General features: G+C 28.5%; 2 protein-coding genes and 1 long non-coding RNA gene across 3 annotated transcripts; all 3 read right to left on the bottom strand.

The window, feature by feature from the left end:
- Positions 1-24,507: 24,507 nt before the first annotated feature.
- LOC147811922 (uncharacterized) lies at positions 24,508-27,923 on the bottom strand. The gene is made up of 2 exons (XR_015433183.1): positions 27,612-27,923; positions 24,508-25,546 (listed from the first exon to the last, which is right to left on the bottom strand). It is a non-coding gene; the product is annotated as an uncharacterized LOC147811922 (long non-coding RNA).
- Positions 27,924-58,053: 30,130 nt separating this feature from the next.
- On the bottom strand, positions 58,054-58,698 carry LOC147811921 (52 kDa repressor of the inhibitor of the protein kinase-like). The gene has a single exon (XM_087162290.1). The coding sequence runs from the start codon at positions 58,696-58,698 to the stop codon at positions 58,054-58,056; it is 645 nt and encodes a 214-aa protein (XP_087018416.1).
- A 102-nt stretch (positions 58,699-58,800) lies between these two features.
- LOC147811920 (52 kDa repressor of the inhibitor of the protein kinase-like) lies at positions 58,801-59,728 on the bottom strand. Its single transcript, XM_087162289.1, has 3 exons — positions 59,399-59,728; positions 58,885-59,323; positions 58,801-58,826 (listed from the first exon to the last, which is right to left on the bottom strand). Exons 1-3 carry the CDS (start codon positions 59,726-59,728, stop codon positions 58,801-58,803), a joined length of 795 nt encoding a protein of 264 aa, XP_087018415.1.
- Positions 59,729-72,089: the final 12,361 nt, after the last annotated feature.

Raw genomic sequence — 72,089 nt, 5'->3', positions numbered from 1 at the left:
ACGTCTAAATTATACACTATAAAATTTTTAAAATACAGGGAAAGAAACTTACTTCATTTACAAATAAACATCGAGTCGAAAGAGAAGGGGGGGGGGGAAATAAACATTAATTTTTTAATAGCAAATCTTAAATTAACAAAAAAAGAAGTTTGAAATTAAAAAATAAAATTATATTTATTGCGAATTAGACAATTATTAATTCAAATAAAAACTCTTACAAAAAAAAACAGTTTGTGTAACTTTCCACACAGCCATATTGAAAGAAAGAAGTGCGCGCTTTTCTATCGAACGTTAGTTTGGCGTGTTCGGCGGGAAACTTGACAAAGTATCGGGTGATCTTTTTCTTAGAAGGCATTCCTCCCACAGCTGCACTGGGGGAAAAATTCATCAATGTCAAAGTTCATCTTCTCGAAAAGACCGCTCTCTTCCTATTCAACTGAGCAATCTGATATCATCACACCCCCTTCAATGGGACTTAGAGGAAATTTATTACCATTGCAATACTGAAGTTATGCTTTCATGACTAAAAAAATATTCCTTATAAACTAAATTTTTTATAACTTAAATTATTTCGTAATAGTAACTTCCATCAATAATTATGGTGAATAAAATTCAAAATAAATTACATTTTTTAATAATAAGAACATTCCATCAAGTAAAAATGTATGTATCACGATAGCGATTCCCAAATTTTTTTCGATTATGAAGCCCTAAATGATCCAACTTTTTTCGACGGAACTCCGATTTTGCAAATGTAATAATTTTACGCATGTAACAATTTAAAACGCCTTATGTAAACATTTAATGCATTTATATCCACAAACTAATTTTCAGATGCAGTAAATAGCTTAAAAATTATTGAACTCCTAATAATTAACATTTCAACATATTTTTCGCTCAAATAATTTCTCGGTATTAACTTCTGTTTCGAATTCTATAAATAACACTTATAGTCTTCAATTAATTATTAAAAAGAAGTTTTATTTAGTGTCAACAGAAAAGGGTTAATGGGTTCAATCATTTAATCTTTTTTTCATGGTTTTTCAGAAATCTAGATTCTGATATTTTATTAATACTTCAGCCTCGGGGGGGGGGAGTGCCAGGAAGGAACTGCCATGTAATAAATCAATTATATGCATTTGCCTTCAATAAAATTGACCCAACCTAATATTTATTTCTGAGTTCAAAAATTGATCTCAGAAATAAATATTGGGCAGGGTCAATAAGGTTCATATAATAAACTAGTTTTAAAGTCCTGTTTTCACGAATTTGCCTCTTCCCTTCTATGACTTCTCATTTATTAATTCCATATAGCTGATTACGACCTTAAAGGTTTTTATCAATTGATATAATTGATTGACGATTGATATAGTTGCTTACCAATATGCAGTGGACGTTAACCCATTTTTATTACATATTAACTGAAACTGAAAAATAAAATTAAAAAAATTTCTTTTTTATTATTCACTTTCGAATAAGGTTTCTTAGTTTCAGAAATTTTAAATTGTTACTTTTATGCATGTAATATAAAAGAAATAAATGATAAAAAGTCATTAAGAGTGGTGAAATACGATTCCTCTAAATTTTTCTCATCAATCCCACAATTTAAATTGAAAAATTCTGATGTCGGTGAAAATCTTCTTGTTTTTCGCATTTGAATTATTTATTTTCTGGTTGTCTTTCTTTGAAGATTGAAGTCTTTCGAATTTTCTATTTTGAAGAATTCAAGTAATAAAATCAATAATACAGAAAGTTACATCCATAAAATAATATTAAAAAAAAAATTAATCTTTGACATAATGAACTTATTTCGGGAAATTTTATTATTCCTGCTTACATAAAACTGAAGCTTAACGGAATAAAATTATCTATTGACTATATATTACTATCTAACGATGCAATATGTTCAATTTCTCTCCGGTTGAGTTCCTTTAACATCAGGCTAACAATGGACGGTTTTTCTCTTCTCCCACGAATACGCGTTAAATTTAATTACAAAATTCTTCACGAAATCGAATTTGGTCGACTTGATAAGGTTGCTGGGCTTGACTTGGGAATCCTCTTATCTTCTAGGTGTAGCTGAAAATTACAAGGTTTAACATTAACAGCTGCAAATGCCTTAGGTAGCTCCCATCGTCCATAAGTTGCGTCTGTAGTTTATACATATATACACCTAGATTTCTTTTTTTCTGTTTAGTTTTGAATAACTGGACCCAGCCAAATTTTAGTACCCGCTACGTATTATTAGCATTTAATTATTATCATATTATTAGCCTAATTATTAGCATTTATTTATGATGTGCTTAAACTTCAGATGTAGCCAATAATTCCAAAACTCTTTGTTTTTCCAAAATGAAAAATACTGAAACTGAATATATTTTCCGGAATCGACAAATTGTTTGGTTATTTGCTGAACAGATAAAAATACCGTGTTTTTTATTGTTATCAAATCAGTAAATAATTCTTTTCTTAGCAAGTCGATTCCAGAAGTTGATTTTCTTAGATAAAAATATTTAAATAGTATTCATTACATCCTGCTTCACTTGTAATCTTTATTATTTTTATTTTGTCACACTTGATTAACGTCATTTTTTGATCAACGTATCTACACGCAGAGTAAGATAGCCTATTTCGAAACTTCTGTTCTTATGATATTAAACTATACATTTATGATTTAAATTAATCTTAGCAAGTGTTATTTTTATAACCATAAGTTTAATGACTACAATGAAGATTTATAACATAATTTACCCAATTGTAAAAATATAAAATTCTGTATATTGTATATACCGGTATATAAGTCGACCCGCTATATTTGTGATTGCGTTCTTGTAATTTTTGGTATGTCAGGTATATAAGTTGACTGCTGAAAAAACCAAATATGAAAATTTTTAAAACGAAAAAACATGGGAAAAAAATTATTAAGTCTATTAAGACTATTAAGTGTAGAAAAAAAAAAAACTATTAAGTCTAGTATCTGCAAAATTTTCTTCAGTTGAAAATATTCCACGCTGTACTCACTCGCATTTATGTTACATAAAATGCTTTGTAATTATTGTAAAATCTTATAAAAAATGTGGAATTTCGAATTCTTTGGATGAGGGTGGAGAAAATTTTGTGTGGAACTCAGTAGTTTAAATTTGAAGCTTTATGGTATTTTTTTAAAAGTTTTTCATTGTGTTATATTTTTTGAAATAACTTCTCTTATTTAAATTTTTCTATCTGAAAGTAATTTAAAAAACGATTTTTGAAAGAAAAAAAAAACAACTTTAAAAGTAAAATTTATTGCAAGCATATTAAGAATAGTGTTGTAAAGGGCAAATTGATACAGAGTTATTCATATCTATCTCATTGAGTGAAATGCATCGATAATTCATGATCAACGAATGTCCGACTTTATTACTGGTGCATAAGTGCCTGATTTACGTCAAATTTTGAATTCTTTTATTATTATTTCTTAATCTTTGTTTTATTATATTTTATTCTTATTTCTTTTATTATTTATATTTTTCAACCTTATTTTTATTATTATTTCCACCATACAACTAAGATTTTTATAATAAATGATTATTATTAAATTTTATATTAAATGAATCTCCTACAATGTCAGATATTAGATTATTCAAGATTTCAAGGTACTTCTGCCATGGGGATTTATGCACCTTGAACTCTTTCTCGACATAAGAAAAAAAATTGCGTCAGAAACATACGAAATAAAGCGCCTTAAAAAAAAAAACTGGATAAAATAAATGAGTGATAGCTAAAAAATTTTCAAGACAACTGAAAAATGCTTAAATTTATCTTTCATTCGTAAATTCGATTCTTGAGTTATTTTTTCCACTAATATATATTTCCTTTAAATTAAATATTTTTTAACTGCTTAAAATATCTAGTTTTATCCCACATTTGCGACCACTTTGAAAAATTTTCCAGACCGTGGGAACCCTGCAGCAAGTAAAATAAAATTTTATGCGTTTTTTTCAACTTTTTAATTTTTTAACTTTAAGCAACTTTAAAATAGTTATTGACTAACATAAAGGAAATGAGAGATAAATGTGCGAAAGATTTTAATAATAAAAAAAAATTGGGAAAAAATGCTATTACAGTTGACCGTCTTAATAGAGTATACTACAAATAAATTTCTTAGTATAAAAAAGTCGATTTTTTTTTATCAATTATATTTTTTAGATATTTTAACTCTTCTTTCTTCTCAACATAAAGTTTATTCTATAATAATTTATGCTTTTTCTAAAAATAAATTTAATTTTTTCGATTTAACAAAGTCTTAACAATGCGCGGATACTTCGAATTTACTTCACCATTTTTTAAAAAACCCATGCAGGAATTTTTAATACATTCTTTTACAGTTAATCGTTTTATATATTCAGTTTATCTTTAAAACAGTTTTTCATATTTTTCGAACCATAGTTGTAGAGTTGGTAGTTGAAATTTTCGACTCCAAATTTTTCAGAAAGCCAACCACCGACTTATAATATATTGAAATTTTCATTTAATCTTAGATTCAAGACATGCATTTGTAAAAAATATTAATGCACAATCACGCATAACAAATAAATGTCTTAGCCCAAGCTGATTCTTTAATAAATATTGAAGGAAACTAACCATGATACATTAAATTTAATTTTTACCTTTAGAACTTAGCTTAATAAATTTGACTTAGGAATTTTATGAGCTGAAGGATACCTTATTTGTTAAATATTTAATTAAATAATTTATAAGTATGTATTATTTGCTATGAAAATTGGTGCAATGTTAACATGGATTGTCATGAAATCATAATTATAAATACATTTTTAATTATAAAAGTGTATTAGGATATAATTATTTAAAAAGTAAGTAATTTTACAAAAAAAAAAATGTTTAATTATGCGTCAATAATATGAACCTATCTATTATTGACGCATAATTAAATATGAACAATAATAATATGAACAATATGAATTTTAAAATAGTCCAAATCATGAATTAAAGTTTGTAAAAATACGAAATAGTTTTGAACGATCGCCTTGAAGGTGAAAATAGAATGAATTGCAAAAAATAATAAAAGTAACAGAAACATTTCGTTCCTCATTCCAATTTTCTTTCTATTTAAGTTCCCTCCCCCCCCCCTTTTTTTTTATCTCAATGGTGATTTATATTTTCGCAATTAATATCATTTATTTTCATTTAATCATAACGTTTTGCCGTTTCCAGAAAATCAATAGCTAGATTGTCCCTCAGTCTCAATAGCTTTATGTGTACTTTTTTAAGATTTTAGTAAAAAAAATAGGCTCAAAAACGTTTTAAGATCATAAATTAATTTTGTAATAAGTAATAATTTAAATGATTGTAGTAAGATTAATAAAAGTAATATTTCTATCCTCATGATTATAAACATTTGTCTAAATCATTTTCATAATCGGAGTTGGGCTAATTTTTTTACAATTCCGATTTATAGACATGATTATTTTGAATGCAGAATTTATTGAAAAGTTAGGAAAAGGTTATTTAGTTGAGTCAGATTACAGAATCTCTCTACGACCCAGCTCTTATTTGATTTTTGTATTTATAAACTTTAAGAAAAGCTTTTTATTTTTTTAAAAAAATTTTTGCAACTAATTTTGCTCGATATGAAGATTTAATTGATTGCACCAATTAAATATTTTTCCTTGAACAAATTTCAATAAACTACACTGCGGTCTGTAAGATATTAATAAATGTAACTAAATAAATATACAAAAAAAAAAGATTATTTTGAACATTTTAAATTTGAAATTTTTTTTTCTCCAATTGTCATGTTTCCAAAGAATCACCCATATAACTGTCTAATATTAACATTTCAAGTTACTTATGCTTACATATAAATCAAATGCCTTTAGTCTGAATCTATTGTCTGCAACTGGATCACAATATTATTAGGTTTGCTTAATTTTTAGTGGGATGATAAGTGGTTATGAAGAAAGTTTGAAATAAAAATTTATGATAGAATTTTTAAATAAAAATGAAAACTTAATGCAAGCATTACTTTTTATAAGCATTTATGGAGAAAAAAAATTTGCTAAATCTATGTAAATTATAGGAAATTTTGCCATTTATAATGGACATTTTAAAGGAATTATTAAATATATTGTAAGAAATGGTGTATTATATTTATATAGTATTTGACTATTTCAAAACCAAATCTTATCAATGAACACACAAGAAGGCCTCCCATCCATTAATCATATGGTACTTGGGAACCTAATCCCCGCACCATGACGAAAATGCTACAGCGGATGTTAGCAATAAAGCCCTGACCTTGGAATTTATGGTTGTTGGTTGATAATAGATTACTAAATGTTCAATGTAGATTGTTAAAAATTAAATTTATAATTATTATATAAGATTACAAATGAGATGAGCTAATAAGATATATAACCTGAGTTTCATGTCAAAATTACTGATTTAAATAAATTGCAAGTTGCATTTTATTTAATAATATAAAATACTATTTTCGACTATTCGAATTATCTGTAAACATAGCATAATTTCTCTTATTGCTTATTATACTTTGCTTAGTTCAAGCCTCTCTTTACAAACTATTTAAATTAAACCCCCCTCCCTCTCTCTCCATTTTTAAATTGAAAATAATACAGAGATGAATGTGCTCCGGAAAAAATCCGGGTTTCCAGATGTTTCGCTATCCGCGATCAGTAAATCCACAGTCCAGAAGTTTACACATTTATGTATACAAATTTTTGTATATTTTATTTAAAAATATTAGAACTAGAATTTATTCTTGGCATCTCTTTCATTTGTAAATATTTTTTCGGGTAAAATAATAAATGTGATTAGAGATAAAAGTAAACTAAATACATAATTATTAATTTAAGTTATGCTGCATATAATTTATGTAGACTTTCACGTTGTGAAAATATCAGTGATTTAAATTTATAAAGATATTAATTTTTTGAAATGTGTCATTAATGATTTTACTCAAGAAATTTTCAAGTTTTTTTAATTGGGCTCACAATCACCCCTTATAATAAGAATAAGGGTGGAAAATAAGACACTACTCGTATGCGGAATAAAACAAATTTTTTTTTTGTCATGCTGCTGGAGAATATTTCAAATAAGAAGTTAAAAAATTCTGTAGAAAATTAGCTATTAGTTGTGGTGCAGCTACATTTTCTTACAACTCTGAAATCAAGAAGTTGATCCTCATTTGTATTCTTAGCACTTGCAATCGAAAATCTTCTGCTATAAATAATGTTGCTTGCTAGTTGAAGGCATCACATATGATTGTGATTTTTGGAACTTACAATAGCACTGTATGGCTAGATTAAAACAAGAGAAAAACAAGCTTAATTTCCCGATACATAGATATTAAATAATATTTTTATACATATTAAATTGGATTTTTACTTACTATATTGTAGATTTAATAAAATAGCTTATCCATATATTTTCAATGTTTATTAACACATCATTGTACATTTTAATTGAAAGTTTATAACTGCAAAGATATATTTCATTAATAAAAACTAGTAGGATAAAATATTACTCGTACTAAGATGCTGTTTCCGTGTTTTGAGAGGCACATTTAAGATATGCAATTTAATCACTGCAGGTGCAAATAATAATTTAATACACGATTTAAAACGCAAAATCATACTCTTTTTTCTTAATAAACATTCCTTCAGATTTTTGACTTCATAGCTTGAGACGAATAACAAAACATTTCTAACAGTGTTATTGATAAAGATGTTGAGCCATAAATACTAAATAAAAAGACTCATTCTTGTATTGATATCTTTGTTAATGAATATATTCGGACTTCTCTTTTTGAATTAAAATTTGCCTGGTTTTTGGGAAAGTACAGCACAATTTTCTCAGATTTTTTTGTCCACTCTTTTTGGACAGCTTATTACGTGTAAAATAATAAATTATATTGATTTTTGAAATGGGTTGTTTTAAAAATACAAGCTACAGTGGATATGCAATGCATACGAATCTTCAGACATAATTTCCATCCTAGAGCCTTTGATACATCAGATACTGTTCAAGCTATTTTCAGTTTGCTTCTATGTAATAAAATAATAATAAATTCGAACTCATTGAACTTCATAGCTTCGAATATGGAAAAATCATTTTAACACATTATTTTACCCAATATAAGATTTCTAAAAATGCAGAAAAGGAAAAGTTACGTTAAAAATACATCAGGGAATAGAAATCTTAAATACATATTTAATATCATAATAAACAAATATCTGTCTAAGTCATATCATAATAAACAAATATCTGTAAATAAAAAATGCTTTATAAAAACATGTGTTAAAAAATGCTTTATCTAACACATGATCTTATGAAAATGAAAAAAAAAAAAAAAAATTAGAGATAGTAATAATTTCTGTTATATATGTCAGGAACAATCATAATTACCATATTAGCGACTTGGTTACATTTAAAACGAAACATAGGACTCAATGCGCTTTTTTTTTATTAATTTATTTATTTTAAATATTACGGCAGTTTCAGAATTGCCTCAGATTTGAAAAATATTCATTAAAAGATTCGGGAATTTTTTTGCAAATTTTCATAAGATCATGTGTTAGAATTTTCATAAGATCATGTGTTTTGTGCTTTTATAAGATCATGTAACACAAATATTAAAACACAAAATTCTCTTTGCAATTAGTAATAATTTTAATTAAATCTTTCAATTTTAGTTTTAATCTAAAAGTCTAAGCTGGAATTTAATTTTAAAATTTTATGACTGTGAAGAGCATTGACCTGATGTCGTATTCTGATGCATTGATTTTATTGACTTGTTTGGAGTTCTCTCAGAAATGTTTTTTATTTTCCATTTCTTAGTAAAAAAAAATAATAAATAAATAATTAAATAGATAAATGAAATATTTTTTTTACTGATTTGATTTAAATTTTAACAAAATCTTTTTATCGCGTTTAAAGTTATAGTTTTTTTTAATAATTAAACTCCAAATTTATAATTGAAATGCGTGCAATGGAAACTAGTATTATACTTGCGAACAACTTTTTCTCCAGTTTAAGTGTTGTTAATTATGATGAAAGTTGACATTGTTGACAATGTAATTTTCTCTATAAATCAACTACAGATATTTTTACTACAGATATTACAGCTACAGATATATGATGGTTAAAACAAATCAATTAGGTTAAAAATAGCATAAATGCTAAAGAACAAATAAAAGCAGCAAAAGTTCTCTTCGAGCCCTAAAATATAAATTATATTTTACTTTTATTTATACTAAAGTGCAGGTTGGTATAATCAAACTGAAGAAACAGAGAATCACTGTATTGACTTATGTCAAGACACTGTAACTAATTTTACAATGCATGTTTATTTAAGTTTTTAAAACTATATACAAATATATTTCTTATTAACAGAATAGTTCACTGTTGCCTTCTAAGGATAAATTATTTTAAATGTATAATTTGCTTTTGTAGATCCATTTACTAAGATATTCTTCAATTAATTATTTTTTATGTAAAAATATTGATTTTTCTGTGAAGATTTTCTTATTATTTATTTTGAATCTACCTTTCCTTTTTTCTTCTTATACTATTATGTAATATCTTATTTAGTAATGTTATAAGAAATTGCTCTCTTTTTTAGTCGTATAATTATGAAATAAGACTTAGTTCTTGTACTTTATCCCTTTTGAAATTGCATTTTAAAATAATGTTAAAGTGAAGTGCTGCGTATGATAATGAAATATGTATAAATATTTTTTTTAAAACTTTTCTAACTTTTGAAACTGCAAACAAATGAATAAAATAATAAGGTTAAAGTAAAGCACTTTAAATGTATTAATTGCTTTCTCAGGTCTATTCCTTGAGATCTATCTTAATTTATTATTTGCGTAAAAGTATCGAATCCTTTGAGAATAATTTCTCATATATATTTCCAATTGAAAATTATCACCTTTTTCTGATTAAATGTTTAATTTGACGAAAAATGATTTAATAAAATATCATACATCTGAAAAAGCAAACAAGTGAGGTAAATTGTTTTTTGAATGTGTAAAGTGCTTCCTTAACTCATTTCTCAAATCTATTATAGTTCATTATTAGCGTAACAATATGTATTTCATTGTGAAGAATTTTCATTATGCATTTGGAATAAGAAAATTTAATTTCTTTTCGTCCTAATTACGCATCTGAAAGGCTGAATTTAGCGATAAGAGCAATAAGTAATGTATTGCAATAAAAATACCTTATAAAATTTCGTTACGTTTGAAATTGCAAACTTTATAGGTAATTGCCATAAGATCTTCATCCTAATTAAAAATTAATAAAACTAAGGTTAAAGTGAAACATTTAAATGTCTATAAGCTTTCTTAGAAACGTTTTCCTCAGATCCATCTTAAATGCATTTCGTATTGAAAAATGTATAATTCATTTAAATATTGAAAAATGAATAAAATGTTTAAATCAAATATGAATTATATTTCAGGAACAAAGAAAAGAAACTGTGGGGCATTATAAGACTTTTTAAAACTATTATTCAAATGTAATCTCATTAATTTTGAGTCAAACAGATTTTTAAAAAAAAAAAAGAATAAAAGGATTAATAACTTTAGATTAGACGTTTTGCAAAACGTGTGTTTTATCTTTAGGAACTGACACCGTGAGTACGTTATTCAAGAACTAATATTTTGTACACGTTATTTAAGAACAGGAAATCAGAACCGGTTACTTAATAACTGATATATCTTAACCGATAAGTTCTAAGGAGTAGTCAGGGAATTTGAGCCAATGAGAAGGAAGAGGCGTAAACGTCCTGATCCCACGAAAACTGGTTCCCTCTGCCAGAAACGTTATCTTCCTTCCTCGGCGGCTCTTCGCCAACTTGCCGTAGTTATGATAATATCCCCATTGAAACACTAAGAATTTATTTAAAATTTAATTTACACAGAAGTAAAAATTTTTTTTTAAAGAAACTAATAAAACATAGATTTTTATGATCAAGCACGAAAATCAAAATAAGAATGCATTATTCTCAGAGAGATACAGTATTGATACATTTGCTTATAGCTCGCTTTGTAGGCAGCGAGCCAACCACCTTTATTAGACTTTAAAGGGTTATTTCCACTGGAAACAGTAAAAAATGCACGTATTTTTACCTGAATAATGGTTTTGAGTTCCTGATTGGTGAATTTCACGCATGCGAATATGTTTGACCAATCAGGATCTTATTCGCAACGCACTGTCTTGAATGCCCGCCTATTTTATAACCCTAGACTTTGGCGATCAGCTGAAATGGGTGATTGCCAAACTAATTCTATCGCCAAGAGCTTGGATGCCCGATTTTTTTTGAGCGTGGTGAAAATGGCGAATACGTTTTATAGCTCAATAATGTAAGTAATTGTTAAGAATATCTTTTCATGAACTAATAAGATAGGTAAATTCCTATCCTTTAAAATCTCGTTCACCAGCCCCAGTGTATCTTTATGTCTTACGTTGAAGCGATGAAATTGCACGTTATGACCATAATTTGTAGGAAAAGAAATACCTACAAGAATATCTGTTATTAAAGATTTGTGCTGATGCTGGGTAAGTATAAGTGTCACATTGCTTGGCAAAATACTCCTTAGTGTAACTATTTCACTAACTAGTCATTTGTTGTTGCTACCTCACTGCTTAACTCTATAATTAGTATGTTGTGCTGTTGCTTATCCTCATAGATCTTTAGTCAGATCAACTCAATAAAGTTGTTGATAGGTATGTACCTCCTACATATTTTTTATTTGTACATATTTTAATCTCTTGCATTATAATTAATTAGGTATCTTTCTCATTAAATTATATTTATGTGGAGTTGGTAGAGTTTTTTTTTTTATTCAAGCAATTTTTTGTGCTCCTATTTATTATATTGGTTATAATGGAATGGAAGTATATTGGAATTAGTGAGTGAATTGAATTTTCTTGAATATTATTTATTATTTGAAAGGAAATATGAATGACTAATAAGTTATACTTTAACTATACAAAGTTGAAAAGAAGCCCCTTTTTTTTCTCTTTTGAATAAAAGGTTAAATTAATAGTATGTTACACCCTAAACTTAAAGTTACCAATAAGAAGTTATCAACTTTCCTTGATTTAGCAAGTTGAAGCCAAGCAAGCCAGTCATTGGCAATTTTTTTATTTTTTTTATTCTAAAATGAGAAATGAAAAATCAGAAGTATTTCTTTCCTTATCAATGAGCAAGAAAAGTATTTTTAGAATATAATTTTGCAAAAAAGAAATTAATTGCTTTTGTATTTTTCAGCTATTTTATTGCTTCAACTCTTTATTTATTCTGTTTTTTAAATTAAAAATCAACTGAGGATGCAGATTACAACAGTTTTGGCTATACCAATCATTTCAATTAATGTTATTATAATGCTTTTTTAAATTTGCTGTTGTGTTTTTGTCAGAGCGTTGTGTTTTGTAAAGTTTTGAAAAATTCTTGGAATTAATCATGGACTTGGTAATTTAAAATGTAGATTTTATTATATTGCTAGTTTTTGAAATTTGGATTACATGTGCTAAAGTTTTTATGCTTACATACTTCATTATTTGTTTGATGATGCAAGAATAACATTACTACTATAAATGATATTTTTAAATTAATATTAAAATTTTGAATAATATTAAGAATTCATGAATCAATAATTGAAAAGAACAAGTTCTGTTGTATCACAATTTGTGCTTCATGTTTTGTTTATCCAGTTGCAATGCTTTTAGTTTTCTTCCAGGTTGTTATGATCATCAGTTATTGTGATGCATCCTTAAATGTAAAGGCTCCTTCATCGACTGAATTTTCAACCATGCTGGCCTGAGAATTATTACGATTTCCAGGTCAGTGCTTGTTGAAATTCCAGTTTTGATCCGTCGTGTCCAGTTTTCTGTCAAATCAACATTAAGAAGGAAGTTATGATATTGAATAAGTATACATTTTAATTTGTTTTAAAGATATATTTAATCTTGGTTTGTTTACGGAGTTAATATATTACGTTGTACTATATTTAATATTAATCTTATCTATTATTAATATTTATAGTTTTATATAAAGAAATTTATATTAAAAATATATGTATATATAATTTATATGTATTTTAATATCTTACGTAATTATTAATATGGTATCTCATCAAATTTTGTTTCATTATTGTCGGATCATTATTTTGTTTGTTATTTTTTAAGCATTTTTTGTGGTTAAAAGTCCAAATTATTTTTTGTTTCATTCGTAGTGAGTAAAACAATTAATTGCAAGAAATATGAAGAATTTCAATGTACTTTTACTATGTCTTATTGCCTTTATTAAATTTTACATACATTAAAGTTTCAGATTTTGTGTTTACGTTTTTTATTATTTGTAAGATTCTGCTTATTAAACATTTCTGTAAATGACATTTTTAAAACTAATATTATAGTTCAGAATAATATGGAGAGACTAGTATAGAATTTGAATAGTTGAGAAGAAGCACAAGTAAGTAGCAATTGTATCACAAATTGTAATTTGTGCGTCTTCGTGTTTTGCATATCTAGATTTGTTGCAAGTTGAGACTTTATTTTCATCAACTAATCAGGTGTATCCTTTAAAAGCTCCTTCAGCATGTCTTTGTCTTAAATGGGAGTGATGAAATTGCTTGTTATGACCATAATTTGTCGGAATAGAAATACCTACTGGAATATATGCTATCAAAGATTTGTGTTGATGCTGAGTAAGTATAAGTGTCACATTTCTTGCCTAAATAATTGTTAGTGTGACAATTTCACTTGCTAGTCATTTATTGTTGCTGCCTCTCTGCATAAATCTAAAATTGGTATGCACCTCCGACATATTTTATATTTGTAGATATTTTAATCTCTTACATTATAATTAATTAGGTATCTTTTTCATTGCATTATATCTATGTGGGGTAAAGCAATTTTTTGTGCTTCTAATTATTATATTGGATATAGTTACTTATAATAGTATGAAAATATGCATATTTGAATTAGTTACTTGTGTATATTGAATATTATTTGAAAGGAAATATGAATGACTAATAAGTTATACTTTAATAATACACGGTTGGGAAGAAATCAGTTTTTTTTTCTCTTTTGAAGGTTAAATTAATATATTACACCCTAAATTTAAAGTTACCATTAATAAGTTATCAATTTTCTTTGTATAAATATCTTCAAATGGTATAAAAAATTGTTTTACATTTTATTATATTGCTAGTTTTTAAAATTTAGATTACATGTGTTAAAGTTTTCTGTTTACATACTTCATTACTTGTTTGATGATGCTATGATTACATTACTACTATAAATAATACTTTTAAATTAATATTAAGAGCTCATTAATTTTAATAATTAAAAAAGCACAAGTTGTGTTTCATGTTTTGTATATGCAGTTGCAATGCTAATAGTTTTGTTCCAGGTTGTTATGATCATCAGTTAATGTGATACATCCTTAAATGTAGAAAAAAAGGCTCTTTCATCCACTGAATTTTTAACTACTCTGACCTGAGAATTATCAGAATTGCCAGGTCAGTGCTTGTTGAAATTCCAGTTTTGATTCTTCAAAAATTCTGGGTAATCCATAATATATATATATCCATATAATCCAATAATATATATATATATATATATATATATATATATGTAAAATTATCTCTTTCCATAATGATTGAACAAAAGTTCTAAAATATTTATTAAAAAAATTTATCAGGGCCATGAAATTCAGCTAATTATGGAGCAAAAAACCAGGGTTGGGAATTTTTAACTTAATTTTTTCAGTGGTAAAATATTTTGGGCAATTAATAAAAGTTGTTTTATTTGACTATTTAAAAAGTATTTCATAAAAACGTTTTCTACCATTAATATTTTAATAAAAAGTAAGAAATTTTCCTTTTTTCTATACATTATGTTAACAAGTCTACTTACAAATATAAATGTATTGGAAGCATATGTATAGGAGTGAGTTATGCTGGCTGTTTGCTCCTCAGTTCTATACATAAAAATGCTGTTCTTCAGAATTATATAATGTCCTTTTTCCAGGGTAGGTATATAGTTCAATTACTTATAAATTAAAGATATCTTGTTTTATTTTTCTCTTGACATAATGAAAATTTTAATATTAAAGAACATGGAAATTCTTATGAAACTTTTAGGCATAACACAATATACTTATAAATAATGCAGTATTGGATAATGCATTTATTACTTTAAAAAACTTCAAAAAAAAAAAATAATATCGAATCCCTGAAAGAACCGATTCAGGTTTTTTCAAGGAATGGGTTTTTCCAATTTCGTCTGATTTTGTCTTCATTTCTTTTAATTTTTGTAGTTTAGTCTTGCTGCATAAATAAATACCATAAATTTTATTCCTAATGGATTCCTTTTGATCCTCTGTAGAGGGTATGGCACCCCTGCTTCGGTAGCCCGACGACCTGCACGTGAAGTCGAGCACTTTACGATAGAACATTTTAACGAGGACCACTACCGCACACCCTCGGTCCCTACGCAGACAGATCCAAGTGGTCACACACCCGCACACTGACCGCAGCCAGTGATGCTTGACTTCGGTGATCTGCTGGGAACCGTGTCTTAACGATCAGTCCACTGCGGGACATTTTTTTTTTTTTTTTACTTGGAAAAACTATTTTCTGAGTTGAGTATTTTCTGAGTTTTACTTTTCTGAGTTGTGTCCTATGTTTTTTACAGTGAAAGGGAGCTTCCAGAATAAGCTCTAATATTTCAACAACAAAGGATGCATCTGAACAAGTATTTCACCAGTTAAAGGGTTCTATATTTTAAAAGTATCATTTGAAAGTATGTAATTAGACTCATAGGTTAGCAAAATAGTAGTTAAAATGCACTTTTATAAATGTATTATTTTCCTATTTCAGTGAATTGCAATTCTAATCTTGTTATAACAGTAGTAGTTTCAATTATTTCGTGAATTAATATCTCGAATTTTTGCGAAAACACCTGAGTACATTATCTCCTTTTTCTAATAATAATTATTTTTAAAAGAAGCTAATTAAAATTTTCAAATGCAGAATATTGAAGTAGCAGAAATATAAATATTATTCTATTAGTATAATCTTAATATATAGTCTATTTGTTATAATAAAATGCAAGAAAATAACCTACTTGGTTTTCTTTCCAAGTTTGGGCTTTGATAGTTATTGAACAACTCTGATTTAAAATATCCCTGATTAACCCTGATCTCTGTATGAAATCATGGAGATCTAATAAAATGATTCTGTTTTCCCACTCTTACGATAGCTCAGTTATCAGAATATAACAGAGCCATATAATAGTATTTTATAATGTTTTGTTTCATTTTACTCCCCAATGTGTCTTAAGGTTTAAAAAAAAAAAATGCCACCTCTCTTGATGATTTTAAGATTCAAAATACAGGTAAATATTTTATTGTTGTTGTTGTTACTTTACGTCGCACTAGAGCTGCACAATGGGCTATTGGCGACGGTCTGGGAAACATCCCGGAGGACGATCCGAAGACATGCCATCACAATTTTGATCCTCTGCGGAAAGGGATGGCACCCCCGCTTCAGTAGCCCGACGACCTGCGCGCGAAGTCGAGCACTTTACGGTAGCACAGTTTAACGAGGACCAATACCGCACACCCTCGGTCCCTACGCAGACTGATCCAAGTGGTCACCCACCCGCACACTGACCGTAGCCAGTGATGCTTGACTTCGGTGATCTGCTGGGAACCGTGTCTTAACGATCAGTCCACTGCGGGACGGTAAAAATTTTAATAATATTACAAAATAGCATACAATGCCTTTTATGTAGAGTTTCATTAGAATGAATTTATTTGTAAATATTAGTTAGAATATCTTAGAATATTAGACTTAGAATATTTTCACATCCTACGAAAAATATAAATAATAAGGAATAAAAATTCAAATTATATTATCAATGTTTGAATTTCCTTATAGGTGTAATATTCTAATTTAAAAAAAATTGTTCATTTAAAATTAAATTTTACATTACAACCGAAATTTATTGTAACAAAAAGTTTAGGACCAGATATCAAATTCGTAAAAGTCGGCTCCGAAATGCTATTGAAATATGGGAAATGTTGCAACAAGTTTTTACGGATTCGTTATCGAACTAATGAATGAACAACCGGTATAATAATTAACGTTGTAATAATACACTCAAGAGCCAAAACATTATGACCACCTCTTAATAACGAGTTGGCTCACCTTTAGCCCGTAACACAGTTGCAACCCGTCTTGGCATGGATGCCACAAGTCCTTGGTAGATGGCCGGAGACAGATTGTACCAGATGTTTAAGCAACGGTCACACAAATCCGAGATATTGCGACTCAGTGGTCTTTGAACTCTGAGCTGCCGTTTCATGACATCCCAAATGTGTTCTATCGGATTGAGATCCGGTGAGATAAGTGGCCAGGACATTAACTGGAATTCAGCGTCATGTTCCTGGAACCAGTTCAACACAATTTGAGCCTTGTGACACGGAACGTTGACCTGTAGGAAAATTCCATTTCTAGCTGGAAAAACAGAGGCCATGTAGGGGTGCAACTGGCCCGCAATGATGTTCAGATACCCTGTAGCATTCATGGTCTGCTCTGCCACAACCACGGGTCCCAGTGACGCCCAAGAGAACGTCCCCCAAAGCATGATACCGCCACCACCTGCCTGTGTATGACCTACAGTATATTGAGAGAGCAACTGTTCACCTGGAAGACAGCGTATCCTGACACTGCCATCGGTGGGATGAATGATAAACCGTGATTCATCTGACCAGGCAACTCTCTGCCACTGATTCATGGACCAGTCGCGATGTTCCCGGGCCCAGCGCAGGCGTAGTTGGCGATGACGCTTGGTTAGCAAAGGCACACGAGTGGGACGTTTGCTGCGTAGCCCCATATCCAACAGTGTCCGCTGAACAGTGTCCGCTGAACAGTGTGCTCTGATACTATTCTACTTGACCCTGCATTGTATTGGGCTGTCAGCTGAGCCACTGTCTGGCTCCGGTTTTGCTTCACCAAGCGAAACAATCCCCGACGACCTCTTTCTTTGATAGCGTGTGAAAGTCCAACACCATGTCGTCTACTGCTGGTATCACCGTCATTCATCCACTTTGCATAAGCACTAACAACTGTAGATCGCATAATAGTGCTAGTAAAAATAGCAAAATCTAATAAATCAAACTTGAGGACAGCACGCTGTGTATATACAAAGTTAATTTAAGCTCTGTGATTTTAACCAGTTTATAACTTCTCAAATTTACAATCCGCTATTAATATTTAATAGGATAAATGTATCCTAAATTTAAACATTATACTATAACTTAATAGTAAAGTAGAAAATTTCCTAATTCAAAATTTTTTTCTTTCTCCCTTTAAGTAGCACTAAAACTTAATTAACTTTATTTCAGATTCATTGCGTATAAAAAAGTAATATTCATGCCGTGTAAGATGCATATACAAATCTTACTTAACACTAGATTGCCAAAGAAGTCATTTTGACCGTTTTTTCATTTTCAAAAATTGTACGAATAATAATGCATAAATTTTTTTCCCAAGTGAAGTAATTTTTATTCCCTTAATATTTATTATTAGCTTGTTATATAACTGTAGATAATATAAAAAATTATAAAAATTACATAAATTAATTTTTTTACACATTAGCCATTCTTTCAGAATGCAATCATTTTGACTACTTTTGGGCAATATAGGTATATAGGTAAAAGGGCAGTATGGGTGAAAATTAAATAAATTAATTTTTTTACGCATTAGTTACTCCTTCAGAATGCATACTAATACTTTTTCAGAGTGCAATATAGGTAATACTAAGTTTCAGTCTTTCTAGTATTAATTAAAAATGTAGTAAAATTTTTGTGATATAACTTTACAAAAAGGTTTTCATGTCTCCTTTTCAGCCGTGTTACTGAAGACCGTAAACTCTTAAATTACCGGTAGAGGAATATTTAGAGTAAGTATTTTATATTGTTCTTTGTACTGCGCTGAAAATTTAAGGAGTTACTCGGTTTTTTTTCTTTCTTTAAATCCTGAAATGTGCCTCAAGAACGATTGCAAAATTCACTTTTTATTTATAGCATGTGAGCAGAATACCTGTTCTTCGTATGGACTGAAAAAAGCAAATAATGAATTAATCAGTGCTTAACCACATTGTGGAATATGCACAAGACAGAAAGACATAACAATTAAAAAAAAAAGCGAAAATTATTTAAATATTTTTATATAGTATTTAATTTAGCCTTAACGCTTGACTTTACATAATTATAATAAGCGAAACACATTTTCAGTTTTTCGTTATGATTAAACAGGGTCATGTTATGCACGAAAAAGATTTGCTAGATTTTTAAGAAACATATTATTTTACATAAAATGGTTTGATTAAAAAATATAACTAAATGTGTTAATTTATATCAATTTATTTTAGAAGTTAAAACCCAATTTTTAAGCTGAAATAGTTTATCTACGTAAATATCTAATTTCAGAAAAAAAATTTCTATCCTTATAAGTTTTTTTTTTTTAATATCTAAATTTAATTTGTTAAAATCAATTATATATTGTTTATCTAATCTCTTCTGCCTTGATCTTATTTTCTTAAAAAAAATAGTAATAAACAAATATAATACTATTTGCTCGAATTTTATTCAGATGTTGACAAAAGACAACCTGATGAACCGTCAAATTTTCTAACAGTAATGTAGAAGAATCATTTTTCACTTAAAAAAAAATAATAATGGTAAGAAGGGAAGCAGAAAAAAAATCAGTTTATTGAATCAAAATATACAGGCAAGTTCATCATAATTCCAAATTCTGGACGTATCAGTTTTATAATAAAGCATTTACTCTGGTTTTTGGAGTGGTTAATAATGGTATAAATATTTTTCTTCCTTGCTTGAATAAAAATTTGAGAAAACAATCATATTTTGCATTATACGTGAAGGGAAACCACGAAAATATCTTTCAGATGGCTTGATTCCATTTAGAAGTTCAGTAATCGCAATGAATTTTTTTTTATAATGAATCATTTTTCAGCATCTTTGAGAGACTTCTTTGTGACTATAACGAGATGTTATTCAAATTTTTGTAGTTTTTAACCGAAAATCAAAGTAACTCGCTATTTTAGTATCGGAATAAAACCATATCTACGTTATAAAAATAATTATGTTTATAAAAATAATTAAGTTATAAATAAATTAAAGTTAAGTTAAAATATAATTAATTATTTTAATTAATTAATTATAAATTAAGTTAAAATAATTAAGTTAATAAATAATTAAGTTAATAAATAATTAAGTTGTAAAAATAATTAATTATAATCAAGATTAAATTGAAATTAAAATTATCAAATTTCGCGTTACACGCTATGAAAAACAGACAAAAATGTTTTTCAGACTGCTGTTATTGGTATATAAAATAAAATAATTTGCAATTTAAGTATCGGAGTAAAATTATAGATAAACATTTGTTCATTATTATTATCCTTAATAGATAGGGTACCATCTTTCTGAACAGAACGAAAAGCTCTTCTTATTAACTCAACCCAGAAATCAAAGTGTGAGCTTTTTTATTCTGTGAATGTAATGAAACACCCTTATTATGCTTAATTCAATTCAGTGATCAAAGTAATTAACAATTTAAGTATCAGAATACAATCATATTCATGAAAGTTATAAGAATAATTTATTTTAATGAAGATTAAATTAAAGTAATCAAATTTGTGTTACATGCGAAGGAAAACCACGAAAAAGTCTTTTAAATTGCTTAATAGTAATAGGTTTCCAGCTTAATGTTGATTATCGCAATAAAATTATTTTTTAATAATCAATAATTTTTTTTTTATCATCTTTGATAAATAGTAAATGCTGTGAAATGCTCTAAATTTTTTTTGTACTTTTTGAATTTTTGTAGGCCACCCAGATATCAAAGTTACTTGTAATTTAAATACAGGAATGAAATTATATTTTGAAAGGCTTTTTGAATGAAAATAATTAGAATTTAGATTACGCACAAATGAAAACCATGAAAAAGTTTTAATAACTAACTAACTGAACGCTAACAGGCAATTATGAGACTCTATCTCAGCAATTATTAACATTTTCCAATTTATTGTTCTTCATGAAATTAAATGCTTTGGGCAGCTTAGATTGCTTATAAAACTGTTCTATTTTATTTTAATTATTTTATTTATTTTTTAGTTACTTTTATATTTTTATATATTTTTAATAAGCACTTAAATTGTTTTTTTAATATTTATTTCAAGTATTTGAATTTCAGAACAATATAAAAATCAATTTTTTAAAATACATAAATTTTTTCATTTAAAATTTACAAATTATAAATCTTTAAAAAAAATGTGTTCAGATTTTTCTGGCACCGAGACAGAATGTTATTATTTATCATAACAATTTATGAAAATCTTAAAAAAAAGTAGAGACCAGTGTCAAAGTTCACCCTGACATCTGTTTGGTACAGTGCTTAATCTTTCCATCTTTATGTCTTTATTTGAGTATACAGGAGCAAAGGAGGGGATACAAGCCTCTATATTCATTGTCTACGAAGTACTTCGATTGGTTTGAATAAATTATCAAACTGAGCATGCGCGTTATTAAAATTGCGCCAAACAAAAATGCTAAAAGCGCCATTCTAGCAAACCTGACAAAACGATTAAGCGATACCGATGAAAACGATGATGTAATCGACCAATCAAATGCCTCTATTTATTAAAAAGGCGGTCAGCCAAGCAACAGCCTATTCGCAAACGCAAATATTTTGCATTCAGCGGAAACGGCCCCTAAAAAAAACAGTCCATTCGGATGCGTCAATCGCATATCTGATCACCTTTCAAAATTAAAGGGAACCTGAGTAGTGAATTTTTTTCAAAAATATGTATTTTCAATCAAGTTTTCATATTTCCTCGCCCTTTAACGGAGGAGAGATAACAGCATTCGGAGGAAATGCTCTTTAAAGGATTAATCTCTGTATATTAAAAAAATTCGTGGATTATTAATTCGATAGGGAAATCATTTTGTGGGTACCAAGAACGATCTCAGTTGCATCTTCGAACTTTCTTACATGCAACGATTTCATAGATTTACTAAAAAAAAAAGAAAAAAAGTATCGAAGAGTCGATTCACAAATCCACTCAATTAAGTGAATCGATTAAAAAGAATCGATTCATTTTAATGAATCGATTGGCACATCACTAATCGTCACATTTCCCTACTGGTGAATGCGCGCGCTTACTTTGATCAAAGTACTTTGATCAAAGTAGGCGCGCGCAATCAAAGTAAGTCATAAAAGTAAATAAAACAAAAATGGGAACCGCGAAATTTTAGGGAAAAGGGAAAATGCGAAGGGGAAAAAAAGTCACGCTCTGTTGTTGAGAGTATGATATATCAAATGAATAATCTCGGCCTCTATGCTTTTAAAATTCATTCGAATTTTAAAATTATTTAATGAAGTTTAAAAAATAAAATCATATTTTATTAGACATTGATATAGGCAGTTTAACCAACTCTGTGATTATATTAATGAAAAGAGGAAAATTATTGTTTCTGAAATTAAATCAATATATAAAAAGTTCCCTGTATTTGTAATTGTCTCTCACTTTGATGTGACGTAATTTACTTTGATGGGTGTTCAACTTTAATTTCTACTTTGATTCAAACAGCGATAATTGTGCCAATTGTGGGTATCGGTAATTGATTGTTATCTATGACGTATTTGCTTAAGAGGATTCTGAAATTGATAAGGGTCAATTTCAAAGATGCGTTAAATAGAATTTTTCAAGTTTCGTGGGGTGAGGAAGCTAGATCCTAACTTTACGTTCGCGGTCACAATCAAGTTAATCACAGAAAAAATTCAAAATAATTATTTCTCAAGCCCATTCTCACTGTATGAAAAATAGCAGGTGAATTTGGAGGGTCACATAAAGCGAAATTTTGAATATTGTGCTAGCGATCTCTGAGGAACCATTTCCATTACATTCTGTACAATACTTGTGCTAGTAGTCCCGCTGTAAACTGATCGTAAAGACACAGTTTCCAGTAGAATACCTCAATCAGGCATCACTGGCTGCGGTCATCAAACGAGTGGAGTGACCACTTTGAGCAACCTGCGTAGGGACCCAGGGCGAGCGGTATTGGTCCTCGTTAAACTGTTCTACTGTAAAGTGCTCGACTTCTCGAGCAGATCATCGGGCTACTAAGGCAGGGGAGCCATCCCCTCTGGGGAGGATCAAAATTTCGATGGTATGTCTACGGATCATTCTCAGGAACGTTTCCCAGACCGTCGCCAGTAGCCCATTGTGCGATGTAAATAAAACACCCAAGTGATGGTAGCTTTTCATATTTCTTTCTTATTTAGTTTCTGATGCGGGCTTCACACTTTGAATGCAAAGGGCACAGGAGTCGAATTATCTTTTGTTGGTATTAGCATGTGTATTTTTCCATCTGTATGTCCTTTCTTTCTCCAATAAATGGTCTACCTAGGTGGCTATTATAGTTCTTTCGTTTTACTTTGAAATATGTCTTAAATAAAATGACAAATACACATTTTTAAATCACTATGTATGCAAAAATTTGAATGTCAAAACCAGTTTGATTGCTTTTGAAGCACTAAAGGAGTTTCCATTAATCTTCTTATACCTTTACTGGATTAATTATTCAAATTAATTGGGTTAAAATAGTTTTAAATATTTAAAAAATCATTTTTATTTAAAAAAATTTTAGAAAGTCGGAAAACAAAGATATATATTACATTTTTTCATTGTTTTTGTTTTCCGGCTTTTTAATTTATTCTTTTTAATAAAAATGTATTTTTTTTTACGTATTAAATTTTTTTTTCATTTAATAGCTTCTTTTTTCATGAATTTTTATTATTTTTTTCTCTCTGTATTTTTGATGCAATTTATTAATTCTATGTACTAGCATCTTTTGTGTAGCAAATAAAGCTATTATTTTTTTGTTTTTTATTGTGTTATATATATATATATATATACCACTTGTTACCATCATTAAAGAATGTTAATTTACTCAAACAAATTTTTCAATTTGTATTCCTTATGCAAGCTATTATTTTGTAATAATTATTATCAAACTCCTTTTAAAAAAGCTTATGCTATATCACGCTCTTTTAAAGCCAAATTTTTTAACAACTGATATTGTAAATAGATATAGGGGAAAAAAAAATTTTTTTTTAGAAAAATAAACTATACATAAATAAACCTTAACTTTCTTCTCTGACATCCCTCGTCATATATCAAAAGTAAAACCTGGTCCTACTGGTAATCCATTGGACTTGTTGATTTTAAATTATGAATTGAAATAGTTAAAACGAAAAGACTGTTTCAATAAATGTAAATAAATTTGGATTTCAGTAATATTTGATGAGAAACTTTAGCAACTTGAGAAAAAGCTTCCAGAAAGTTCTAGAAACATTATTTGATATTCAATAACTTTAGGCATTTGCTATTTGATTCCTACATCGTTTATTATTGTTATTTATAGAGTAACTTTTACATCAAGAAAAGTATTGATTTCTATAAATTTTGCATGCTGAAGCCTTTTACATCTAATACAGAAAAATATACTATTTATAAAATTTATTATACAACTCCACTGAAATCCAATTTTATTTTTTTGCAACATACAAGTAATAGTTCTTAGTTTAAAAAATTTTATTGGGAAAAACATCATTGGATTACAAATCATTTGAAATGGGAAAGAACAATATATTGAATGAAATAATTTTTATAGAAAATTAAACATATTAGTTTAAGGAAATAATTTTAATGGAATACACTGAAACTATGAATGAAGAAATTTATAAGCTCTCACCCATAAACTATTTTGACTAATTTCTAGTACTTAAAAAGAAGAGAATAAGAACAAAAAGATTGAAGAAAACTGTCACTAAGATTTATAAATATTTTATGTAACATGCATATGCATTATGCAGTATCAACATTAAAATTTTACAATATAAAACAATTAGAAGAAGTTTAAATTTAAAGAAAGAGTCTTGAACTGTTTAATAATAAAAATATTATTTGAATTTTAATCTACAAAGAATATATAATAGCAAATTTCCTCAGATTTAATGTTTAGAAAATATATTTAAAAACTTTTGTACAACAGTTTTGAATAGGCCATAGTAAAATGTTATTAACCCAATAAAAGATCCAGTACAAGAATTTTTTTTTTTTTTTTTAAATTGCTACCACAATAACCTCCAAAAATAACTAATACATAATTAAGATTATAAAAGTCCTGATAAGATTAAGATTAATTAAGGTAATTAAGTAAATTAAGATAAAAAGTTATATAAATGATTATGAAAGCTCCCTAAGGTCAAAACATTTTTCTCTGAACACTTTCACTACTGCTCTTTCTACTTCTGTTTATGGTTTTTAGAAAATGAAAGCTTGAAATTATTTCCGTCTGTGATATAATACAGGTTATTTTAAATTGCAGAAGAGGAGACGAAGAATAAATTCTGTCAACCTGTAAAAGATAAAAAATACATTATTTAAAAAAAAAAAAAAAAAAAAAAAAAAATAAATAAATAAATAAAAGGTTAATAAATCTTTTCTTTACAATTCATTTAATTTTTTTATACTGTTACATTACATTATTATCATTCGATTTTTTTGTGTCTTCTACGGAATTAGTGATTAACATTTGCTACACCATCAACATCTCCTATTACAATCAACTAATAATATCAAATTTTTTCCTAATACAATTTCGACTACTCCCCCTTAAAATTTACAAAAAATTCTAATATAATATCAAACATAAAAAAATTCTGAATTTTTTAATATATTTCAGTAAAATTGCTTAAAAGTAATAGTAGTGTTTCAAAATGGCCTACACCACATAAAATTAAAATGTCTTTATTGAATATTTATTTAGAAAAAATAATTAATAAATTTAAGCTATGCTCAAAATACATAAAGTTACTACTTTACTAAATTTGAAAAGAAATAACTTTCTACTGCTCAAAAATAAATTGCCTATTAATGAGCACTTGAATTGTGCAGACTGTTACTTCCAATTTGTATACTTTTGAGGAGAATGAAGTTAGCAATCAAGTAATACAATTAGTATCAACTCTTCATTAATATTAAGACAATATTTATAAAATGCATAGATTAAAAGTTTCAATTTACTTTGACAAAACTGAGCACAATGAGAAATATTGAAGGAAAAAAAAAAACACTGTAGAAATTTGACAAATCACCATGCTGGAAGACAAAAGAAATATACAACAAGACACATTTGACTGCATAAAAAACACAAGTTTCAACATCCAATTAAATCTGTTTTGATGTTAATTATATCTAAATTTTTCAACAGTAAATAGTCAGATTTCAATAGTGCATATGTTTTTCCCATACCTTTATACTAATTGCAACATACACACTTTTTGTTTTCCTTTTTGATAAGGATTATAAAAATACATATCAAAAGCAGTATTTAGAGAACAAACTGTATATTATATATTAAGTATTGTATCTATGTTTGTAAAATTAGCACATTTTAATCAAATTACTTAAGCTTTTGCATATTGTATGTTTCCAGAAAGAAAAAAAAAGAAAATTTTTTTTGCTCTTTCTTAGAGCAAATAATGTAACTTTGAAAGAAAAAAGATTTAATATTACATAAGTTAATAGAATTAAAAGCAAGTCCATAGGAATTCAATTTTATAACTGTAGCTTATAGCATAAAGCATCACGAACAGGCCAAAATGAAGTTGAATTAAACATTTTTATTCAACAACAAAACTTTCTATAGTTCATCAAGATAAGATACTCATGAAAATAATGATTATTATACATGGAAAAAAGATATTCTTTGTATGAAACAATTTTTGTGTCAAGTAAGCTAGAGTGTATGTGGTCAAATAAAACATTTGGCAAAAAAGATAAAGTCAAACAAACGGACATTTTAAAACTCTCAAGCAAATTTGTATAAAGATCAAACTAATATAAAAAGATCTTAATATTAAGCTAGAAATGCATAAAAATTTAAAATGACTTAATTTTAATATAGAATTAACAACTATTCTAAATCCTAAATAAGACATATGGATCTCCATGTTTTTAAAATTCCACATTTATCATAACACAAAATTTTCTCTATAAGCTATTTTTCTTTAATTAAATATAGACAGAAAGTAACCAGAAACAACAATTACTTACATAAAATTTTGACAGAAAATAATCTGTATTAATATCTACACAGTAATAAAAGTTGAGCAACATAAAAATGATAGAGCTAAAAAACAGTTCAACTAAATATTTTATAAACTTTAATAAAAATTATTAATACACAAACAGATCGGGAATAAATGAACTATAAGGCATGGAATACATATTTTGTTATTATTTCAGACTATTCAGTTCAGAAATACTTCTAATAATCTATTAACTACATAAAGATATCATATATACATTAGTATAACGTATATTAGTATGTGATATAATTAGTAGTATTTTAAATAGAAAACGTAATATTCATTTTAAAAGCACATATAGTTGATTAAAACGAAGAAATTCTCACTTACCCGATAATATAGAGAAGTTTTCAAATCCTATTAGTACATCCAGATTTCTTGAAAAAAAGGTTCTAAATAAACATATTCCCTGTAAACAAAAACAACTTCTTCTAAATCGTCACATTTCCCTAAAAATATTTCCCTACTGGTGAATGCGCGCGCTTACTTTGATCAAAGTACTTTGATCGTGTCAACCCACCTTTACAATAGCTTTTGTTTAAACACCGCCAATTGCTTTGGCGAAAAAGTTTGGCACAGTACAGATTATACAATCAATATAGGGTTAAAAGAAGATTGATGGATAAAAGCTAGCGTCAAGCTCACTCCGCCCAGTTACCAATTCCTAAATTGACCAAATATCAGTATTTTCAACATGGCTGCTGCTTGGCTAACCGATTTTTTAATAAATAAAGACATTTGATTGGTCGAATGCACCATCGTTTTCATCTTTATCGCTTAATCGTTTAGTCAGGTTTACTAGAATGGCATTTTTAGCGTTTTTGTTTGGCGCAATTTTACTAAGGCGCATGCTCGGTTTGATAATTTATTCGAACCAATCGAAACACTTCGTAGACAATGAATATAGAAACATGTATCCCCTCTCTTGCTTGTGTATACTTAGCAGGGACTAATGATACTCAGACAAGGACATAGAAAGATCAATCACTATGGGGCACGGGCGCGTGACGTCACGATCTTTGTTTACATCAAGTGGGTGGCGAGCACTCTAATGTAAGTCTATGGGATTTTTATGTCATTTTGTAATAAAGTAGCAAATTTTATATTTTCCTTCAATTTTTGAAGTATAAAAGGTCGATTTTCGTGTAGAATAGAGTTCTACTAAACTTTATAGTAAGTTTTGGCTAAATTGTGACAGTCTTTAAAGGAAAAAAATTCAAATATTTATGGGTGGTGAGTGAGTTCTGTTTCATTTTGCAGATGTTGATTATTACGAAACATACTATATATATAATTGTTGATTTTTTTATTAGATCTTAATAAATTAGATTAACTGTGATGTCTGCTTCATAAATAGGTCAAAATAATTGTCAAATTATTTTTTACAATGTGTTGATATAGCTTTGTTTTATGATTATTAACTTCTGGGTGGCAGAATTGAAACTTAAATATTTTGCTGACATTTTTAACAATACACTTTATTATTTTATTCTTATATATATTAAAAGTAGAATTAATTTATTTTTATGTATGTCCCAATAATAATAATATATTTAAATTAGGTTTAGATAATTGTGCAAAAAAAAATCGTATGTTCTGTGGGTGAGTGTGCTTTCTCCTTAAAAATAGTGTTGTTTTGAATCAAATTAGAAATAGTTGTTGTTTTTTACGTAAGATATTAATTGAGTATAATGCCTGTATAATATATAGGAACAAATAATGTAAAAAAAATTGTTTTAGTGTGTTTAAATTGCTTTGTTTTTGTAAATAAACTTCTGGGTGGCAGAGTTTAATGAATGGATTTTCCTGATATTTTCACAAATACACATTATTATTTAACTATTTTGTCTATTAAGAGTAGAATTAATTTATTTTAAGTATGTATAAAACTTTTTAGTTAGATTTTAATAATATTTATCACAAAAAAATCTTATTTTTAAGTGAGTAGGCTCTCCACTTAAAGTTACTGTTTGTTATGATTCATGTAAGAAATAGTTGTTCATACTTAAGACATTATTAATTAGATTACGTATAATGCATGTTTCATAATTCTTCCTCACACTTGTTTCCTTTCGATTTAGGATGCAACTTCGTATGGAGAAAACAATTCAAAATAAATTGTGAAGAAGCAGATGGAATTATTTAAAGCAGGCTATGATGAAATGAAAATATTATTCAATTGAATCTTTAAAGGATGCAGAATGGCTCAGTGGGGCTTTAGTGAGGAAACTTGTTTCTTATTTAATATCAAGTATCTTTCCGCCTATTGCCCCTTCTAAGCCGCATCAATCCCTAAGAACACCCATGAAGACCTTTCAAAATTAAGTCTGACTATAAGGTACTCCACAACACGGTGATAGCATAGTATGAAGGTGCGTATGTTTGTATTGATTTTTTTTCTTAAAATTTTATTAGTCATTATGCATGTTTGTTATAAACTGTCTATTAAACAACATTGAATTTAGGGTAGGATTTGTATGCTTTCCAGCCAGTATAACAAATCAATTGTAAACAAAGGGGGAAGAAACGAAAATATAAAGAAATTTAATTAATAATTAAAGGTTTATTGTAAAATAATTTCTATCCTTGCTTTCAGAATTTTAGCTATATGATATTTTATAACCCGATTATGTTGAAATAATAATTTTTCTTAGAAAATTATTATTTAAATAATTAATTGAATATCCATGAAGTACATTCAGAAGAGGTTTGAGAAAAATATATAATAAATATCCTGCGTAAATGCTTTAATTTTTTTCTTCTTGTTTTTAAATAATGTGTTAAGTTATTATTACTATTTTTTTTTTAATTCATCACCACTTATCTTATTTCATTGCATATAATATCATGATAAAAACTTATCTCAGCTTTGACATAAGCATGTGAACATCTAATATTTCATGCAGTTTTTCTTATAGTTTGTATTGAGTGATAAATATTTCTTTAAAAACTATAATTTATGTATCCGCTACTCTATCTCGGGACTATGATGCTTAGCGGTGAGTTTATTAACCAACTTATATTCGAATGTTTTACTCGCAACTTTATTTGAATGTTTTATTATGTTGAAATAATAATTTTTCTTCGAAAATTATTATTTAAATAATTAATTGAATATCCATGAAGTACATTCAGAAGAGGTTTGAGAAAAATATATAATAAATATCCTGCGTAAATGCTTTAATTTTTTTCTTCTTGTTTTTAAATAATGTGTTAAGTTATTATTACTATTTTTTTTTAATTCCACTTATCTTATTTCATTGCATATAATATCACGATAAAAACTTATCTCAGCTTTTACATAAGCATGTGAACATCTAATATTTCATGCAGTTTTTCTTATAGTTTGTATTGGGTGATAAATATCTCTTTAAAAACTATAATTTATGTATCCGCTACTCTATCTCAGGACTATGATGCTTAGCGGTGAGTTTATTAAACAACTTATATTCGAATGTTTTACTCGCACGAGTGACTGTTTAAAAACTACACGTGAGAGACATGCCTCGTGCATGTGCGAATCGCATGGTAAATGTAGATTGTATCTATTATTTGTTCTTCTAAGAATATAGTGTCTGTTTTACTTACAAATTTTAGCTCCCCATTTGTAGAGCACCCTGTTGATATGAATGAAATAATGTAAAACTTATTATATTATATATTTTATACAGTAATTAACTCTCCTTTACCTGAATTTTCTCTCTCTTTTTAAAAAATAAAAATAGTTTCATGTTTCATTGAAATACATAAACAATGAAAATATAAACAAAAATAATCAAATCACCGCTTAAAGACTTTAATCGAATTGAAAATTTAAAAAAAGAAATTTCTATGAATACAGCTTAATAGCCATCATAGTGAATATTAATCGGTGATGTCTTGCTCAAACACCTTTGAGTTGCTCATTGCTGTCAGGCTAACAATCGACTTCCATTTTAATTTTGCCATTACATAAAGCAAAATATATTTAGTTCAATTCATATGTCTAATAAGTGTGTTAATTCCAAGTGTATTTATTTTTAGTTTCAAGTGTTTTAAATTAAAAACAGTTGAAAGTTGTAGTTATTTGCTTATAGTTTATTTTGAGAGTTTTAGTTATATTCTACTTAAATAATTCAAATGCTGTTTAGTTTTACTTACAAAGAAATATCCTTCATGTTTCAAGAAAGGTTTAATCAAAATTGTTTATGCTGCTTAATGAGAGGTAAAAAGAATAACAAATTTTAAATACACTGGTTATCATAAATTAAGGAAAATTCACAAAAATCGCGATAACTCAAGAAATTACACATGGAATTTTATGAAACTTACCCACAATATACAACACATAGTAAGGTATTAAACAACATAAAAAGAAATTATCAGACATTAATAGTAGTATAGAAATTAGCACATGTATAAAATAAACAAATTGGAAGTATCGGTTTGCAATAGAAAAAGTACCTTTAATATGGAATATGATTGCCTCTAGAAGCAATACAGCACAAACAGCGATGTGTGATGCTTTCAATTATGCGGTCTATCAGTTCAATAGGAAGTGAGAGCCATTGCTCTTGTAAAGCAGTTGCAAGCGTGGCAAGGGTCTGAGGGGGCGGATTGATGGCAGATACACGCCTCCCTAGAGCATCCCAAACGTGCTCGATAGGATTCAAGTCCGGGGATCGAGCTGGCCACTCCATGCGAGTAATTGTTTCCTGTTGAAGATAATCATCAACAATGCGAGCTCTGTGTGGTCTTGCATTATCGTCCTGTAACAGGATGCAATCACCAATTGCCCCGGCATATGGGCGCACATAAGCATCAAGGATGTTGTCTCGATAAACCTGAGCATTCACGGTTCCCCTTGGAAAGACATGGAGGTATGTGCGCCCTCCTAAGGATATGCCTCCCCAAACACAGACACTGCCTCTTCCGTATGCATCTCTTTCACGGATGTTTGATGGATGATAACGGGTCCCAGGTTCTCTCCATATCAAATAACGTCTACTGTCACTTTCTAGACTAAACCTGGACTCATCCGTAAAGAGAACAGGCCTCCATTGATCTGACGTCCAGTGGACATGTTGTCGGGCCCACTGCAAACGGTCTCTCCTATGGCGTGATGTGAGCGGCACGCAAATGGCTGGTCGTCTCGCATACAGACCACCTTCGTGGAGCCTTCTGCGCACAGTTGACGTTGACACCAACCTTCCGGTGGCTGCAGCAAGAGAGGATCTAAGATGTGTCGGAGTAGCGGTTCTATTCCTGCGTGCACTTAATGTCAAATATCGGTCATCGGCACTGGTCGTAACAGTTGGCCGTCCTTGACTGAACCTCCTAGATGCCGAATCTGTGGTTTGAAATTGCCTCCAAAGTCTATGAACCACAGATGGACTCACATTTAGCCATCTGGCCACTTCTGATTGACTCTGCCCTGCCTCTAGTCTCCCGATGGCTCTCCATCGTAGTTCTTCAGGCAAATGATGCCTAGAGGTCATTATTACGAATTGGCTATCTCAGATTTTCAATGTCGCAATCACAGTAAAATTTGTGTGCTTTCTCTCAAACTTGGACTTTTATGCTCCAGGCAGATGACGTAAGCCGAGTGCAGCGCCACTAATTTGCATATTGCAATTTTACTCAGCTACTCTTAGTGGACAACATATGCAAATTTTGCACGGTTTGGCTTACTTTTGAAAGAGTTATCGCTATTTTTGTGATTTTTCCTTAATTTATGATAACCAGTGTAACTTATAACGCAAATGATTTATCACACAAAAAAAAAAAAAAAAAATCACAAAATAAACGATTTGTCCCTTTGCTTTTTAGTGCCACTTGGAAACAATAATCTCACAAAGAGTATTTCAATGGAAAATGTGATAATCATCCATGTCAAACTGACCATAGCGTAAGAACACATGCCAGTAGTAATAGATTTTTTAGCCATAGAAATATGTTACGAGTGTGCACGGCGAGGAGGCAGATCACTATTATATTTAGGATAAAATTTGCTAAATAAATATATGTGATTCAATAACTTTTAGTATTAAATGTGTGACAAAACATTATATGTACTTTCTATAATTTATATATTTGATTCACATTTTAATGTGAATAAAAACTTATTCTCATACAATTAGCCATTGTTTAACTAAGAAAAGCTTTAAACACTAATGTAAATACTCTTAAATAGGATCAGAACATGATTTTTTATTCATTTAAAATGTTATTGTGAGACACTCATGTACAAAAAACATTTTTTGTATTTACTCAGCTTTAATGACTTAAAAAACACAAAAAAATAGAAGATCTTTAATAATAATATTAATTTTAGTATGTACAGTATTTTAATACATGTGTAGTAAGTATATTAGAGTAGCAAAAACAACATAAATAACATGTAAGAAGTAAACAACATGCAACAACATGGTGATCCTAGTGGAATCCACAATTTACTAAATAAAAATGGAATAAAGGAATCATAAATCTATCCCAATTCAATGTTCAGAAGACAAGTTTTCTAATAAAATAAGAATTAGAAGTACCATTCAAAATAAAAATACCATTAAGAAAAATAACATGAATTAATAAGGTTGATTGACTATGATATACTCAAAACTGTGTTTAATATATATCAGTTTTAAAATAAATAAAAATATACACACATAAATAAAACACTAAATCCTAAATAATAATAATCATTTTAATGCAGGTATTCTATACATTTATTTCTAATCAATTTGTGTCATAACATTACAAATCACACGAAATACGTAAACAAAGTGACCAAATATATATCCTCAAATTGCAGCATTTAAAAGGAAATTTTCAATTAAAACTGCATCACTATTTAAAGTTCAGTACACTATCTTTCGAAAAATATATGTAATATTCTAAATAAATTGACAATATAAGTTAAAAACACTTTATTTTTAAACCTCGCTATGACACCCTCGCCACCCAGAGACCCGCAATTGATTGTTTGTTTACAATCAATGCCCGTGCCCCATACCAAACGGATGTCAGGGTGAACTTTGGCTTCACTGGTCTCAACTGAATTTTCCTTATTTGATTTTTATAAATTGTTATGATAAATAATAACATTCTGTCTCTGTGCCAGAAAATTCTGAGCACATTTTTTTAAAATTTTTTAAAGATTTATAATTTGTAAATTTTTAAATTTAAAATGAAAAAAAATGATATATTCTTAAAAATTGATTTTTATATTGTTCTGAAATTCAAATACTTGAAATTAAAAAAATTAATAAGAAAAAACTGCCCAAAACATTTAATTTCATGAAGAACAAAAAATTGGAAAATGTTAATAATTGCCGAGATAGAGCCTCATAATTGTCTGCTAACGTTCAATTAGTTTGTTGTTAAATCTTTTACATGGTTTTCATTTGTGCATAATGTAAATTCTAATTATTTTCGTTCAAAAAGTCTTAAGTAAAAAAATTTCGTTCCTGTATTTAAATTACAAGTAACTTTGATATCTGGGTTGCGGACAAAAATACAAAAAAGTACAGTCCGCAAAAAAAAAAAACGAATCACCCTGAATAACTTTCGTTCTAATGATCGGATTTTCACGAACTAAGTGTCAATCTTAATGGTTCCTGGGGGTGACCTCAAATATGTTAATTAATTAGTGCTGACTATTAATTAAGTTACGAAATCGGACACAAAAACGTACTTTCTCTGAATAAACATATAATTTTTTTTACATATTTGGAATCTAGACCCTTGAATTAGTGGGGGTAGACAAAATTTTAAAAAAATTGGGTGGTAAATTGGGCCGCAATAAAGGTTTATATATTTGGCGATAGACCAGAAAACCGCCAAAAAAAGTCGCCTGCGCAAATAAATATTTTAAGATAACCCATTGACTAATTCAAAAGAGGAGTGCTTAATTTTACTAGGTTGCTACGCAACCAAACTCTGATAGTAAAAAAATTGAAATAATGTTCAGTGATTGCTCGGAGGGGCTTAATTTATTGTTAATAGAAAATATCTCGAAGTTTCCAGGCCATAAACAATTTTTTTTAGGGGATTTCTGTCCAAAAAGCAAAAAAAATATTATTTTAATCTCCTTTGAAAAGTAAATTTGAATTGATTTATAAATTATTTATGATAGTTTTTAGAATTTAAATACATGAACTTTTTATCTGATATTATTTAGATTACACTGTTTTTACTATATTTATTCGAGGATTTTATACTAAAATATAATGAGCATAACTTATTATAGCTATAAACAAAATTTTAGGGATAATCATTTTTACAGTTTTAATCGAGTCTTCTAGGCAAGAAAGTTTGAAGAAAAAAAAAGTGCTTGAAAAATAAAATGTAGATTGTATAATAATTCTAATGCACAAGGCTTTCTATAATTTACGATATTTCTTTTTTCTATAACTCAAGGAATTGCTGAATGTTTAGTGGCATTTTAAAAAGATTAAAATATGTTATGTTTAAGAATAAGATATTGAAATAATATGTTGCAAATCGTAAGATTCATTGTTTAAAAAATCGCTTCATTCTACTTGATATTTAGGTTACATCGTTTCCTTTGGATAAAGATGATTAGCAAATAGCATCCTCATGTTTCGATACATTCTGAAACTTATACGTTCGCAAATTCACCATAAAATGTCGCACAGCATATTCTTCAATTACGATAAGCTACATTTACCACCAAATACTGCTAATATGGTTATTTTTGCTTTCTTATATATATCTGATGATCTCTTTTTAAACAGAGCTCGTAAGATCCTCAAGATACTGAAATGGGGGCACAAAACCTTAAGAGATAAAATATTTAATTTCATTAACTCAAAATATCTGGTGTCAAAATGTTAATTTTTAAGTTAAATATAACTTTTACAATATTGATGTTCTTACATTTTTAAATATCACATGAATCCTGATAAAATATTAAAATGCATATGTTTACTTTAACTAGTGTAAAATCCTTATCAAAATAATGATCAAGATCCAAATGTAAAACAGTATAATTGACGATAAAAACTCAACTGGCTTCAAAACATATGAAGAGGGAAGTAAAAGTCGACATGTTTCGAGTTTTCAAATATAATCGCCCATTCTCAAGACTTGTCGGGCTTGGATAACTTGTGACTTTTATTATTGGACGCTCAAAGCATGTCTATTTTTATTATCATCTATTATTTTTTTAAATCAATGAAGTTTTTATATTTTCGATTCAGTTTCTTGGGATTATCCATTTAGTTACACAACATATTAAATTATTTCACTTGATATTAAAATAAGTTTTACATATGTTATAGGCACAGGTTCTTAGATTGAAAAAATAATAATTCACTACTTTGTAAAAAAATTAATGCAGTAAAAAAAAAAATTTTTTTTCTTTTGCTGCAAGCCTTAACATTTTAGTTTAAGGTCATAAACAAATTCCGTTTACAATTGAAATTTCAAAAGTCGAATGTGAAAATGGAATGTCCCCTAGTACCAGGAATCGAAATTAAATAGTAACAAGGACAACTTTTTTAAACAAGTTAGCGTTTCCGTCCTACTCGAAGTTGTTTGAAAAGGTATTTTTTATATATCGATTCCAAAGTTTATTCCACATATATTTCAGGGTATACTTTCGGAGTATTTCGATCGAGTTTATTTTTACACCCTTATTTGCTTAAAATTATTAAATAATTTACTTAAAATAAATTATTCAAGCTACATGATTTAATGCATTTATAGTATAATAATAAACGGAGCTTCCGACGAGTATCCTTAACATTAATACCGCTATCATTAAATAAATGGAATAAGCTTAGATAAATAATAAAAGTTAATTTTTCCCTCGTGTAATTTTCAAGGAATAATATGTTTCGATCAAACAGATTTCATTCTGGAAATAGCGAAATAATTGAGTAGGTCCCTTGGAGCAATATCATTCTTATCCTCTTTTGACGAAATATAGGAAAAATTAGTTTTCACAGTTTCTGTAAAAAGTATGTTAGCCTACTTGCCACGTTTTTTTTTAAATTTTTTTTTATTAAAATAAGGTCGGAAATTGTGTATTGTGTGCACAGCTTCGGAATCCTTACAGATTTCAATTTTATTATTTCCTGAATAACAAAATAAGGCATTTTCCTGATAACAAATTATACTACAATAATATCTTGGCAATCATGCTAAAGTAAAAAATTAAACTAAATAGTTTAGTATATTATCCGAAAAAAAAATCTACTTGGTATCATAAAGAGTAAAAGATATAATGAAATAATTAGTGAGTCACACGTGGTCAGATAATTAAAAATTTAATTTCACAACTAAGATAGTAGGACGACATTTAAGATACTGAGATATTTTAAGACACTAAAAAAATTCGCTACGTATTCCACAGCTTTTTATGTTCGGTATCTTTATCCTCTTTGTAGTGACTTATAAAACATCAACACTATTTTAGACAATCTAAGTTGAAGTCACAAGAAACAAAAATAAAAGACAATCAATAATTTATATTCTTTTTTCAAAAAAAAAATAGTATGCTAAACAAATAATCAGCTGTTTTGCATTAAATAATTTTAAACAGCTGAATGTTTTTAATTTCTTAACAAGCTTTTATTCTTAGCTAGCAGACAATAATTCTTTAAAAAAAACTTGACTATAATTTGAAAAGGAAACCTAAATTAAGGAAAATCTAAATTAAAGTTCTAAAAAAATTATTAGTATATTAATGAAGAAATAATAAACGTAAAATGGAAAAGAATAAGAATTTTAAAATTTTATTAAATAGTTGGTAAAATAGTTCTGCGATACACTTCCGGAAATTTCTTTTAAGATTAGGATGATATAGGGTAAACCAACAAATGAAGGAGCATTTCATAGATATTTCTTAGAAATAAGATTTTAAGCGTTTTAATTTAAAAATAAATACACAAGTGGGCGACCTTTGTGCTAAAATACAAACTAAGGTAGACAACGTTAAAGAGCACAAAAATATTATTAAAAGCAGACAGCTGTTTCGGATGCTCAAAGGGCAACCTTCATCAGTGCAACAGAAAACAATAAGAGAACAGAGTAAATATATATAGAAAGATGACGTCACAAGAGGGTTTAGGCCAACGGCCAATAGGAGGGAAGGGTGAATGGAAGACGACGAATAGGAAGCAAGGAACATAAAAGAGGGGGGGGGGTTAGTTAGGTTTTATCATAGATTTCCAAACAGGAGAAATATAAGGAACACTTGATAGGTCATTGACCAACAGTTTGGAATTTTTGAAAATATGATAAGACTCGAAAAATCTAAATCATATATTGAGGAACAATTTTGAATGACTTTAGAAGAGGAAAAAAAATTTTAGATTGATTGGTAAGAGTAGCTTACTACCTAACAATAGGAAGTCCTCTAACAATGCATTTAGTTATCTGGTCTTTGAGTCTTCTCTGGAAAAAGTTTTGAATTTGTTAGTATCTGGTCAACGCCTTGTTTCTTCGACAAAATTATAAGGTCAGTGGTTGTTGTTATCCGTTTAAACTACAATTAATTGCATATAATAATGCTTTTTCTTTTCATTGTGAAAAAAAGAATTCAAAATATGGTCATTGAAGTTACGTTTTATTTATTTTAAGCATCATAACATAAGCAAGTACTGAGATTAGGGGGTGTTTATTAACTGGATTACAGAGCGATGAAAAACCAATGTATAAACAAGTGTTCCTTTACTGAGATTTTTTCAAGTTAATGAAAATGAAAGAAAAATTTTAATTTTCTTGTACCTTTTGTCATATTATAAATCAAAATTATGTTAAAAATAAAAAAAACAACTTCTAACCAGTGAAGGAACAGGCATGTTCCTTCACTGAGAATAGATTTCCCAGTGAATGAATAGTATGTGTGAAATATGATTCTACTTGGATAATTAGTAGTTCAGCGACATAGAGGACTCCTAAAATTCAGTTAAATGTTGTATGAATAGTTCCTATAACTATTTCATTTAAATATGCAAATTTAATTGCTAAATTTATTTAAAGAATTATAATAATAATTTATTTATTATTTATCTTCATAAATGTAGTGATTAGTTATTACATCATACCTTAGACTCCTTAATAAACTATGTTTATTAACTAAATATAATAATAAAAGCCTGAATGGAATCTTTGCAGGATTTTGTGCCAATAATTAGCTAAATTATTATCCTATTGCAGTCTTTAATGTCCTAACGGGAACTGGTAGGAAAAATCCATTTAAAGACAATTATCTAGGTGAAAAATGGGTGAAGATTTTTTAAGGTGACATCCACCGATAACTCAGTGCAATGCGAAGATAATTTCAAAAGGCAAAACTTCCCTTTGAGAATAATATTCGAAATACTGGTTTTTAGAACTTCAGAGAATCTTTAGGAGGGAAGTAGCCCTGGCATCTTTTTATAAAGTGATTGCATTTACAATGCGAATGAAACGAGAGTTGAATACTGCCCTTAAACGGGAAAAATCTGCGGCCTTAAAAATTATAAGGATTTATATTCTAAAGTACCTAGGAAAGAAAAGGTACCTCCATTGGTAGATTTTCCTTACAGAAGAATTCATTGAGATATTACAGAATCAGTCCCTGCTACATATTTCATTGGAAAAAGCTATTCATGAAATGAAACGATGACCACAGCAACATTTTACAAATATATTGCAAATGTTTCTACCCATGGCTAATTAAAAATACAATCAAATTCCTAATTTTGCTTCTTCTGGATAGGTATAAATCTCATATCAATTTGAAACTGAGCAAGTTTTGTTCCTCAAAACAAATTTTCTGGTTTAGTTTTCTACGTAATTCTTGGAAATCTCGTTTGATCTTGAAAACAAAAGAATTGTGAAACAATATGTCTAGAAAATTTTACATCCATTTTTAAATAAGATTTGAGGCATCAACTGATGAAGTTAAAATGCTTTTATGAAATGCGATATTTTTTCATTCGATGTAGAAAACGTTGACTGTAACAAATGCATGCAAAACAGACACCAAGAATTAAGCAAGACAACTTATCAACAAAACACATGCTTCAAGAGTAACGATGCGCTATTTCTTCAGAAGCTTGAGAAGGAAATCTCACAAGTTATGTTGCAAATTTTTAAAGGAACATTGACAGAAAAGTTTAATCTCCCAAATATCCAATAGCCTGTGCTTTTCTCAATATTAAAGAATTTATTTCAAAAAGAACAATTGTATAATCAAATTTTGGCTCTGAAGCTGAGACAACTAACATTAATAATGAAAGTATCTTGAAAACTGATTTTGAGATAAGTCCTCTTGAGGCATTGTTAGTTGCAAAAACGATTGGTTTCATAAGTAACTACTAGATATAAGTCAATGAGAGATGGGTTTTACTCAAACTTCGAAACTCCTTTTTCTCATTTATTATCCAGTGAGGAATTCTGGAAATGGAACTGGAAAATCAAAAGAAATTTCGAGGATACATTTACATTGGCCAAAAATTTGGAAAAAAGAGGAAGGTTAAATCAAAAGAAAAAGAAATAAATTACTCATGACGAAGAGAAAAAAAATACTTAAAAAGATTTTAAAAAAAAGCTTAAAAAATATGAGGAAAAGATTAAACAAAAAAATGATCGAATTATAATAATAATAAAAACATCATCAGATTACACAATGATAAACATTCATAATTTAGAACGGACTATTAAACTGTGAGAAAAAAATGAAAAACATTTTTTTAAAATTATGTATTCAAACATATTTTACTTTCCATTCCATGACTGAAAAAAAAGTAACATTTTCCACATTAACTATGGTTATATGTCGTAATTCCAAGAAAAATCTTGTTTTTAGACATTTGTGTGGCCTATGGGTTCCTAGCGAGCATCAAACATCAAAATTAAGTGTTCATTCTCTGGAAAATTTAGTGTTTATTCACTGGTAAGAACTGTTCCTTCACTTGGTCATCTTACTACTTATTATTTAAACCACCAAAAGCTTAAAACAATATTATGTAAGTTATCTAACTTTTTTTACATAATTTGCATTTAATAACAAATATGTCGACACCATCATTTAGCTAAAATTACAAATTTTGAAATTTTATAAATTTTTTTTAAAGGCAAGCTAAGCTTAAGTGTTCCTTCATTGTTTAGTTTACCCTATATGATGTTGAGAAATTTGCGATGTTGTGAGAGATGTTTAAAAATGTTGACTACGTATTTTTATTAATATTTATAAAATATATATTCAAGAAATTGATAAATATATTATTCCAAATCTATGCATACGTATGTATATTATTGAAATTGTATCAGTTATTGAAAAACAAAATAAAAAAAATAAAAAATAATCACATTAAATAAGCACAATCTGGTGTATTCTATCAGAAGCACGCTTTTTTAAAACTAGGCATTTGTTGAATAAAGTGTTTTTTATTCAAAATTCTCTACTAAATTGCAAATAAATTATTAAATGACTAAAAAAGAAACATCGTACCTTATAGTGTGAAAGAAATAAAAATAAAAAGATTAGCAAACGATTATTAGCGAAAAAAATATGAATGAAATTTTACGCTACGCGCGAGAAGTCAAGTTCCTCCCAAGTTTATCACATTTTAATATTAATCGCCCCAATTAGTTATTTCTTTATTGTCGCCAAATTATTTTTATAAAAATAATTAATTTTAATTTTTCTCAGCTTCTAATAAATAAAAACAGTTGAAACTTTAGATTTTTCAATTGAAAAATATGTAAATTAATATGGTATAAAAAAATTCATACCTTATAATTCAATATTTTTTCATCCTCACTTTAATTAAATAATAAAAAATAATAAATAATTATTAAAAATTATTTTTTGCATGAAATTATCTTTGGGTAAATGAGTTTTATGAGTGGGTGCAATTTTTTTTGAATTGCTTCATTAGTTTTGAAAATATGACTGAAAACGCAAAAAGCGAAATTAACATTAAGGGGTACGAACTTTGAATCGCTCTCCTGACCAAACTATGGGGACCACATTTCCCAGATTGCGGCTACCCCCTATATTTTGAAGGTTAAGAATCCAAATATGTGAAAAAAAATGTATGTTTATTCAGAGAAAGTGCGTTTTTGTGTCTGATTTCGTAACTTAATTAATAGTTAGCACTAATTAATTAGCATATTTGAGGTCACCCCCAGGAACCATTAAGATTGACACTTAGTTCGTGAAAATCCGATCATTAGAACGAAAGTTATTCAGGGTGATTCGTTTTTTTTTTTTGCGGACTGTACAAAAATTTTTTTACAGCATTTCACAACATTCACTTAGATAGGCTATATATCAAAGATAATAAAAAAGTGATTGATTATTAAAAATGATTTCATTGCTATAATGAACATTTCAATGGAATCCTATAACCATCAAGAAATCTGACAAACGTTTTCGTGGTTTTCTTTAGCTTGTATCGCTGAATTTACAATAACTTTTATAAGTATGCTTTTATTCTGATATTTGAATTGCAAGTTGCTTTGATTCCTGGGTTGTGTAAAAAAAATATCAATATAAGAATAGTGTTTCACAATATTCAGTAAGATGACAGATTGTTTTTCAAGGACGATGAAAAAATTTTTGATTATAAAAAATAATTTCATTGCGATAATCAACATTCAGCTGGAAACCTATAACCATTCAACAATTTAAAAGACTTTTTCGTGGTTTTCCTTCGCATGTAACGCAAATTTGATTATTTTAATTTAATCTTCATTAAAATAAACTATTCTTCTTACTTTCATGAACATGATTGTATCCCGATACTTAAATTGTTAATTACTTTAATTTCTGAATTGAATTAAAGATAAAATAAAGGCGTTTCGTTACATTCACAAAGATGATAAGCTTCACAAGGATGAAAAAAAAAATTATTGGTTATTAAAAAATAATTTCTTTCCGATAATAAACATTTAGCTAGAATCCTATTACCGATAAAAGCGATTAAAAAAAAACATTTTTCGTGGTTTTCCTTAGCGTGTAAAGCAAAATTTGATAATTTTAATTAAAATTGGTTATTTTTATAGCAATTATACTTCGATGCTTAAAATCCGACTTACTTTGATTTCCGGGTTGAGTTAATAAGAAGAGCTTTTCGTTCTGTTCAGAAAGATGGTACCCTATCTATTAAGGATAATAATAATAAAAAAATGGCTGTTTAAAAAAATATTTTCATTGTGGTGATGATGATGAACATTTAGCTTGAATCCTATTATCATCAAACAATTAAAAAAAAAAAAAACATTTTCGTGGTTTTCCTTTGCGTGTAACGCAAAATGTGATTATTTTGATTTAATCTTAATTAAAATAAACTAATCTTTTAACTTTCATAAATATAATTTTACTCCGATGTTTGAATTGCAAGTTATTTTATTTTATATACCAATAAAAACAATCTGAAAAACATTTTCCTTTGTTTTTCTTAGCGTGTAACGCAAAGTTCGATAATTTTAATTTCAATTTAATTTTGATTATGATTAATTATTTTCATAACTTTCATAAATATGGTTTTATTCCGATGCGTAAATAGCGAGTTATTTTGATTTTCGGGTTGAGTTAAAAACTACAAAAATATGAAGAACATCTTGTTATACGAGGGTTACTCTGAAATTTTTGAGATACGTGCAGACAAGAATTTACAAAATAAAAATAACGGTTTAATTTTAAAATACAAAGTGTATTTTAACACGGCAGACTATTTTTTACAGACTTTCTTCGACTTGTTTAGCGTAGAATAAATTTTAAACAGAGGAGAAAATGGAGTTGACGAGAGAACATTTTCGCGCTATGATTTTCTACGATTTTAAAGCAGGATTAAATCAAGAAGAATGCGTTCAGCTGTTGCAATTAGCATTTGGTGATGAATCTCCAGCTCGTGTTACTGTATTCAGATGGTTTAAAGAATTTAACAGAGGTCGCAATTTTCTTCAGGATGAAGAACACACAGGAAGGCCAGTAATCCCTTATAATGTGTCTGCTATACGAAAAATATTAAAGGATGATAATCGCTGTACCTATCAAATTATACAGAAGGAACTTAACATTAGATCCGCAGCCATACACAAAATTAAACATGAAGAATTACATATGAAAAAAGTAGTTTGCTGTTGGGTTCTCCATAATCTAACTGAGCACCAAAAAGAGGAGCATGTCAGAATCAGTAAAGAGACTCTTGAATTGCTAAATGATGGTGACCACAGCATCATTTTTGCAATTGTAACGGGTGATGAAACGTACATACCGCTTTTTAATACAAAAAGAAAACACAAATATTTTTAATTCTAAATAGAAAAAACTTCTTTGAAAAAAATGCGCTAAAAAGCAGCAGAAATTTCAGAAAAAAATGGTAATAAAGAAAAAGGAAATGAAAGAAATAAAAATGAAAATATGACCACCGAAGCCGACGTCTTCAGGGGGTACCGGCCCCGGTAGCCATAAAAACAAAACCATTTCTAATTGAGGGAGAAGCAAATGCTTAAATTAACTCAGTACCCCGATGGTTTTGCATAAAAGTCCAGGAAAAAAACATGCAATATAAATAACAAATTAAGAAACAAAATCATCAGAAAAATAAAAACTCACATATTCACAGGTTAGACATCAATTTCACAAGCAAGCCGAATGAAAAGAAAAAACTAAAACATAAAGAATTCATTTAAAAAAACGGAAAGCGGAAAGATCTTAAAGAACGATTTTTGTAGATTTTCGCCTTAGATTAAAAGGAAATGAAAGTCTGTTTTATGTGGTGGCAACGATTAAAAGGTTACTATTTTAATTCTCGTGGCTACATTATTTGCTGTTTTAGTCGCCATTCAGTGATTTTGCTCTGCTTTGTGCTTTGGCTCCATTCGTAGTCATCGTAGCACGTGTTAGATTAGTTATAGATATGGATGGTGTTTTCAGTAGGAATCCCTTACGAAAATTTAAGGTATATTTAAGGTTGATTTGAGGTATTTTTGAGGTTTTAAGGTTATTTTGAGGTATATTTGAGGTATATTTAAGGTTGCTGAGAAAACAGCAATAAAAATTATACCTCGTAAAGGTTGTAATTAAGGTGTACGAGGTTGATTTACATACACTTTAGCTTGTTTTGAGGTTGTTTAAAATTCACTTCAAATCATCCAGACTGATAAGGTGATTTTTAAGGTATACCAGGTTTATTTTCTTACACTTGTAACAGAAGAGGTATTTTTGAGGCATAAAAATTTTTGCCTTATTTCAACTAACGAGAGTGAGGTATTTATTGAGGTATATGAAGTCATTTTATTTATACCTAAGCTTATTTTGAGGTTGTTTTAAATTCGCTTCAAATCATCCAGACTGATAAGGTGATTTTTAAGGTAAACGAGGTTGTTTTTTTTACACTTGTAACAAAAGAGGTATTTATGAGGTATAAAAAAATTAACTTTATTTCAACTAACGAGAGTGAGGTATTTACGAGGCATAAAAAAATATACCCTTTTTCTACTAACGATAGTGAGGTATTTATGAGGTATAAAAAATATACTTTATTTCAACTAAAGAGAGTGAGGTATTTATTGAGGTGTATGAAGTCATTTTACTTATACCTAAGCTTGTTTTAAGGTTGTTTAAAGTACACTTCATATTAACTAGCTCACTTCCCAGAGTTCCATGCGAACCGTTAAATGGCGGGTGTGTTGACAATCGAAAGTCTATTAGAAATTCGGTAAGTGTGCTTGACATTTATTTATTTAGATTTATCACTATCAATCAAATGTGTTTCAATTTTTAAACTTAAATTTTATTATTTTTGTTTTAACCACGCGTCCTGATCTTAAATAATTTAAGTTGGAGGATATTATTAGAGGCTATCGTTGTAGGCTTAGCAATAAGAGAGAATAACCGAAATATTTTTCGTCGCTGTTTAGGGTAACGTAACTGGTGAATCGTTACAGCAGGTTATGCACAGTATATTTTATTGTTTGTAATTTATTCAAATAGAACTATTCTTTTTATTTTGCTTAAATGTATATGTTTTAACGTATCAGTATGCACGCTGATTAATTGAGAAAAATGTTCATAATTTCTCTTATAAATAAGTCATTGAAAATTGAAAGATTTTTAAAATAGCAATTTTGCTTTGAAATTCTACTATAGCTGTATGCTTATCTTTGGATATTTGTTATTTGTTGCAAAGTTTATATTGTTTATATATATATATATATATATATATATATATATATATATATATATACATAAATAAATACAAGAAAACACGAAGAAAGTTAAGAAAAACAATGAGTTTCATTTATTGCGCTTAAGCTGCAAGTAAACAGAACTCATTAGATAAGTTCAAAATGAAGAATAAAACAAAGAAAAATTATAGACATATAAAAAGAAGGGGGGGGGGGAATAATAAGTAAAAAAATAATAAAAAATAGTTTATATAAATATATATATAAAAAAAAAATAATAAAAAAAAGAAAAGAAAAGAAAAGAAAAAAGATTGAAATTTTATTAAAAAAACCGGAAAAAAAAAGTTGATCTGATTTTGCTACTCGCTTTATAGCCCCCTTTTTAATGTTTTTCCTTTTATTTCATTTTATTTTCTGTTTTTACATGTTATTTTTACTTTTTGTGATCCATTTTACTTATTGTTATTTTTGTAAAAAAATTTTTGAGTGCTCCTCACACTATTGTATTAATATATTTTGCTTTGACTTTATTGATAGAATATCAGAAAGCACTCTGTTTTACTGATATAATCGTGTGAGCTGAAGAAAAGATTATATCTTTTTTTTCTTCCGGTTTTTTTAATAAAATTTCATTCTTTTTTTTCTTCTTTTTTTTATATATTTTTCTATTGTTTGTTATTTTTTTTACTTATTATCTCCCCCCTTTCTTTTTGTATGTCTTATCTAATGAGTTCTGTTTACTTGCAGCTTAAGCGCAATAAATGAAACTCATTGTTTTTCTTAACTTTCTTCGTGTTTTCTTGTATTTATTTATGTATATATATATATATATATATATATATATATATATATATATATATATATACACATACAGAACTTATCCACAGTTTCGAACTTATCCACTTATCCACAGTATCGAATTTGCAGTTTAAGTATCAGAGTAATATAAAAGCTATTGTAGTAACCTATGTATTATGACCTATATATAACCTATATATTAACCTATATATAATAGGATTTCTTCTCAGTGTTTATTATAGCAATGAAATTATTTTTTAATAATCAATATCAATATCATCCTGGATATATAGTCTATCATCTTAGTAAATGTTGTGAAATGCTCTTCTTATTTTTGTACTTTTTTCACTTTTTTGTACACAACGCAGATAACAAAATAACTTGTAATTGAAATAGAGGAGTAAAATCACATTTTGAAAGACTTTTTGAATGAAAATAATTAGAATTTCCATTAAGCATAAATGAAAACCAGAAAAACGCTTTTTACAAACTAATTGAACGCTAACAGATAATAATGAGACTATATATCAGCAATTATTATCATTTTCCAATTTCTTGTGCTTTATATGAAATTTAATGTTTTGGGCAGCTCAGATTGCTCACTAAAATGTTCATTATTTTATTTTTTTAATTTAATTATGTTTATTTTTTGTAAGTACATAAATTGTGTTTTTTTTTATTTCAAGTATTTGAATTTTAGAATGATATAAAGAATTAAATTTTAAGAACATATTAGTTTCCTTTTTTTTTAATTTTAAAGTTTACAAATTATAAATCTTTCAAAAATTCGAGATAAAAAATGTTTTATGAAATTTGCGAATTTTCCTATTTTTCTGCAAAGAGACAGAATGTTATGAATTAATATTAATCATTACAACTTATAAAAAAAGGATTAAATTACAATAAAGAAGCACCACAGCTCACTCGAGGGAGTGGATATCGAGTAAAACTAGTTACTAGATCAGTGCTGTCAATACTAGTCACAACTGATCTAGTATTTCGATTTTTGTTTTCGATTTGTCGAGCATGCGCAGCTAATTCGTGTGTAAGAGGGAAGGTGTAGTTTACAAACATATCACTGGCGAGATTTTTGACTTCATATTGTTATGCCAAAAATCAATCTTATGTTAACCCCTGTACTTGTTTTCGATGTCAGTATACCTACCTCAGGAGTTCCTTTCATTCTGTAGGGGTGGGGGTAAAGACCACAGGTGGTATGTTCGGTGAAACACCCCTAGAACCTATTTTGGTTCTGAAATTTTTAATATTAGACCTTTGGTAGTAATTGCTTTTGTTAAGCTATAAAAGAAAGTTCCAAATGCATACTTCTTCTATAATTTTAATAGATTGATTTAAATCATCTTAAAATAATTTATGTGAATTTATACTCGTATTTTTAGAAGATAGTTGTCTAAGGTGCTTGAATTTTTAAAGCTATAAAACTACAAATTTAAATAATTAGTCAGCTGAAATTCAAAGTACTACTTTTATTTAAAACTAAAATGTCATTTTTTTTACAAACCAACAAAATTATTTTAAAAACTGTTTCCGTCTACATGTTGAAACTTGTAATTATTGGAACCTAAAAGAAGAAAAAAAATATGAATTAGTAAGAAAGTCATATTTACAATAATAGTGGCAGGTTTTAAAATATTAGAAATCGTTTTTTTTAATGATTTAAATTAACTGGATGAAATTAATTTTTTTTCTCCAGATAAATAGTATTACTCTTCTGCCATTTCAATTCAATCCTCGTAGCTAAAGAGCATGATATGTATCACAGTCACAAAATAAAATACATTGAAGACAGTATAACCATTAACAACATATACAGAAATTCAAATATATAGGGTATTTATAAAGTCCCGGACTCATTTTGATGTTTAATAACTCATAAAATAATAAAGATAGATTAAAATTAATAACATAAATGGTTAGATAGACTCAAAGTTTCATGACCCTTGTCAATGAACTTCCACATGCGCCCCCTTCGTCGCACGGAGAATATCAAGTCGATAGTCAATTTCACGCCAGGTAGCGGCAAGCATGTCGGCATCCACAGAAGGTATTGCGGTTGTAATTCTGGCTTTTAAGTCATCAATGTTCGACACGATCCTCCTGTAAACATTGTCCTTTATAAATCCACAAAGAAAAAAGTCCAGTGGCGTTATATCAGGTGATCTGGGTGGCCAAGGAATTTGACCTCCTCGCCCAATCCATCTTCCTGTAAAATGGTCATTCAAAGAACAACGAACGATGACACCCCAATGAGGTGGTGCACCCTCTTGTTGCAAAAAGACATGTGGCAGAAGCTCTTCTAGTTGTGGAAATACGAAGTTTTCCAACATGTCTAAGTATACGACTGATGAGATTGTCTTTTCTGTTAAAAAGAAAGCTACCTCTCGTGAAATTGACTATCGACTTGATATTCTCCGTGCGACGGAGGGGTCACACGAGGAAGTTCATTGACAAGGGTCATGAAACTTTTTGAGTCTATCTAACCATTAATGCTATTAATTTTAATCTATCTATATTATTTTATGAGTTATTAAACATCAAAATGGGTCCGGGACTTTATAAACACCCTGTATAATTCCAATCTTATTATGCAATTTTAACACTTTTTATTTTTCTATACATATGTAACATTATGGTACTTGTAAGTTTAATAATTAGATTTCCTTCCCTTTCTTTTTTAAAAATCTTTAAACTCAATAAACCTAGTCTATATTTTTCAACTTTTGGTCAGACTTCATGAAACTAGCAGCTTTTTTTTAAATTTTTGACGCTGATTCTGAAAAGAACTTATGTTATTGTCAATCACATCAGAGTTTCTTAGAAAATTGTTATTTTAATAATTTTTAATCAATGTAATCAAGAATCTACAATCGTTTAATAAATTAAAATTTTAAAGTTACGTACCAATTTTATTCTTTTTTTACACTCAATCGAATAGAACAAATTACAAGCTGATAAGGAGCATTTATTTTAAAGTTGTGAGTAATTTTATGTGAGGAAAATGTCTAGGAGAGAATGATTTGAAATAATACTTTTAAAATAAGTTGAGTATAATATCTCCTATATAACTTATAATACCGAGCAGAATAAAATTAATAGTTAGTTGTTACAAACACTTGTTTAAATATAAATACGCATCCCATAGGGTGAAACTCAAAATAATGCATATTACTTTCAACAATAAATGTTTTTATTTGCAATTGATTTTACTCAATTCAGGATTAAAATTGCATACTATACTGACTTATTTCTAAAATATTTAAGATTTCCGAAATTCGCACATTTTTGAAGTAGTGAACCATAAACAGCTGCATGAAAAAGCGCATAACCTTGAAACAAATTGTCATATAAACTTGAAATCGGATTTAATTTCATTCTGCCCAATATTCTAATAAGTAATAACAATCTGCTTAGTAAATAATTAACGTGGGTAAAATGCGAGAAAATAACATGTAATGAAAATAGCAGTTTTGTGATCAAACATAAAGAAGTGAGCTAGCACAGTTACTAGTTTTCAATTATCAAATATCTAGCAAACTATTGTTATCAACAATTACATAAATTCTGTAGTTTATTAGGAGAGATTACTTTTTCTTTTAGGTATAAATTCAGAACTATATCCTAGGGTAAGGCTGAGCAGTAGCTTGCTTGTCTCTTCTTCTGCGCCGCCGCGCATGTGCTATTTACAGCCTAGGTCATCTCAGTAATATCAGGGAACTGTGGATACCCTTATGAAAAAATCGAGGTATAAATGAGGTATAAACGAGGTATATTTTAAAGGTATAAAGGAGGTTGTTGTTTAAATACGTCTTAAAGGTTGAAAAGGGTGCAAATGAATACCTCAAAATCAACCTCAAATGTACCTTAAATATACCTCCAGAGGTATATATGTTTCAGCCTGAAGTATATTTTTTTACACTTTTGGAAGTATTTATTCAGCAACCTAAGGTGTGTCATTTTACACTTCAGGTTATTATAAATCAACCACAGGTGTATTTTGTTTGACTTCAGGTAATTATTTTTCAACCTCAGGTATCTAATTTTATGCTTGTAGAGGTAGATATTTTTCAACCTATGGTGTTTCATTTTACACTTCAGCTTATTATAAATCTTCCTCAGGTGTATTTTGCTCGACATCAGGTAATTGTTTTTCAGCCTCAGGTATATAGTTTTATGCTGTAGAGGTAGATATTTTTCAACCAAAGGTGGGCCATTTTACACTTCTGGTTGTTATAAATCAACCTGAAGTGTATTTTCAACAATTGGAAAGGTCATTTTTAATTAGCGCCATGTGTTCCATGTTCTACCTTAAGTTATTATTTCGTAACCTCAAGTATATATTTTTGTATTTTTAGAAGTATTAATTTATCAACCAAAGATGTTTTTTTAGCACTTACGAAGGTAGCGGCAAGCATGTCGGCATTCACAGAGGCTATTGCGGTTGTAATTCTGGTTTTTAGGCCATCAATGTTCGACACGATCCTCCTGTAAACATTGTCCTTTATAAATCCCCAAAGAAAAAAGTCCAGCGGCGTTATATCAGGTGATCTGGGTGGCCAAGGAATTGGACCTCCTCGCCCAATCCATCTTCCTGTAAAATGGTCATTCAAAGAACTACGAACGATGAAACCCCAATGAGGTGGTGCACCATCTTGTTGCAAAAATACATGTGGCTGAAGCTCTTCTAGTTGTGGAAATACGAAGTTTTCCAACATGTCTAAGTATACGACTGATGAGATTGTCTTTTCTGTAAAAAAGAAAGCTACCTCTCGTGAAATTGACTATCGACTTGATATTCTCCGTGCGACGAAGGGGACACACGTGGAAGTTCATTGACAAGGGTCAAGAAACTTTTTGAGTCTATCTAACCATTAATGTTATTAATTTTAATCTAACTTTATTATTTTATGAGTTATTAAACATCAAAATGGGTACGGGACTTTATAAACACCCTGTATAATTCCAATCTTATTATGCAATTTTAACACTTTTTATTTTTCTATACATCTGCAACATTATGGTACTTGTAAGTCTAATAATTAGATTTCCTTCCCTTTCTTTTTTAAAAATCTTTAAACTGAATAAACCTAGTCTATATTTTTCAACTTTTTGTCAGACTTCATGAAACTAGCAGCTTTTTTTTAAATTTTTGGACGCTGATTCTGAAAAGGACTTATGTTATTGTCAATCACATCAGAGTTTCTTAGAAAATTGTTATTTTAATAATTTTTAATCAATGTAATCAAGAATCTACTATCGTTTAATAAATTAAAATTTTAAAGTTATGTACCAATTTTTATTCTTTTTTTACACTCAATCGAATAGGACAAATTACAAGCTGATAAGGAGCATTTATTTTAAAGTTGTGAGTAATTTTATGTGAGGAAAATGTCCAAGAGAGAATGATTTGAAATAATACTTTTAAAATAAGTTGAGTATAATATCTCCTATATAACTTATAATACCGAGCAGAATAAAACTAATAGTTAGTTGTTACAAACACTTGTTTAAATATAAATACACATCCCATAGGATGAAACTCAAAATAATGCATATTACTTTCAACAATAAATGTTTTTATTTGCAAATGATTTTATTCAATTCAGGGTTAAAATTGCATACTATACTGACTTATTTCTAAAATATTTAAGATTTCTGAAATTCGCAAATTTTTGAAGTAGTGAACCATAAACAGATGCATGAAAAAGCTCATAACCTTGAAACAAATTGTCATATAAACTTGAAATCAGATTTAATTTCCTTCTGCCCAATATTCTAATAAGTAATAACAATCTGCTTAGTAAATAATTAACGTGGGTAAAATGCGAGAAAATAACATGTAGTGAAAATAGCAGTTTTGTGATCAAACATGAAGAAGTGAGCTAGTACAGTTACTAGTTTTCAATTATCAAATATCTAGCAAACTATTGTTATCAACAATTACATAAATTCTGTAGTTTATTAGGAGAGATTACTTTTTCTTTTAGGCATAAATTCAGAACTATATCCTAGGGGAAGGCTGAGCAGTAGCTTGCTTGTCTCTTCTTGTGCGCCGCCGCGCATGTGCTATTTACAGCCTAGGCCATCTCAGTAATATCAGGGAACTGTGGATAAGCTCTGTAAATATATATATATATATATATATATATATATATATATATATATATATATATATATATATATATATATATATATATATATATATATATATATATATTTATTTATTTGCAATTGATTTTATTCAATTCAGGGTTAAAATTGCATACTATACTGACTTATATCTAAAATATTTAAGATTTCTGAAATTCGCAAATTTTTGAAGTAGTGAACCATAAACAGATGCATGAAAAAGCTCATAACCTTGAAACAAATTGTCATATAAACTTGAAATCAGATTTAATTTCATTCTGCCCAATATTCTAATAAGTAATAACAATCTGCTTAGTAAATAATTAACGTGGGTAAAATGCGAGAAAATAACATGTAGTGAAAATAGCAGTTTTGTGATCAAACATGAAGAAGTGAGCTAGTACAGTTACTAGTTTTCAATTATCAAATATCTAGCAAACTATTGTTATCAACAATTACATAAATTCTGTAGTTTATTAGGAGAGATTACTTTTTCTTTTAAGCATAAATTCAGAACTATATCCTAGGGGAAGGCTGAGCAGTAGCTTGCTTGCCTCTTCTTGTGCGCCGCCGCGCATGTGCTATTTACAGCCTAGGCCATGTCAGTAATATCAGGGAACTGTGGATAAGCTCTGTAAATATATATATATATATATATATATATATATATATATATATATATATATATATATATATATATATATATATATATATATATATATATATATATATATATATATATATACAATATATATATATATATATATATATATATATATATATATATATATATATATATATATATATATAAACTTTGTATATATATGAACAATAATATAAACTTTGCAACAAATATCCAAACGATAAGCATACAGCTATAGTAGAATTTCAAAGCAAAATTGATATTTTAAAAGTCTTTCAATTTTCAATGATTTTTTTATAAGAAAAATTGTGAACATTTTTCTTAATTAATCAGCGTGCATACTGCTACGTTAAAACATATATATTTAATCAAAATAAAAAGAATAGTTCTATTTGACTGAACTACAAACAATAAAATATACTGTGCATAACCTGCTGTAACGATTCACCAGTAATGTTACCCAAAACAGTGACGAGAAATATTTCGGTTATTCTCTCTTATTGCTAAGCCTACAACGATAGCCTCTAAGAATATACTCCAACTTAAATTATTTAAGATCAGGACGCGTCGTTAAAACAAAAATAATAAAATTTAAGTTTCAAAATTGAAGCATATTTGATTAAAAGTGATAAAACTAAATTAATAAATGTCAAGCACACTTACCGAATTTCGAATAGACTTTCGATTGTCAACACACACGCCATTTGCCGGCTCGCATGGAACTCTGGGAAGTGAGTTAGTTAATATGAAGTGTACTTTAAGCAACCTTAAAACAAGCTTAGGTATAAATAAAATGACTTCAACACCTCAATAAATACCTCACTCTCTTTAGTTGAAATAAGGTATATTTTTTTACACCTCATAAATACCTCAATATCGTTAGTAGAAAAAAGGTATATTTTTTATACCTCGTAATTACCTCACTCTCGTTAGTTGAAATAAGGTTGATTTTTTATACCTCATAAATACCTCTTTTGTTACAAGTGTAAGAGAAACAACCTCGTATACCTTAAAAATCATCTTATCAGTCTGGATGATTTGAAGTGAATTTAAAACAACATCAAAATAAGCTTAGGTATAAATAAAATGACTTCATATACCTCAATAAATACCTTTTTATCGTTAGTTGAAATAAGGTAAAAAATTTTATACCTCAAAAATACCTCTTTTGTTACTAGTGTAAGAAAATAAACCTGGTATACCTTAAAAATCTCCTTATCAGTCTGGTTGATTTGAAGTGGATTTTAAACAACCTCAAAACAAGCTGAAGTATATATAAATCAATCTCGTACACCTTAATTACAACCTTTACGAGGTATAATTTTTATTGCTGTTTTCTCTGCAACCTTAAATATACCTCAAATATACCTCAAAACAACCTTAATACCTCAAAAATACCTCAAATCAACCTTAAATATACCTTAAATTTTCATAAGGGGCACATCTGGGCTGTAGGGTGGCTGCGGAAGCGTTGGGATGCCGGCCTTGGTCAGGCAGCTGTTCACAAGAAAGGCGGTGTGAGCCGGGGCTTTGTCGTGGTGCAACTTCCAATCCGATTGACCCTTCGTTTGAGTCTCTTGAGCACTTCTACGTAAAACTTGGCGTTGACACTTTGTCCAGGTGGAACGTATTCATGGTGGACGATGCCTTTGATGTCAAAAAAGACAATGAGCATCGTTTTAACTTTGGATTTGCTCATTCTTCCCTTTTTTGGGCGATTAGACGCCGGCGTGTGCCACTCGGAAGATTGCCTCTTTGTCTCGGGATCATACTCAAAGATCCATGACTCGTCACCCGTGATTACGTTATTCAAAAGTTGGGGGTCACTTTCACACATGTTCAAATTTTCTTGGCACATTTCCACTCGCCGCAATTTCTGGTCGTCAGTGAGCACTTTTGGGACCATCTTCGCGCACACCTTGTGCATGTTCAAATGCTCCGACACAATGTCATGAACCACAGATTTTGGTAAATTTAACATCTGGGCAATTAAGCGAATACTTAGTCTACGGTCTGAGTTCAAAACTTCACGCACACGAGTCACATTGTCGGTGTTTGTCGAAGTCGAAGGTCTTCCAGCACGGTGTTCATCGGCGACCTCTTCCCGGCCCTCCAAAAAGGCCTGATGCCACCGAAACACACCACTTCTTGCTAAAGCAACATCTGGGTAAGCCTGCTTGATCATATCAAACGTCTCTGTCGTAGATTTACCGAGTTTCACACGGAATTTAATCGCGTACCTCTGCTCTAACAAACGCTGCATTTTCGGCTTGCAACACTCACAGAAGCACGTCGCGCGAAAATGCCTGTCCTGACTCTCCACTTACTCGGAGACAACTGAACAGCCACTCGTTCGTTAGCTAAGAACGCCCTCTACCGAATCCAGTCGGCGTGCGCACGCTCCGAAGTACAGTCAATCAGTCCTAATCAGAAGAAAATCAGTCCTAATACTTTCCGGACAAACCCTGTACTACCAGCGTCATTTAGTGATTTCCTGTAATTTGCATATTCTTCTTCAGGACGTGTGATAATTCTACAGGTGAAATTTTAATTTTAGAGTTTGATTTCCGTGTGATTCTGAATTATCCTTAATTTATGGACATGAGTGTAAGTGTAATTGATTCCTTCAGAAATTTTATCACTTGATTATGAAACTTTAGAAATTATATATATATATATATATATATATATATATATATATATATATATATATATATATATATATATATATATATATATATATATATATATTATCGAGAGCTTTTAGATTTAACGAAATAATGATTAATAAAAGTTATTTAATTTGACAAAATTTTGTAATTTTCTATCATTTTTCATTTGTTTTATTATTTATAAAAATTTTATTATATTTATGATTATTTTATTACCTTCTATTATTTATAATTATTTTTTTTTTTAATATTTGCAATTGATAAAATGTGTAACTTTATACCACTAAAATCTTTTAGTTTTAAAGCTACAATAAGTATCAAAATAACGCACAATAAATAAGCTTTAATAAATACGTAGAATGCATGAAATAAACTTTAAACTAGCATTTTTTAAATAATTGTTAATTTAAATAATCTAAAAAAAAATTTTGCATTACAGTTTTAAAAGAAACTGCTTTTTCAATTCTTTACTTTCTTTTTTGTTATGACTCTTTTCGTTTTCGCAATTGCAAACTTATACATTTTAATAATTGTAAGTTAGTTTTAAAAAAAAACATTATTTTCTTTTCTTTTATAATATTTTTTATAATAAATTACAATACGTTACTCAAACAATGCAATATTTATTTTTCAAATTTAATAACTTATCTCTTTTTAGAAAATGGTATTTTCAATCGTTGTGTTATATTGAACTAGATTTGGAAAAAAATTCTCTGCAATTAATTTTTTGCCTTTTATTTCTCTCTTACTTTAAACCGAACTCAGAAGACAAGGATGTCAAATAGTCGTATTCATTTAAGAATTTCATGCAAGAGTTTTTAGTGACACAATTTCACTGTTGACGCTCTAACCACAAGGGGAATTCGTTTTTTTTTTTATATATTACAAATTCGTTTTTAAAGTTTAACTCGTTACAAATATTTTTAATACTTTCAATTAAACACATTTTCAATTTCAAAACATCCTCAATTGTTTTTAAATTTTATCATGGATTTTATATATTTGCCATATCATTTACCATTGTGCATGTAAATAAATTATGAAAAAGTCATTCGGAAAAATATTCGTTTAAAGTGCCACATAAATTTGTAGAAGACTTTTTGAATTAGAATTAATTGCGTCAATCAGGATCAGTGGCGTAGTTTTGATGAATGTTCGGGGGGGGGTTATCTACTTTCGACACACACATACAAATTATATATATATATATATATATATATATATATATATATATATATATATATATATATCTTCCTATCAGGCAATATCTCGTTTCAATAAATTATAAGATGCATATAAAGCAAAATCATTAAAATATATAAATATTATCAAGTACTAGTATATGGTACATATATTTTAGCAAATAAATTGATAGGTGTTACAAAAAGATGTTTCGATGTTTAGATTCTGAAAAGATGTTAATAACATTATTTATATCTACTTCAATTTCCCGATGTATGCTTAAATGAGCCAGTCCGTTCAAACGAGTTTCTTTTGTGGAGTTTCTCAAATATGATTTAATTCTTTTCAAAGTCGAAAAGCTGCGTTCTACACTGGCAACAGTGACAGGTAAGGTAGCTCCTATTTTTAAGATGTTGTAGACGTGTGGAAATAAAAGTTCATCACAGAAGTTTATTGCGTCTATAAATGAATGGGGCCTTTCTGCGTCTGAAGGTTGAGTACAACGTTGCTTCCACAGTAAAACTTCCTTAACAATAATATTAGCAGCTGCAACGTCTGATATGTCCGGCCATGTCGTTAAAATTTCTTCCAAACACCCTTCAATTTGTTTTTCACTCAATTTTACTACTGAAACGGGTAAAATGTTTTGAATACTTGTGAGTACTTTTCGATGGGCAGCAAATCTTATATTTAATTGGCAAATAATGTGGTCTAAAGCAGGAATAAATATCAATTTCCTGTAATAATCTTCGGGAGAACATGCAGGATAATTTCCTCTGTTTTGCTGAAAGGCGGGGAATTTTGAGCTCTTCTCCAACTTCGTCAGCAAATTCAGTCGCATTTTCAAATAAAGATTTAAATTTTGATTCGGCGTTTTCACGTGCACTCTTAAACAGGTTTATTAAATCATCTGCCATATCCACAGCGGATACTAAATCAACCTTTACTCCTTGTAAGTATGTTGATAGCCTGTGAGTAAAGGAAAAAAGCTCATGGATCACTATCAAAGAAATAATAAAATTCCCACCTTTTAAAGACTGTAACAAAATGTACGCTTTCTTTGAAGACTCGTTGTCTCCTGATTCCTGAATTTTTTCCAGAGAGTAAAATATTGGAATAAAAAGTTCTTTGAACGTAATAACTGCATCAAGTCTTTCTGTCCACCTCGTCTCACACAATTTCGTTAAACGTTGCTTTTTAACCTCATTATTTATTTCATTAATTTCATTTCGTAAAATGGCTTCCCTTTTGCATGAATGCCTGAAAAAGTAAATCACTTCTTTTATAACGCCTACGGCATTCCTCAAATAGGAATTAGCACATGTATCGCTTAAGGCTAAGTTAAGAGAATGGCTTGCACAATGAACGTATAAAGCTTGTGGATACATCTCCTTAATACGAGCTGCACACCCTTGCAACTTTCCGCTCATTGAAGACGCGCCATCATATCCTTGACCTTTTAAAAACTTCAAATTTAAATTTAATTCTTTGCAAGTATTGATTAATTTATTTGATAATCCTCTTCCAGTGACGTCATCAACTTGCACAAAAGTCAAAAAGTCTTCTCTCAAAACTAGTCCTTGCTCGGTTTTTTCTAAATATCGGGCACACAGTGATAATTGTTCAACCCCGCTAACGTCTGGAGTTTCATCAGCTAATATGCTGAAGCATTCAGACTTGTTGATCTTAACAACAAGCTCTTTTAAAATAGTCCTTCCACAAATTTCAATGAGCTCATTTTGGATTTGAGGACTTACGTAGCGGCTTTTAGAAGCGGCTTCCTTTCGAGCAAAATGCAGCCTTAGACTTTCATCCCCCGCTGCCATTCGAAAGCGCAGTAGATTTCCATCATTGTGGCATGGAGCTTTCATCGTTATCGGTCCGGAGTCACAATGACCACGGCAAGCTAATTCTTGTTTGCCTATTAAAATTATAGTTTCGATGATTGATGTTAACACTTTTCTATTTTCTTTAATTGTGACTTGTTTCGCAGTGTCAAGTTGAAGATGTACGTTAGGAATTTTATTTTCAATAATGCTTATAAAATGTTGCCCAGACACGCATGCATTTTTGTGATAGTCTAAATTTTGATGATAATTAAACTTCTCTTTAGCGTTTTTCCATTTATTAAAAGGCTTTTTCACAAGAGAATTTGGCACTGTATGGCTCCCCTTACCTACTTCTTCACTACAGAAGAAAAAACAATATCGACAAAATGCACCGTCCAAATTTCCTGAATATTCTAACCAAGGGAATTCTAACAGCCATTTTCTTTGAAATTTTAATTTTCTTTTTCCACTAGTAGGAAACTTAAATGATTCATTTGGCATACAACGATTTTTTAAAATTTCCCATTTTTCTTCATCAGTGTATTTTTTACTATGCTCTAAACGTGAAATATCTTTTAACATCGGATCACTTCCACTTTCGATAACTGATTCATTTAAAACTGCAATGAAAATTATGTTTTTAATGAAAATGTGAAACAAAGGAAAGTTTTAAAAATTAAAGCAAATTTGAAACTTGAAAATATAAAAAAAACTTTCAGTATTGAATAAGAAAAGCCGTTCATACGATTCGCATTTAAAATTGCTAACAAAGTAAATAATCACCTCAAAAACGAAATGGGCAAAGCTGTTAGAAACGGAAGAAAAGAAGCACTATTTATGTATACGTTTGAAAAAAAAAAACGATTTGTAACGCTTATAATTTGGAAAAAATATTTGATGGGTAAAAAAAATGTTTATAATTTTGTTTCAACTCGATATTTAAGTGCATAATTGAAGGAATCTAGAATAGAACTATACATATTTATAAGAATAATTGAAATGTAAAAAAAAAAATATTCTGAAAGATAATTCTTTCAAATATGTAAATGTTTATTATATACGATTATTCAATTATTTTATATCTTTCGGCATGTCCAATATGAAATAATTTTAAATCAAGCAAATAGAACAGAATCAAGTGTAATAAAATAATTTAAAGTCAACAAAAAAAATATTATTTTTATTTTGCTTTTCTTTATGCTGAGGAAATTAAAATTTATAATAATGAAAATTCTCTTTTCAAGAAAATACGTTATTAGCAAAAATCAGAAGAAAGTTAAACTGGAATAATAAAATTTGACAAAAAAATATTGCTTACCTGCTGTTTTTGAGTTATTTCCTGAACTCGAACAACATTCCATATTAGTGAAACAATCGTTTATCGAAACGGAGTCAATATCTTTGTCATTATTTGTTTCAATTCTTGGCCTTTTAATTAGCCAACGATCCATGATTATAATCGAAAGAATCAATCACTAACATAAACTAAAATTCTTTTTTCCCATCTCTTTTATTTTTACCCCCTAACGCTGGAGATTGGTTGAGACAGCGGCCTTGAAATTGATCTCGTCAGCAATATTACTCGCGTGGTCACGTGTAAAATGAAAAAGAAACTAACAATTGTTTTTTGCATAGATGAAGAATATTGATACTATTTTTATATTTATTATTAATTTTTATTTTTATTATTAATTTTTATTTCTTTATTTAAAAAAACACTTGTAAATTAAATTGTATTTATTTTTATAGAGTTGTCCATTTTGATTAAACAAGTTACGAATAATTTCGGGGGGGGGGGTTGTCCCCCAACCCCCCCCCCAAAACTACGCCACTGATCAGGATAACTTATATTGTTTGAATAATATTAAAAAAAGACTAGTCTAATAATGACCAATGAATACAGGTAAAGCAGAATATATTAGTTAATATATTAGTTAATATTTAAAAATTAATAATACTTAACAAATTATTAATACTTAGATAATATTTTTAAAAAATCTCAAAACAGAGAAGACAATTACGCTTGATTTTTTCTCTCCCTAAAATTTGTTATACTAACAATAAGTAATTTCAAAAGTTCAAATATCAAACAACAGTTTCAGAAATAACTAAAAAGTTTTCTTTATAGTCTAGCATTTTTTTGTACAATTTTTAAACAAACTTTTTAAAACAACGTGATTTTAGAAATTTTTTAATGTTTATTTTAACAATTTTTTTCTTAAAATATTACATAATTTTTAAAAAACAAATTTTCGGGTATATTTCGATGTTATAACTACTAAGACTAGAAATATAAATAATTTTTCTTGGAATATTGAGAACAGAAAAATTAAGGAAATAAATAATAAAAAAAGGTTTCTTAATTATGCATCTAAGTTTATCAGCAACTTTAAAACAATTAATTGAAAAACAATTTATTTAAAAAAGTTTTCTTTCTTTATATTCCAGTCTTTTTATCACGCTCTTTGGAATCCAACTCAAAAGACAGGGGTGCCAAGTCGTAAGAACTTTGTTAAAACTTTTGGGAGTTAGAACTTTAGTTATACATTTTTATTGCTGTAAGTCTAGCCATAAGGATTTTTTATTACAAAATTACAAATTCGAGTTAGTAGTTTAATTCGATGCAAATATCAACTAGTTTTCATTGCACACATCTTTAATAACAAAATTCTTACAATTGTTTTTCGGATTGACGCAGGATATTTTTTTCTTATGATTTACCATTCTGTGTGCAAATGAATTACGCAAAAGTAATTCAAAAGAAATTCTCTTTTTTTACACGTCGCATAAATTCGTAAAAAACTTTTTGAAGTAGAATTAATCGCATACATTAAGATAATTTAAAGTATTATTTGTAAAAACATAATAACGCTAGTTTAATAATAACAAAAGAATATAAGTGAATAATTTTAGAATAACTCAGCTGATAGTTAATGGAGAATTTCAAAACAGAAAAGAAAATTATGCTTAAGTTTTTTTTACCATTTTATTAAAGGAGTAAGTATTTTAAAAAGGTCAAATGTCAAACAGAAGATTAAGAAATAACTCTAAATCGTTTTTCTTATTCAATTACTTTTTTAATGCTATTTCTAACAAAAATAATTTAAAACTTAATTATGCATCTAAATTTATCTGCAACTTAATAATAATTCAAAAACGATTAAAGCGAAAAAATTTCCTTTCTTCATATTCCATGCTTTTTATTACGAACTTGTATTCTACCCAACTCAAAAGACAAGTGAAAATAAATAAAATTATGTTTCTTAATTATGCATTTCGCCTAAACAACTACTTTATAAAAATTGCAAAAGAGATATTCTAAAAGCTTCTGTTATTTCAAATCTCTGATAGAAAATTGCACAGCGGAATAAAAATAAATATACAATTTATAGTAATTCGTATTTATATTATATACGATTTAATTATAGTAATCTTTTTTATTTATAATGCACTAATCTCAGTTATAACTCACCAATTTTTTAAAGAAAAAAATGCATTTTTTTCAGCAAATATTTTGAAAATATTACGAGGTAGATAAAATAAAAGTCAATAAAAACACGGCAATAATTTGTACTAAATATATTACGGCTGAGAATACATAAAAATTTGGAGCAGAAAAAATTTTCACGTTTTATTTAAAGTCGTGCAAGATTATTATAGATTTTATTATAAGTTCTGCTAGAAACCGAAACTAATTATTTAATCCATTTATTATACGAAATAATAAATTTGTGTGAGAAAAAATTATGTCTGAAATATATTCATAAAATATCTAGGTAAATGCTTATAAGAAATCATAAAATATCTGGGTAAAAATTATCTTTGAAATCGGAAATCTAATTTAATCCCAGCGTTAAACGCATCCCATCCTAACCACGTTCCTGCTTCCTCGACCTTACCCAAAACTTCTCCTCCTCTCCAGTGGGCGTAATCCTTAATCAAACTTCAACTGTCAAAATCGGGGGGGGGGGGGAGACTCCAAAGGGAAATCGGAGGAGTGAAGAACTAGGATTGAGCTTGGAGAGGGGTGCTAGGGAATTATCCTCTATCGCCTCTTACATGCCAACAATTTGACTTCAAACTAACGCCAAGTAAATGATGTTCGGAGTGTACTCCGGGTGGCAACGTTTATCATTTTTTTTCAAGATGTTTATCGCCAAGCAGCATGTAAATTATATCAAAGTCGTTAATGCATTCACTTGAAACCTTCAGAGTGCCCAAAAAGTAAATTTCTAAATGCAATAGCATGAATCGATACTCTTGAAGATAAGAGATAACAAGCTGATTATAAAGCTGATTAGTAGAGGAAAGCATGTGTCCCCTCCGGATTTTTTTTAATTGCAAAATATTTTTTATTTGAAAGTTATTTTCTTAAAATTTCAAGAAGTTATTCTTGATTTAAGTTAAAATTATTTAATTTCAGGAAATTTATCAAAAATGAAATAAAATAATTCTATATTTATCAGTTAATGAAAATAATGTAAAATAATAAACATTTCCATGAATTAAATCTTAATGTTAGTTAATAATTTTAGTTTGTAGTTGAGTGATTTAATTAAATTTATGTTATGATATTAGTGTTCTGTTATTAATTATTATTAATTTCTTATAAACATCTTAAATATAAGTTCTTAAAAGTTTTAATGTTAGTTTATATTTTTAGTTTGTTTACATTTATGCTCATTTAAATTTTTCTTAATTATGATACTCAACTTATACCAGTTGGTATAAGTAAGTGTAGTGTTGACTCCCTCATAAGTTTTTAAAACTACATTTTTCTTTTTTTTAAAGTTATATTCTTTAAAGCCTCTTAAAGCTATTTTTAATTTAAATAATAGTTAATAATTTCAGAAAATGCTTAATAATTTAACAAATAATTCTATTCTTAACACTTATGGTATTTTTAAAAGCATTAACGTTATTTTTTTTTCATTACTTCGATTATAACTTTTCATTATTTTTATGCCGTGTCATTTAAACTTATTTTTTATCACTATCATCTTTATTTTTTCGTTAGCTTACAATTATACTACTGTTTTATTAAAAATATATTTTGGGAATATTCGGATTATATTTCATTTTGTATTATTGTTTAATCACGACTATGATAATCTGTTATTAAATTTCATGAAATCAATCTAACATAAATTTTTAACAATTATTAAATATATTCATAGAAATCGAGGGGAAAAAAACGCATTTATATATTCTTTTATTGAAATCTGAAGCGAATTACACGAACCTATTTACACGAAGGGTTTATAAAATGAGAAATTTTGTCGGAGACTTTTTAATTTTAAGAGTGTGCAACATTATAACTCGGACTTTCAATACTTTCGCAATATATATATATAACAGTACATGTCATGTACCGCAAAAGATTTTATTCATTGCAAATTTTTCTTGTTGAAAGGCAGAAAATTAAACTTTTTTAACCTTATCTTTAAAGACCACCATTCTCTTTATTCACGTTTTGGTTGTTTCATCATTCCTGAAATTGTGAACGAGCCCCAATTTTTGCACCTAAAAGAATTAATTAAAGATCAATTAAGAAAATATTTGCAATTTTTTGTTAACTGTTTTGTTTATAAGCTGTTGGAATCAAAATAGAATATCAGTTAAGTGAAAGGGAATTAAATATGTGGGAACTTCACTTCAATAATCTCTTTTAATAAAAAAGAAATATATCTCAATTAAAAAAATGTGATAATAAACTTATGGTTAACTAATAACTGTAATGCGATTGGACACACATTATAAAATATATATGAGCAATGCTAAATTATGTTTTGAAAATTGTTCAAAATGTCATTGCATGGTCAAGTCCCAGTTTTTCTTAAATTAAGCGCATTAGACATACGATATTTTAAAGTTTGGAAAGTTACTTCAATGCTGTATTGATTGGACTACTAAAAATACTGTAAGTTTATTTAATTATAAAAATTGCTCATTTATCTACAAACTTAATCTCAATGGAAAAGTCCTGTCAATTTTTTTTTAAAGTGAATAATTTTTTAAACACTTGAGGTGTTTGACCATTTATTTTAAAAAGGAGGTATAAATTAGTTAAAATCGAAGCTCACTTTGAGTGTTATAAAGCTTATTTCACACATGGTTAAACTTACCTATTAAACACGTCAAGAATATTCTTCTGGAACAGTGATAAGTTTTAAAACACTCCGCATTTTTTTAAATTTGAATAATTTAAAACGAATAATTACATACATTCACTTGATTTTTTAGTAATTTTTTAAAAAAGTACATTTTTTACAGCATTAGAACAAAACCTTTTAATCAATTAACACCTTAGCCAATAATTAAATAACTAATGCAACCGAGTTACATGTTTTTGCTTACAGCAATTTCTTAACTGTAATTTTCATTCCTGAGAACAATAAAGTTAATGTGTATTTCATATAAATCATCAGTTTTTATACTTAAAAGCTTGATTTGTTATGTATTTATTTATATAAAAGCAATAATTTTTTATGATTTAAATTATTCTTTATTTATTTAGTTAAATAATAGAGTAGATTTCACTTTAACATCCTGAATGAGAGTACACTAACAAAAAACAATGATAACATAAATTAAAATTTTCAGACAGATTATATTTACCTTCCTCCAAACATTTTGAGCAAAGTGGAAGTAACAGCCCTTGCTTGAAATTTCTTGCAATTCTTCATTTAGGGCTGCCATTGCTCCCACTTCAAAATCTAACATACAGGAGGCAGGTGAAAAATTGAAGCCAATGTCTCTTGCTTTGACTTTCATCTGCTGAAAAAGACGGAGATAAGTTTCCTTCCGCTTATCTTGGAGTAGAGCGAATGCAAATGGAAACATTACCCCCATAAATCTGGCATGGATGGTATACAGTTGCGTAAAAAGAACTGGAACTAATTTGAAAGTACCATCCAGCCAGATTTTTTCTGCTGCACACAATACCCTCAAATTGTCCTCTGTACAGAAAACCTGTGAAAAATGTTATTTGTCTTTTACTATAAATATGTTATGTCCATGCATCTTCATGTAATACCATGAAACTTTTGTTCGGCATTAAAAAAAAAAAAAGCAAAAATAGATTTTATTTTTGTAATCTGAAACGACCGAGTTCTAAATCTATGATATCTATAGATCATTTTTAATAATGAAAATACATTTTGATTTGTATTCATACTTCATATTTAATTTGTACATAACTTTTCTTTCATTGATACATCTATACACATGATTTTAAAATGACATTTCAGTTATTAAGTCTTATAGCCATTTTTTTTAACCTCTTTCAAGTCACTTTTGGAATCGGTGTTCGAGATCATGAGTAGTCTACTAGTTTGGGACCACTAAATCCCCTTTTGACACCACTATGAAATAATACATGGTGGCCACCAACCAATTTTTTTCTTAGATAATATTTTTTTTAATTTCACTAATTTAAAATATTTACTAATTTTCTTAATTTAAATTATTTCATCCATTCTACCCACTTTTTTTGGACAAAAATGTATCGCCACACAGTTTTTTTTTCTGTAGGGTAAACAACAAAAAATTAGACAAATTTAACACTTGTGACATTTATTTTTGTATACTGAATCTCTTAAAATAGTAATGCTAATTCAAAACAAAAACATTAAAAATTTGACTTGAGATATTGGTTTAAAGAAAATATGAGCAATGATTTTCTTAAAAAGCACTGTTAAGATAAAATACAATAAACAGTACAGCTTTACATTGAAATGTAAATACAGTAACTCACAGACAGAAGTGTTGGTACACTTATGACTTTCAATGAAATAAGACAATCCATTAATTAAAATGAATATTTCAGAATGAATTTAAAAAAAGAAAAAAAAACATGTGCTCTATTCTTAGCAAAACTGCATGAAAATTTTTAAAAACAAAGTAAAAGTTTATTTGTAAGAAATCAATCATCAAAAAGTTAAAAAAAACTTTATCGCAAAGAAGTCATTGCACACTTTCAAAAAAAATCTCTGTGTATTAATAAATATTCTAATTTTTCTAATTAGTAATATTTAGTAAAGTTTCCTTCCACATGTAGAATAGCTTTTATAAGTTTTTAAATAAATGTAACAAGTTTTTTTTTGTCTGGTAAAATTCGAGCAGAATATTTTTTTATTAAATTTTACAGAAACTTTTACAGCACTCTATTGTGAATTCATGAATTTTTCCACAAATTTTAATCTCTTATATCAAGTCCTTTTAAGCATTTTATCACATATTGAACAGTGCAATAGGACACAATATATTAAGTTAACAATAATCATTACTTATTTACCTCATATGATGACAAAAAATCAATTGTTAAATCAATTATATCAATCAGTATTTTGTTAAATCAATTTTCTAGGACTAAACAAGTTTTATTCCAAGTAAACTAACAAATGGGATGGTATTATGGAGCATAAAAATGATTATAAGTGATGTACAATCACAGCAGAAGCAATCTCTGAACAGAGCAATTTAAAAATTCAGATATTTTTTTTTAGTTCTACAATATTGAGATATTATTGCTTTTATATTTACCAGAAATCTTTCTTCTCCTTGGTCATCATCTATACAGAGGAATTTTCGGCCATCTGTTGTGTTCTGCCAATCTCATCTACATCATGTATCAGGGCAGGACAGGTATTAGGGCATGCCTAGCCCTGTACATCTTCTTTTCTAGAGTGGTGAATCTGGGTATTGAGGCAGCAGCCTCCAGGGATGTTGCATGTTTTCCAAGTGCTTCACTAAGAAAATAAACAAAGTAAAAATCAACTTCAAACTATTGAGAAATCAAAATATTATTTGCACTTTTAACAGAGTAGCAAACTTGCTTACAAATGAGACAAATATCTATGAAGATAAACACTATTTTTCTCAGCTTAAACTTTTTTCTTCTTCTCTCTTTAGAAAGGGAAGTAGTAACTATTTTTGTTTCCATTAGAATATCTAATTTATTAATGACCATGTTCGCATCCATCACATCCAAACCTAAAAATCTGGAAAATGATTCAGCATAATAATAAACACTAGCTTTAAAGATACAAAAACATAATTGTACCATGCACAACCATTTTATTAGTTCCAAGTACCCAATTAAAATTATGAACATAACACACACTTTCATGTTAACAATGAGAAAATCATCTTAAAATGTATATAGTCTCAACATAAAAATTTTTTGAGTGGAGGAAAAGCCAAGAAAATATATTAATGTCTTTTTGAATGTTTAAAATTATGCAGATGTGTTTCTGTAAATTTTTTCTAAAATGACGAAATTTATTTTCTTATCAATTTAATAGGAAGTTTTTATATGATATGTTTGTTTTCATTCATAAAATTCTGAACTAAACTTGATTCTTTTCCTTTTAACTTTTGAAAAAATTTTGTCAACAATTAAACAAAATAAACATTTGTATTAATTAAACAAAACAAACGTCTAACAATAACTTACTTTTTGTATTAATTAAATTTCCTGCTCTATTACTATAAATGCTATAATTATATATTAATTAATATATATTAATGTTATAATTTTAAAAAAAATTTTGATGTTATAATTTAAAACTGAAAAATAAATCTTTATTTATTATTTTCTACATACTAAAGTTAATTGTAATTTTGAAATTTTTTATTTTTTACATAGATTTGTCAATAGAGTGAGATGGACACGTGCGAATTCTATAAATATATATATTATCAAATTAAAGAAAGAAACATTTTTTAAATTAGTTTGAATATATTTTTAATTTTAGTTACTAAAGTAAATTATAATTTTGAATTTTTTAACAGAGATTTATCAATAGGGTGAGATGGACACGTGCGAATTCTCTCTCTCTCTCTATATATATATATACATATATATATATATATATATATATATATATATATATATATATATATATATATATATATATATATATATATATATATATATATATATATATATATATATATATATATATATATATATATATATATATATATATATAATCAAAATAAAAAAATTTTAAATTAGTTTGCATCATATATTTTTAATTTTAGTTACTAGAGTTAATTATAATTTTCCACAGAGATTTATCAATAGGGTCAGGTGGAGACATGTGCGAATTCAATATATATATATATATATTATATTAAAATAAAAATACAACACATTTTTGAAATTATTATAAGATAGATCAATAAGTAAAGATACCGAACATTGTTTCAATGATATTATTTTAAATGCATAGCTTTTTGTGCGTCCTTTAATCTCCTTTCAGATAGTATTTAAATAACAATATTGCATATCATGCTTCATATAAAATTATATGAAGAAATTTTAATTATAGATATTGCTGAAATCCTTTAAAAAGGACTTTAGATATTTTATTTTGATCTTTAATTTATTTGACCACATTTATAGTGAATTCCTAATTTAATTTATTACCTTTATTGATAGTGAAGTCGTACCTCAATTTTCACTAGCATATTAATATACAATAATCCTGCCATTCTACGAACTCATTAAAAATATTACCTTTTCTGCTGAATTCTGGCTATGAATTATTTAGCTAATTAAATATTATACGAATAGTTCTTAAAAATATTTAATTTTTTATTAAATTTAGCAGTATACTTCCTTAGTTACACTCATTAATATCTTACAGAGAGCAGTGTAGTTTATTGGCATTTGCTCTAGAAAAAAAATAAAAGAGAAATTCACCAAATCTAGAATGCCTGGAAAATGACATATTAGCTTAGAAGTTTAAAAAACAGCCATTTTAAGTTAATAGTAAGTAACTCAACTTAAGCATTTATGTTAGATGGACCATAAATTGCCTAAATTAATTCTTTTTATCCACTGTAGAAGGAATCAAAAAAAATTTTGTAGCTGATATGTACGGAATAAAATTGTGTATAATAATCAATCATTAAATCAAAATCAATAAATAATTTTGATTACATCCAAGCATATTACAATCATACATAAACTTGGTATTAGGTTAATATTTGCTTTCCCTCCTTACAGTATTAGCAGTATTAATAATTTCTGGTAACACTTCAATGTCCTGACATTCATAAGCCAGGAAAATGACAAATTCGCCATTTTATAGCATATAACTTTACTTTAATAAAATATTTTGGCCTAAGATGTTTATATTCTGTAGAAAATAACAGAATTTCTTAAAATAACTCAGATAAATTTACGTAGTTTATGTTATAAAAGGTTTCAAGAAGCCAGGAAATGACAACACAAAAACCTACTCACCTTGAAAAATATTTTGAAATAGATTTTGAACCAGAAAATTAGTTCTTTATTCATGCAACAAGACATGTTCATATGGAAGGGTATCTAATCAATCTATTAACATAAGATATTGATTGCTGGCTCTATCTATACTCATGTCCATAAATTAGGGATAATTCAGAATCACACGGAAATCAAACTCTAAAATTAAAATTTCACCTGTCGAATTATCACACACATCCTGAAGAAGAATATGCAAATTATATGAAACCACTAGATGATGCTGGTAGTACGTGACAATGACGAGAGTGCAAGAGAGGGGTATATAAGGAATGGTGGCAAAGAAGTAAAATTGTTCAAAAGCGCTTTAAAAGCCTTTCAGTGCAATAACCGCATAGTTATGGCACAAAGGAAGCATTTGGATGACTTTTTACGAGGCAAAATCATCGGACGACTGGAATGTGGACGTACCCAGCTGGAAGTATCCGAGGAACTTGGAATCAGCCAGAGTGTCATCTCCAGGCTTTGGCAACGATTCCAAGATGATGGTAATGTGAGTAGACGTTACAGCACAGGTCGCTCCCGAGTTACAATGCCAAATGAAGACTGGTATTTGGCAGTTACTGCCAAAAGAAACAGACGGAGCACAGCATCAAACCTGTTTCGTCAGCTTTCTTCAGCTACCGGTACGACAGTTTCAAGGTAGACCGTGTACAGACCCTTAGGGCACATTGGTCTATATGCTCGTAGGCCTGTCAGATGTGTTCCACTTACCTCAACTCATTGTCGCCTGCGATTAGCCTGGAGCAGAGAGCATGCATTGTGGACACCGCAACAGTGGTCTTGTGTGATGTTTTCCGACGAGTCCAGGTTTAGTTTGCAGTCTGATTCTCGCCGAACTTTCATATGGAGAGCGTCAGGTACCCGTTACCACCAAGACAACACCATTGAACGACACCGTTATGGTGGTGCAGGAGGGCTCGTTTGGGGAGGAATTATTCTTGGTTCCAGAACTGACCTGCATGATCAGAGTGTAACGATGACAGGCCACATCTATAGGGATGTCATTCTGGAACAACATGTACGTTTGATTCGGGGCGCCATGGGTGCTGAATTTCTGCTCATGGACGACAACACCCGTCCTCACAGTGCAAACATTGTAGACGA

The sequence above is a fragment of the Parasteatoda tepidariorum genome, chromosome 4 (genome assembly GCF_982258835.1).
Source record: "Parasteatoda tepidariorum strain Cologne lab strain chromosome 4, Ptep-v5.0, whole genome shotgun sequence".
Taxonomy (NCBI): domain Eukaryota; kingdom Metazoa; phylum Arthropoda; class Arachnida; order Araneae; family Theridiidae; genus Parasteatoda; species Parasteatoda tepidariorum.
This window is presented reverse-complemented; position numbering and strand designations above follow the sequence as displayed.

Coding starts and splice junctions, on each gene's coding strand:
- LOC147811920 (XM_087162289.1), bottom strand. CDS start 59,728: ATGAAAGCTCCATGCCACAATGATGGAAATCTACTGCGCTTTCGAATG. Junction 59,324..59,398: donor ACTTTTTGACTTTTGTGCAA/GTTGATGACGTC, acceptor TTAAATTTGAAG/TTTTTAAAAGGTCAAGGATA. Junction 58,827..58,884: donor TTTGTTACAGTCTTTAAAAG/GTGGGAATTTTA, acceptor CTTTACTCACAG/GCTATCAACATACTTACAAG.
- LOC147811921 (XM_087162290.1), bottom strand. CDS start 58,698: ATGCGACTGAATTTGCTGACGAAGTTGGAGAAGAGCTCAAAATTCCCC.